At 48.3% G+C, this 72089-nt stretch overlaps 1 protein-coding gene across 1 annotated transcript; it reads left to right on the forward strand.

Moving 5' to 3' along the window:
* Window positions 1-2363: 2363 nt before the first annotated feature.
* On the forward strand, window positions 2364-60384 carry LOC144688564 (V-type proton ATPase subunit B-like). The gene is made up of 14 exons (XM_078555300.1): window positions 2364-2460; window positions 27329-27384; window positions 29018-29116; window positions 30926-31019; window positions 33775-33852; window positions 34582-34721; window positions 38462-38563; window positions 42868-42965; window positions 45962-46085; window positions 48856-49006; window positions 52038-52120; window positions 57202-57306; window positions 60005-60134; window positions 60221-60384. Exons 1-14 carry the CDS (start codon window positions 2364-2366, stop codon window positions 60382-60384), a joined length of 1521 nt encoding a protein of 506 aa, XP_078411426.1.
* Window positions 60385-72089: the final 11705 nt, after the last annotated feature.

Below are 72089 nucleotides of genomic sequence, written 5' to 3' on the forward strand. Positions count from 1 at the left end.
TGTTTCTCTCTCCCACAGACGCTGCCAGACCTGCTGAGTTTTTCCATCGCTTTCTGTTTTTATTTCAGCTCTTCCAGCGTCCGCAGTATTTTGCTTTTGTTTCCATTTCCCCAACATCCTGGTGGGATTTGAGCTCCCGTTCTATGGATTATTAGCCAGACCTCATGGATTACCAGTTTAGTACTATACCAACTACACCACTGTATCCCGTTGGGGGATCTGCCAGACATGTATCTTTGGGCTAAACAGGGCTTTTTGGGTGCTTTCTAGTGGACCCACAGCACCCCCACCCCCCAATCTCACTCCCCCGCCCCCATTTCTGAGCCACCTGTCATGGATATTACCAGAGCTCGAAGGGTTAGATTGTAAAGAGAGATTATATGTTGATTGGAATGTAGAAGATTAGGGGGTGTTTTTGATTGGGATTTTAGAAGGGATTGATAAGGTTGATGGAGAGACCATTGGTGGGGGAGTCCAGGACATGGGGACATAACCCTACAAACAAGAGCCCAGTCATTCAGGGGGCAAGTTAGGAAACACCTCTCCACACAAATGGTGGTTGGAGTGCGGACCCCCTCTCCCACAAAAAAAATGCAATAGGCGCCAGCTCAATTAATAATTTTAATTGTGAGATTGTTGGCCAGACAAGGATATAAAAGGTGATTGGGAGTTAAGATACAGATCAGCCATGATCTCATTGGATGGTGGAACAGCTTGAGGGGCTGAATGGCCTCGTCCTCCTCCTGTTCCTATGTAATGAACCCAGAAAGACGGAGAACAGGGTCCTTCGTTTAACACAGGATCAAATACACTCTGCGGCACAGGAACATGCCACTCAGCCCCACTCATCCAGATCAGTGTTTATGCCTCACACAATCCTCCTCCCACCACCTCTTCATCTCACCCCATCAATTTATCATTCTATCCCTTTCTCCCTCCTGTGTTTATCTAGCTTCCCCTTAAATGTAAATCCATACTATTCACTTCAGCCATTCCCTGTGATATTAAGTCCCACATTCTAACCACTCTTCAGTTATTTGCTTCTAACTATAATTATTTTCAAGCATGCACCCCTGCCTCTCCCACCTCCCCCCCCCATTCTCATCAGTTAGGCACCAATCCAACCATCCCGGGGAGGCCGTGTTTAAGGCCTCGTTAATATTAAACCTGTTCTGAAGGGCATGTCAGTGAAGGGCCGAAGTGTGCGGAGGAGAGAGGTACACCAGTTAGTTTAACATTGGAAGGACTGCTGAGTGCCTAGTACAGGAGTCTGCATACCTGCACATGCTCTGGGTCCCGCCTCACCGATTTCCAGGAATTCAGCTGAGGAAAGAGACCTTGGGGCTGTTACTTAACAGCATTTGATCTGTTCGCCCTCATTTTGACTTCTCAGCTTTGGCCATGCCCTTCCATCCCTCCAACCCTTGCAACCCTGTTTTACTACTGAAGGCACTGGGGTTTGCACCTTGCGCTACCTGATTGCCCATTCTTCATGCTGGAACCCTGGACGTTGAATGTAGCTAGGCTATTCGACAACAGTGCACTTCACATCAAAGGCCTCACCCAACATCCAGACAGCTAGTACCTCCAGGAAGGACACCCCAGTTGGTCTACCAGGCTGTTGCTGCATGTTACACAGGAATAGGAGGCCATTCAGCCCCTCGAGCATGTTACACAGGAACAGGAGGCCATTCAACCCCTCGAACTGTTACACAAGAAGAGGAGAAGGTCTGATCTCTACCTTAAATCATTTTATTTTGGTGCACTCGCAGTTTGTAAAAGTCCAATCAATCTCCAACATTCACCGCCTTTGGAGTGAGGGACTGGGGGGGTGGGAAGAGTTCCAGATTTCCACTGCTCTGTGTGAAAGGTGCTCCCCGATTTCCCTCCTGAATGGGCGGGCCTTGATTTTAAGACTGTGCCCTCTACCCACCCCCACCCCACACCCTGTCCTGCAGCACCACTCTACAACGACACCAGCCTCTGAACTGCCCTTATCCCCGCTTCCTTCATCCAGCCGTGTAGCCCGTGACCCCCATAGGGAGGGCAGGAAACGAGGGGGCAACATCTACAGGAGAGGTGGCCTGATGGTCTGGCAGAGGGAGAGTTTCAGGTTTTGCTTGACCTTCTGTGACCTAGCTGCCGGGGGAATGCAGTCTTCCCCGGTTAGGGGGAAGTATCAAAGTTTACATTCGGGAGCAGGGTTACTGCCTCACTGCTTACAGTAAACAGAGCTTCATTTCAGAGCCAGAACACAGCAGCTCAGCAGCACAGTCACAAGCCACAGGAGATCACTGAGTCAGACAAGGAGTACAGGTCCCCTTGTGAAAGGCAGGCGCCACTCAGATTCAGGCAGTGTACCCATGGCAGCGAGAGTGCAGCTTCGCGTCAATGAACAGCTGGCAGCCCGAGAGCACGTCTGTGCGGTGACCAGGGATTACATCTCCCAGCCCAGGCTCAGTAAGTGACTCAAACAGATAGGACATCCTTTAGTATGGATACGGGGTATGAGAGGGAGCTGGGAGTGTGTTACAGGCTCTGAGGGAGCTGGGAGTGTGTTACAGGCTCTGAGGGAGCTGGGAGTGTGTTACAGGCTCTGAGGGAGCTGGGAGTGTGTTACAGGCTGAGAGGGAGCTGGGAGTGTGTTACAGGCTCTGAGGGAGCTGGGAATGTGTTACAGGCTCTGAGGGAGCTGGGAGTGTGTTACAGGCTGTGAGGGAGCTGGGAGTGTGTTACAGGCTCTGAGGGAGCTGGGAGTGTGTTACAGGCTGTGAGGGAGCTGGGATTGTATTACAGGTTCAGAGGGAGCTTGGAGTGTGTTACAGGCTGTGAGGGAGCTGGGAGTGTGTTACAGGGTAAGAGGGAGTTGGGAATGTGTTACAGGTTGTGAGGGAGTTGGGAATGTGTTACAGGGTAAGAGGGAGCTGGGAGCGTGTTACAGGGTAAAAGGGAGCTGGGAGCGTGTTACAGGTCGTGAGGGAGCTGGGAGTGTGTTACAGGTTGTGAGGGAGCTGGGAGTGTGTTACAGGGTAAGAGGGCGCTGAGAGTGTGTTACAGGTTGTGAGGGAGTTGGGAATGTGTTACAGGGTAAGAGGGAGCTGGGAGTGCGTTAAAGGGTAAGAGGGAGCTGGGAGTGTGTTACAGGGTAAGAGGGAGCTGGGAGTGTGTTAAACGGTAAGAGGGAGCTGGGCGTGCTTTAAAGGGTAAGAGGGAGCTGGGAGTGTGTTACAGGTTGTGAGGGAGTTGGGAATGTGTTACAGGGTAAGAGGGAGCTGGGAGTGCATTAAAGGGTAAGAGGGAGCAGGGAGTGTGTTACAGGGTAAGAGGGAGCTGGGAGTGTGTTACAGGGTAAGAGGGAGCTGGGAGTGCGTTACAGGGTAAGAGGGAGCTGGGAGTGTGTTACAGGTTGTGAGGGAGTTGGGAATGTGTTACAGGTTGTGAGGGAGTTGGGAGTGTGTTACAGGTTGTGAGGGAGTTGGGAGTGTGTTACAGGTTGTGAGGGAGTTGGGAATGTGTTACAGGTTGTGAGGGAGTTGGGAGTGTGTTACAGGTTGTGAGGGAGTTGGGAATGTGTTACAGGTTGTGAGGGATTTGGGAATGTGTTACAGGGTAAGAGGGAGTTGGGAGTGTGTTACAGGTTGTGAGGGATTTGGGAATGTGTTACAGGGTAAGAGGGAGTTGGGAGTGTGTTACAGGGTAAGAGGGAGCTGGGAGTGTGTTACAGGTTGTGAGGGATTTGGGAATGTGTTACAGGGTAAGAGGGAGTTGGGAATGTGTTACAGGTTGTGAGGGAGTTGGGAATGTGTTACAGGGTAAGAGGGAGCTGGGAGTGTGTTACAGGGTAAGAGGGAGCTGGGAATGTGTTACAGGTTGTGAGGGAGCTGGGAATGTGTTACAGGGTAAGAGGGAGCTGGGAATGTGTTACAGGTTGTGAGGGAGTTGGGAATGTGTTACAGGTTGTGAGGGAGTTGGGAATGTGTTACAGGGTAAGAGGGAGTTGGGAATGTGTTACAGGTTGTGAGGGAGTTGGGAATGTGTTACAGGGTAAGAGGGAGCTGGGAGTGTGTTACAGGGTAAGAGGGAGCTGGGAGTGTGTTACAGGTTGTGAGGGATTTGGGAATGTGTTACAGGGTAAGAGGGAGTTGGGAATGTGTTACAGGTTGTGAGGGAGTTGGGAATGTGTTACAGGGTAAAAGGGAGCTGGGAGTGTGTTACAGGGTAAGAGGGAGCTGGGAGTGTGTTACAGGGTAAGAGGGAGCTGGGAGTGTGTTACAGGTTGTGAGGGAGTTGGGAATGTGTTACAGGTTGTGAGGGAGTTGGGAATGTGTTACAGGTTGTGAGAGAGCTGGGAATGTGTTACAGGTTGTGAGGGAGTTGGGAATGTGTTTCAGGGTAAGAGGGAGTTGGGAATGTGTTACAGGTTGTGAGGGAGCTGGGAATGTGTTACAGGTTGTGAGGGAGCTGGGAGTGTGTTACTGGTTGTGAGGGAGTTGGGAATGTGTTACAGGTTGTGAGGGATCTGGGAGTGTGTTACTGGTTGTGAGGGAGTTGGGAATGTGTTACAGGTTGTGAGGGAGTTGGGAATGTGTTACAGGTTGTGAGGGAGTTGGGAATGTGTTACAGGTTGTGAGGGAGCTGGGAATGTGTTACAGGTTGTGAGGGAGTTGGGAATGTGTTACTGGTTAAGAGGTGCTCCCCCTCACTATGCAGTGCACGGTACCATGTACCCCTTGCTGTACCCAATACTCTTATCTTATCACTCTACTCAGTTGGGTTATCAATCCACTGTGCCTCAGCGGATGTCTTTTCAAACATTATTAGTCTACACTATTGCATTCACACTCATTAAGGAGAGTTAGGAAGTGCTGACAGTGATGGTGTGAATCAGTGCTTTGCGAACTGAACCATTTCACTGCGCTTTACAATGCATTTAGACTGGGAGAGTGAGATTCAGACTTCAATAAAGGATATTCATCTAAAGAATGGTGTGTGTGTGTGTGCGTGTGTGCAGTTAGCCAGTGGTGTTAATGTGTAGTTACCTCAACAACTCAGGGTCAGCCAGGGGCTGAGGGAATGACAGCAGGAGGGACTGAGAAAGGGATACTCGAGCACTCCATTCGCAGTTTCTCCCGAAGGTCCATGTACTGATCTATTCCATCGCAGACTCCAATTTATTTAATCTCCCAGGGAGAAACAGCGTCGGCCCAGAGAACCGGTGAGGACAGAAATCATTTTAAACACAGAACTAACGACACACAGTCCCCTGTGGTCACACTTATGGCTGTGAATTTGACACTGCCCTAGTTTCTGCGCTGCCCATGTGATTTCTGCTCTCTGTCCCAACTCATGGTGTCTCGCTGTCGTACATTTAACCTCTTTGCTCTGTTTTTGTATTTATAGCTATATCCATGTCACCCCTTGCTTAATATAAAAGTTTGAATTGTATTCAAGTTAAGCCAGGGGGCAGGTCAGAAGAATCTTTTATACACAGTTTTTTTAACAAAGTGAGTTGTTGTGATCTGAAAGGGCGGTGGAAGCAGATTCAATGGGAACTTTCAAAAAGGGATTGGGTAAATACTTGAGAAATTTACAGGGTCTATGGGCAAAGGGCACAGGAGTGGCATTCATTGAAGCTCCACATAAGATACAGCATTGGCATGATGGGCTGAATGGGCAACCTTCCGTGCAGTAGGTTTCTATGATGAATGAGAATGCCGAATTCTTCAGTGGCAATCTCTTTAAGGCTCTGAGCCACTATATCCTGTTCCTTTCATTCACTGCTCCTGGATAGGCAGCTTTGCATTTTGGTTGAGGAAGTGATTTGGAAATGAAATTATTCTGTTGCACGGTTAAAAATATATTTCTCATTAGAGCTCAGCGTAGATAACTGATAGGTAATTCCAATTACACTGTATAATCACTAAGAAATTCCTCACTTCACATTCACTCCCACTGTACAAAATCCCAATGGACCCAAACCCCCTTCCCATTCACTCCCACTGTACAAAATCCGAATGGACCCAAACCCCTTCCCATTCACTCCCACTGTACAAAATCCCAATGGACCCAAACCCCTTCCCATTCACTCCCACTGTACACAATCCCAATGGGCCCAACCACAGTTTCTAAGTGGCCATTTGATTGGCCAAATATACTGACCAATGGTGTAGCTGCTACAGGTCAAAGTTTAACGGTAACCTGTGCTGAGCCAATTGACCTCAGTGGGAACAGCAATCTGTGAGTGGTCTTACTGAAGTAGGTTCTGCCAGGGTTCCTGCTCCTGGCCACTATCCAGTGATCCAGTTGGAAGCTGACATCTATGGTCATTGTCTCAGGACATGATTCATGGAAGAAGGAGGAGGACGGATTGAGCTATGATTTTCCAATCAGGTTAAGTAGGCTCTGACATGGCAAGTTGCCACATGACAAGGCTCCTGAGGGCACAAGGTGCCATGTAACCCTGCCTAAACAGCCACGCCCCCAAACCTCCCCCCCCCCCCCCCCCCCCCCCCCCACCCCCACTCCTCCCTCCAGCCAAAGTTGGCATCTTCAAGTGAGGAGTGAAGAGAAGATGGTGCTGGGAGGGTCACTGTCAATAAACAGGAGACCTATACAAAGTAGTTGTGGGGATGGGTGTGCTGGGATGGGGAGGCTGGTAATGGGCTTAGCTGGTTTAAGTGGTCTAATGGCTGCTTATTGGGCTGGATCAATCAGCCTCATCGCCATGTTCTCTCTGATATTCCCTGACATCAGTGGCCAACACTGAGTGACGGGGAGAAGGAAGCCAGAATATTGCCAGACGATAAGTGGCTCCTTTGACATTACCATTTTCACAGCTTTCCCCAGAATCCCAACAAAATCATTCTCCCTACAGGGGTCGGGCGGGAGTTCCGAGGTTATAGGAGCGAGGAGTTTGGAATTAGGAGCGTGGAGTGGGCAGGATACTGTTCAGAGAGTGACTATAACACATGTCCCTGCTTCATTTCAATGCATCAAGGAAAAAAACAGAAGCGGTAATGAGGGCCTCTGACACTGACCCTCGCATGTTCCTACTTCCCCTTTCCTTTCAGATAACTGATAAAAAAAACATTGCCTTGAAGGTTTCTCAGTGACCGTTACAGGTCTACGTTTCAGTGGAGTTGCTGACTGTTCCTTTTACCAGCTGGGTTCTTGACAGCCATTATAATCCACTGTGTGAGACTTTCTAGGAACTACTAACAACAACACTGGCGCTGGGGTGCGGTGCGGTACTGAGGCAATGCTGCACTGTCAGAGGTGCTGTCTTTCAGGTGAGACTTCAAGGGAAGACCTATTCTGCCCTCTCAAGTGGATGTAAATGATCCCACAGCCACTATTTCATAGAAGGTTAGGGGAGTCCACAACAATATTTAGCCCTCTTCCAAACTATGACAGAAGACCAGATGTTCTGGTCATTGTCACATTGCTGTTGATCATCACCCACCCCGACAAAAGGACCACCTGTTACTTGTTCCATGTTGTTCTTTCACAGAGTACTATTTATAGTATTTATAATATCTGCTATTCACACATTCTGCTTTCTCACCTTTATGCCACTATCAGCACCTCCTTTAGCCCTCACCGCTACCATTAACACTCCCTTTGCCTTTTTGTCCATGACATCTTTGTTACTCCCTCCTTAGCCCCCGCCCATCGCTGGCCTTCTATCCAGCTTTACTTGCTCCATCCCCCCCTCAAACAGTATAAATTACATCACATTTCCACTTCTCTTTAGCTCTGAAGAAGAGTCATACGGACTCGAAACGTTAACTCTGTTTCTCTCTCCACAGATGCTGCTGGACCGACTGAGTTTTCTGTTTTCATTTCAGATTTCCAGCATCCGCGGTATTTTGCTTTTATCCCAATGCTGATTGTGGGATCTTGCTGTGTGCAAATTAGCTGACATGTTTCTTACATTATAACAGAGACTGCACTTCATTGGCTGTAAAGTGCTTTCTGATGTTTTGAGGTTATGAAAGGCGCCATATAATACAAATTCTTTCTTTTTACAGTTTACATATTATGATTCTGAAATAGGCATGAGTTTAACGAATTACACATAGTTCTCAGCACAGAAAAAGGCCATTTGGCCCAGCAGATCTATTCTGGTCTCTGCACTCCCCATGCTTCTCACCGGTCTCTGTCTAAAGACATTGTTCCTGCAATCTTTATTTGATCCATCTATTTATTGGCACCTGTTATTGGCTCAGCCCATGTACAGGAACATTTTCTCCATATCCACACTATTGAACCAAGCCTGACACTGAATCTTGCTATGCTGAGTTCAAATCCCACCATGTACATTCGACAAAGCTGCTAGTTTCTGGTTTGGAACCAGCAGAGAAACAAGAACTGGTTCATCGTTCAGGAAGGCAAACTCGCTATCCTTCCCAGTCAGGCCTGTGACCATTGTATCACTGGCAAGGCTACTGGGAGTGAGGGATACGGTGAGGAGGGATTGAGGGACAGGGTGAGGAGGGATTGAGGGACAGGGTGAGGAGGGATTGATGGATCAGATGAGAAGGGATTGAGGGAAATGATGAGGACAGATTGAGGGATACGATGAGGAGGGATTGAAGGATAGGTGAGGAAGGATTGAGGGATAGAGTGAGGAGGGATTGAAGGATGTGTTGAGGAGGGATTGAAGGATAGGGTGAGGGAGGATTGAGGGATACAGTGAGGGAGGATTGAGGGATACAGTGAAGAGGAATTGAGGGATATAAGGGGTTGAGGGATACAGTGAGGAGGGATTGAGGGATACGGTGAGGAAGGTTTTTGGGATATAAGAGGGATTGAGGGACACAGTGAGGAGGGATTGAGGGATACAGTGAGGAGGAATTCAGGGATATACAGAGAAGAGATTGAGGGATATAGTGAGGAGCTGTGTAGTTGAGGCTGATCCAGGCAACGTGGATGGAAAGTTGGACTGATAACTTATTCCTGTTCATGATGTTTCTTGTACAGAAAACTCTCTGCCCGGATACCGGGGAGGGGTGAGGTAGTGGTGTAGTGGTAATGCCACTGGACTAATAATCCAGGGGCCCAGGAAAATGCTCTGGCAACACGAGTTCAAATCCCCAGAACTGATGGAATTTAAATTCAATTAATAAATCTGGAATTCAAAAGCTGTTCTCAGTAATAGTGACCATGAAACTATTGTCGATTGTTGTAAAAACCCATCTGATTCACTCATGTCCTTTAGGGAAGGAAATCTGCTGTCCTGACCTGGCTTGGCCTACATGTGACTCCAGACCCACAGCAATGTGGTTGACTCTTAATTGCCCCCTGAAATGACTGAGCAAGTCATTCAGTTGCATCAAACCGCTACAAAGTCTACAAAAAGAAATTAAACTGGACATCGACCTGGGCACCGGAAATGTCAAGGTCAATCTCAGTCCTATCGACCCTGCAAAGTCCTCCTTACTAACATCTGGAGGCTGGTGCCAAAATTGGGAGAGCTGTCTCACAGACTAGTCAAGCAACAGCCAGACATAGTCATCCTCACGGAATCATACCTTACAGATAATGTCCCAGACACCACCATCACCATCCCTGGGTATGTCCTGTCCCACAGGCAGGACAGACCCAGCAGAGGTGGCGACACAGTGGTATACAGTCGGGAGGGAGTTGCCCTGGGAGTCCTCAACATCGACTCTGGACCCCATGAAGTCTCATAGCATCAGGTCAAACATGGGCAAGGAAACCTCCTACTCATTACCACGTGCTGCCCTCCCTCAGCTGATGAATCAGTGCTCCTCCATGTTGAACACCACTTGGAGGAAGCACTGAGGGTGGCAAGGGCACAGAATGTACTCTGGGTGGGGGACCTCAATGTCCATCACCAAGAGTGGCTCGGTAGCACCACTACTGACCGAGCTGGCCGAGACCTAAAGGACAATAGCTGCTAGACTGGGTCTGCGGCAGGTGGTGAGGGAACCAACAAGAGGGAAAAACATACTTGACCTCAACCTCGCCAACCTGCCTGTCGCAGATGCATCTGTCCATGACAGTATCGGTAGGAGTGACCACCACACAGTCTTTGTGGAGATGAAGTCCCATCTTCACATTGAGGATACCCTCCATCGTGTTGTGTGGCACTACCACCGTGCTAAATGGGATAGATTTCAAACAGATCTAGCAACTCAAGACTGGGCATCCATGAGGCGCTTTGGGCCATCAGCAGCAGCAGAATTGTACTCAAACACAATCTGTAACCTCATGGCCCGGCATATCCCCCACTCTACCATTACCATCAAGCCAGGGGATCAACACTGGTTCAATGAAGAGTGAAGGAGGGCATGCCAGGAAAAATGGTGTACAATTAAACAACTCACTGGAGGTGGAGGTTCCACAAATATCCCCATCCTCAATGATGGGGGAGCCCAGCACATCAGTGTAAAAGATAAGGCTGATGAATTTGCTACAATCTTCAGCCAGAAATACCGAGTGGATGATCCATCTCGGCCTCCCCCCCCAGCATCACAGATGCCAGTCTTCAGCCAATTCGATTCACTCCACATGATATCAAGAAATGGCTGAAGGCACTGGATACTGCAAAGGCTATTGGCCCTGACAATATTCCGGCAATAGTACTGAAGACTTGTGCTCCAGAACTTGCTGCCCTCCTAGCCAAGTTGTTCCAGTACAGCTACAACACTGGCATCGACCCGGCTATGTGGCAAATTGCCCAGATATGTCCTGTACACAAAAAGCAGGACAAATCCAACCTAGCCAATTACCGCCCCATCAGTCTACTCTTGATCATCAGTAAAGCGATGGAAGGGGTCATAGACAGTACTGTCAAGCAGCATTTACTGAGCAGTATCCTGCTCAGTTTGGGTCCTGCTAGGGTCACTCAGCTCCTGACCTCATTACAGCCTTGGTTCAAGCATGGACAAAAGAGCTGAACTCCCGAGGTGAGGTGAGAGTGACTGCCCTTGACATCAAGGCAGCATTTGACCGAGTGTGGCATCAAGGAGCCCTAGCAAAACTGGAGTCAATGGGAATCGGGGAGAAAACTCTTCACTGGCTGGAGTTATACTTAGCACAAAGGAAGATGGCTGTGGTTGTTGGAGGTCAGTCACCTCAGTTCCAGGACATCACTGCAGGAGTTCCTCAGGGTAGTGTCCTCGGCCCAACCATCTTCAGCTGCTTCATCAATGACCTTTCCTCCATCATAAGGTCAGAAGTGGGGATGTTCGCTGATGATTGCACAATGTTCAGCACCATTCGCAACTCCTCAGATACTGAAGCAGTCCATGTCCAAATGCAGCAAGACCTGGACAATATCCAGGCTTGGGCTGACAAGTGGCAAGTAACATTCGCACCACACAGGTGCCAGGCAATGACCACCTCTAACAAGGGAGAATCTAATCATCGCCCCTTGATGCTCAATGGCTTTACCATCACTGAATCCCCCACTATTAACATCCTGGGGCTTACCATTGACCAGAAACTGACTGGACCAGCCATATAAATACTGTGGCTACAAGACCAGGTCAGAGGCTGGGAATTCTGCAGAGAGTAACCTACCTCCTGACTCCCCAAAGCCTGTCCACTATCTACAAGGCACAAGTCAGGAGTGTGATGAAATACTCCCCACTTGCCTGGATGAGTGCAGCTCCCACAACACTCAAGAGGCTTGACATCATCCAGGACAAAGCAGCCCACTTGATTGGCACCACATCCACAAACATTCACTCTCTCCACCACCGATGCACAATAGCAGCAGTGTGTACAATCTACAAGATGCACTGCAGGAATTCACCAAGGCTCCTTAGGCAGCACCTTCCAAACCCACAACCACTACCATCTAGAAGGACAAGGACAGCAGATACATGGGAACACCACAACCTGGAAGTTCCCCTCCAAGCCACTCGCCATCCTGACTTGGAAATATATCGCCGTTCCTTCACTGTCACTGGGTCAAAATCCTGGAACTCCCTCCCTAACAGCACTGTGGGTGTACCTACACCACATGGACTGCAGCGGTTCAAGAAGGCAGCTCACCACCACCTTCTCAAGGGCAATTAGGGATGGGCAATAAATGCTGGCCCAGCCAGTTATGCCCACATCACATGAATGAATCCAAAAATCTGCCTGGTCCGTTTCCGAATTTTGGCTACGGGGATCATTTACAACCACTTGCGGGGGCAGATGAGGCCTGATTTTCATGTCTTCCTCAAAAGACAACACCTCTGACAGTGTAACGCCCCCTCAATACATCTGGGGGTATCAGCCTTAGAGTGGGGGCTTTGAACCCCCAGCCCTCTGCCTCAGAGGTAAGAATGCTACTCACCTGAGTCACAGCTGACAGCCAATGGTCTCTTTGTCAAGCCACCCTCTATCCTGGTTTATATGCAGCATACTCCTGTCTCTATAACCCACAGTGCACCCACTTGCCCTCAGCTCAGCATACTCCTTCCTATCACATGCATGCCTTCACTCGCTGGAGCCCTCTTCTAACTCTAGTGACATCTCCTCCCACTTTCAAGATCCTAAACCCTCATCCTCTCTTAACTCAGCTGCATGGAACCGACCCCGTGCCAAGTCCCATTCACACGTTACCTCAGCATCTGCTGTCCGACCTGTGGCCCCAATGCCTCGAATTCAAACTTCTGATCCTCATCTTAAATCCCCCCAGACCTCATCCCTCCCTAACTCTAGTCTCCTCCAGCCCCACAATTGAGATCTCTGCGCTCCTCTAATTCTGGCCTCTTGAACATTCCCGGCTTTAATTGCTCCACTATAGGCAGCCGTGCCTTCAGTTGCCTGAGTCCTAAACTCTGGGATTCCCTCCCTAACCCCCTCTGACTCTGTGCCTCACTTTCCTCCTTTAAAATGCTCTTTCAAACCTCCCTTTTGGACCAAGCTTTCTAAACTTGCCCTCATGGACGATGGCTCAGTGTCAAACTTTGTTTAGCTAACGCTCTGTGAAGAGCCTTAAGGGTTTTTTTGTGTTAAAGGAGATTTACAAACACAAGTTAATGTTCATTCTTTCCCCCAATTCCAGCTCCACTTTTGACGCTCGCTCCCCCTCTTGCTTTACCTTGTGAAGCATTTTTGTAGCCTGTCAAGATATAATCCGAGTGGCGGAGGACAGGCAACGGCTACGATGCCCTCCAAAGTCGAGCAGCCAGCTGAACCCCACCCCCCACCCCCCACACTGTCTGGGGTCACAAACAGGTAACTCCTGTTTCCTGCTGCGCTCAACCTGAGCAGGAGTCAGATTCAAGCACAACAAAAGACTGGGGGTGGGGGGAGATCCAATCATGTGCGCAACAAGTTGCTTAAGGAAGTTTCAAACAATTTAGAGACCACCCCTTAGCCACAATGAGGCACGAGGTGGCGGGGGGTGGGGGGTGGGGGTAGTGTTGGTGTGCATCGGGGGTGGGGGGGAATGTGGGGACTAAGCTTAATTAAATCAATTATCTCTGATTGATCCAGTCTGATGAATTAGGAGATAACACTGAGAGACAAAATGAAACGCCCTGCTTCCTCGATTCAGTTCAACAATAGCCAGCTGCTTTATAAAGGGCCCATTGAGTCTTCCAGCACCTTTCTCAAAAAGAGGCAGAGTGAAATAAGTCACAGCTGAAAGACGTGCAAAGTCAGAGCTGAGCAGGAGGACATTTCAGGGGCTTTAGAAAACACAAGTCAAAGACAAAAAGTGAACACATGTTGACCAACGGGTTGAAAGATACCAGCAATTCCACCCAAAATAAACTGTTAGCCCCTCCCCAAGTACATTACCTCACACTTCTCCGGACTCCATCAACTCCATTTGTCATTTTTCTGCCAACCTGACCAGTCCATTGATATCTCCCCTCTGTCTACAGCTTCCCTCCTCACTATCAACCACATGGACAATCTGCAAACTTCTTAACCATGTCCCTGCATTCAAGTTTAAATCGTTAACATCTATCACAAACAGCAGGGGACCCAATACTGAGCCCCGTGAAACCCCACTGGAAACAAACTACCAGTCACAAAAACTCCTGTCCACCAGAACACATTGCTTCCTGCCCTTGAACAAATTTTGGATCGTCTGTTCCTCAGCTCCTCTGTTCCTCTGTTCCTCTGTTCCACTGTTCCTCTGCTCCTCTGCTCCTCTATTCCTCTGCTCCTCTGTTCCTCTGTTCCTCTGCTCCTCTGCTCCTCTGTTCCTCTGCTCCTCTGTTCCTCTGCTCCTCTGCTCCTCTGTTCCTCAGCTCCTCTGTTCCTCTGTTCCTCTGCTCCTCTGCTCCTCTGTCCCTCTGCTCCTCTGCTTCTCTGTTCCTCAGCTCCTCTGCTCCTCTGTTCCTCTGTTCCTCTGCTCCTCTGTTCCTCTGTTCCTCTGCTCCTCTGTTCCTCTGTTTCTCTGTTCCTCTGTTCCTCTGTTCCTCTGCTCCTCAGCTCCTTTGTTCCTCTGTTCGTCTGCTCCTCTGCTCCTCTGTTCCTCAGCTCCTCTGCTCCTCTGCTCCTCTGTTCCTCAGCTCCTCTGCTCCTCTGTTCCTCTGTTCCTCAGCTCCTCTGTTCCTCTGTTCCTCTGTTCCTCTGCTCCTCTGCTCCTCTGTTTCTCTGTTCCTCTGCTCCTCTGCTCCTCTGCTCCTCTGCTCCTCTGTTTCTCTGTTTCTCTGTTCCTTTCTTCCTCTGCTCCTCTGCTCCTCTGTTCCTCTTCTCCACTGTTCCTCTGTTCCTCTGTTCCTCTGCTCCTCTGTTCCTCTGTTCCTCTGCTCCTATGTTTCTCTGTTCCTCTGTTCCTATATTCCTCTGTTCCTCTGCTCCTCTGATCCTCTGTTCCTCTGTTCCTCTGTTTCTCTGCTCCTCTGTTCCTCTGTTCCTCTGCTCCTCTGTTCCTCTGTTCCTCTGTTCCTCTGCTCCTCTGCTCCTCTGTTTCTCTGTTCCTCTGCTCCTCTGCTCCTCTGCTCCTCTGTTTCTCTGTTTCTCTGTTCCTTTCTTCCTCTGCTCCTCTGCTCCTCTGCTCCTCTGTTCCTCTTCTCCACTGTTCCTCTGTTCCTCTGTTCCTCTGCTCCTCTGTTCCTCTGTTCCTCTGTTCCTCTGCTCCTATGTTTCTCTGTTCCTCTGTTCCTATATTCCTCAGTTCCTCTGCTCCTCTGGTCCTCTGTTCCTCTGTTCCTCTGTTTCTCTGCTCCTCTGTTCCTCTGTTCCTCTGCTCCTCTGCTCCTCTGTTCCTCTGTTCCTCTGTTCCTCTGCTCCTCTGCTCCTTTGTTCCTCTGTTCCTCTGCTCCTCTGCTCCTCTGTTCCTCTGTTCCTCTGTTCCTCAGCTCCTCTGTTCCTCTGTTCCTCAGCTCCTCTGCTCCTCTGCTCCTCTGTTTCTCTGTTCCTCTGTTTCTCTGCCCCTCTGCTCCTGTGCTCCTCTGTTCCTCTGTTCCTCTGTTCCTCTGCTTCTCTGTTCCTCTGTTCCTCTGCTCCTGTGCTCCTCTTCTCCTCTGTTTCTCTGTTTCTCTGTTCCTCTGTTCTTCTGTTCCTCTGCTCCTCTGTTCCTCTGCTCCTCTGCTCCTCTGTTCCTCTGCTCCTCTGTTCCTTTGTTCCTCTGCTCCTCTGCTCCTCTGCTCCTCTGTTCCTCTGCTCCTCTGTTCCTCTGTTCCTCTGTTCCTCTGTTCCTCTGCTCCTCTGCTCCTATGTTTCTCTGTTCCTCTGTTCCTCTGTTCCTATATTCCTCTGTTCCTCTGCTCCTCTGGTCCTATGTTCCTCCGTTCCTCTGTTTCTCTGCTCCTCTGTTCCTCTGTTCCTCTGCTCCTCTGTTCCTCTGTTCCTCTGTTCCTCTGTCCCTCTGTTCCTCTGCTCCTCTGCTCCTCTACTCCTCTGTTTCTCTGTTTCTCTGTTCCTCTGTTTCTCTGTTTCTCTGCTCCTCTGTTCCTCTGTTTCTCTGTTCCTCTGTTTCTCTGTTCCTCTGTTCCTCTGTTCCTCTGTTCCTCTGCTCCTCTGCTCCTCTGCTCCTCTGTTCCTCTGTTTCTCTGTTTCTCTGCTCCTCTGGTCCTCTGTTCCTCTGTTCCTCTGCTCCTCAGCTCCTCTGTTTCTCTGTTTCTCTGTTTCTCTGCTCCTCTGTTCCCCTGTTCCTCTGTTTATCTGTTCCTCTGTTCCTCTGTTTCTCTGTTCCTCTGCTCCTCTGCTCCTCTGTTCCTCTGTTCCTCTGCTCCTCTGTTCCTCTGCTCCTCTGTTCCTCTGTTCCTACATTCCGATGCCTCTCTAGAGTTGCCGATTGTGCCAATAAATATATTCACAGAATCACAGAATCACACAGAGCAGAAGAGGCCCTTCGGCCCATCGAGTCTGCACCGATACGTGAGAAACACCTGACCTACCTACCTAACCCCATTTACCAGCACTTGGCCCATAGCCTTGAATGTTGTGACGTGCCAAGTGCTCATCCAGGTACTTTTTAAAGGATGTGAGGCAACCCGCCTCCACCACCCTCCCAGGCAGTGCATTCCAGACCGTCACCACGCTCTGGGTAAAAAAGGTTTTCCTCACATCCCCCTTAAACCTCCTGCCCCCTCACCTTGGACTTATGTCCCCTTGTGACAGACCCTTCAACTAAGGGGAACAGCTGAGTTCCCCTGATGTTTTGAGTCCATCTGACTCTTCTTCAGAGCAGAACAGTGATCTGGACTAAAACAACGGTAACTCTGTTTCTCTCTTCTACAGATGCTGCCAGGGCTCCTGAGTTTTTCCAGCATTCCCCGTTTTTATTTCAGATTCCCAACCTCCGCTGTGTTTTGCTTTAATCTCCTGTTCCTATGCCTCTATTAAGGTTGCCAATTGTGCCAATAAATATTTCCCTGGAGGTTTCATCGCGTGACTTGTCCCCGCATTCCAGTTCCATCAGTCAGCCAACACATCGATCCTTGTGATGTTCCACCTTCCTACACCAATTGGAAAGCAATAAGACTCAGTACTCAATTGGGTGATGCTTGACAAACAGCCAAACAGCCTTTTTCTTCCTCATTTTCAATATTTTTGTATCCGGTAAAGAGAAATGTGCAAAGCAAGTTACAAATAAACAATCCTTTTTAACATCCGGATGATTTTTCTCCAGCGATTGGAGATTAATCTTCAATCCCTGGAGACTCCAGGCCAATCCTGGAGGGTTGGCAACCTGAGAATGAAAGCCTAGGATCCCAAATAGTTCATTAACTGTTTTGTTAATCTGGTCCCGCCACCTTCAAATTTTGGACACAAGCATCTCCGGGGGCTCGGTGTTCCTGCAATCGGTTTAAAATTGCACCTTGTAGCTTGTATTATTTCTGTTCATTCTTCCTACCAAAGTGTATCACCTTACAAATTTCTGCATCTGCTTTGTGTCCAAATTTTCACCAGCCCTGCCTACATGTGCTCTTGAAGTCTATCGCTCATTCTTCACACCTCCGAATTTCATGTTGTCTTCAAGTTTCACTGTTGCACCCTGGAGTCCTGGTCCCAGTTAGTAATGTAAATTAAAAAGAGCAGAGTACTCTCCTTTCAGCCCAAGAAACCCTTTTCTTATTTGAAATCAGTTCGTTCCTGCAAAGCAACACCAGCAAGTGGATAGCTGCTGATCATTTAGACATTGCCAGTTTAAGGCAAGTAAGAGGTTTGAATAGTGCACAGGTTGTTGGGAGTCATCATGGTGGGGGGGTGGGGGGAGCGTGGGAGGTTTTGGGAGGGGTGGGGGTTCATGAAGAGGTGGCATATTTAAGTTTTTTTTTATTCATTCATGGGATGTGGGCTTCGCTGGCTGGGCCCAGCATTTATTGCCCATCCCTAATTACCCTTGAGCTGCCTTCTTGAACCGCTGCAGTCCATGTGGTGTAGGTACACCCACAGTGCTGTTAGGGAGGGAGTTCCAGGATTTTGACCCAGTGACAGTGAAGGAACGGCGATATATTTCCAAATCAGGATGGTGAGTGACTTGGAGGGGAACTTCCAGGTGGTGGTGTTCCCATCTATCTGCTGCCCTTGTCCTTCTAGATGGTAGTGGTTGTGGGTTTGGAAGGTGCTGCCTAAGGAGCCTTGGTGAGTTCCTGCAGTGCATCTTGTAGATGGTGCACACTGCTGCTACTGTGTGTCGGTGGTGGAGGGAGTGAATGTTTGTGGATGTGGTGCCAATCAAAAGTGGGCTGTTTTGTCCTGGATGGTGTCAAGCTTCTTGAGTGTTGTAGGAACTGCACTCATCCAGGCAAGTGAGGAGTATTCCATCACACTCCTGACTTGTGTCTTGTAGATGGTGGACAGGCTTTGGGGAGTCAGGAGGTGAGTTACTTGCCACAGGATTCCTAGCTTCTGACCTGCTCTTGTAGCCACAGTATTTATATGGCTAGTCCAATTCAGTTTCTGGTCAATGGTAACCCCCAAGATGTTGATAGTGGGGGATTCAATGATGGTAATGCCATTGAATGTCAAGGGGCGATTGTTAGATTCTCTCTTGTTGGAGATGGTCATTGCCTGACACTTGTGCGCTTATGTGAATGTTACTTGCCACTTGTCAGCCCAAGCCTGGATATTGTCCAGGTCTTGCTGCATTTGGACATGGACTGCTTCAGTATCTGAGGAGTCGCGAATGGTGCTGAACATTGTGCAATCATCAGCGAACATCCCCACTTCTGACCTTATGATGGAAGGAAGGTCATTGATGAAGCAGCTGAAGATGGTTGGGCCGAGGACACTACCCTGAGGAACTCCTGCAGTGATGTCCTGGAGCTGAGATGACTGACCTCCAACAACCCCAACCATCTTCCTTTGTGCTGGGTATGACTCCAACCAGCGGAGAGTTTTCCCCTGATTCCCATGATCACATTTCTCTTTGCACAAATTGGCTGCTGCATTTCCTATATTACAATAATGACTACACATCAAAAAAAAAGAAGCACCTCGTGGGCTGTAAAGTGCTTTGGGGTGTCCCGCGAACAAGAAGGATGCTACAGAAATGCAAGCCTTTATCTGTTTCGTGAGAGGATGGCAGAGAGCAGTACAAAGTAAAGGTGTTAGAATTGGTTTAGTCATCGCTCAGTGAAGGAATCTCTGATGGTTTTCAAAAAAAAAAGCAGAGCCTGTCCAGGGGTTTGTGAGTGGGTGGCCTTCATAACCTGGGCCCCACTGTGACCCTATCAATCTGCCTAACTCGCTGCCCCAAACTCACAGCTCCTGTCACAGGCAATCACCGGCAGGGCTTGACAGGCCTCTGTTATTAACTAGCTGTGGAACAATGGGCCAAGGACACACTGACTGGACTGGCTCTTAACATGTGGCCTAATTGCTTCTGACCTTGGCTCACATCTGTCAGGTGGGTGGGTGGGTGTTGTCAGGGCTTAGACGGCAGGCCCAGGCTATGTAGCTTTGCGTCCTCCTCAGTCTTTAACAACAGCTCCCCACCAAACCCGCCTGGGTGCCTCACTTCTCCTCCTCCCCCACCCCCGTAAAAAAAAACACAGCCATTGTCCGGCGTGTCAATGGCCAAATGGCATCAAGTATTGGAGCTCAATGCGAGGTGACCGGCGGGGCTGAATGTCCTGGCAGGGGGGCTCACACAATGCTACTAATTAGGAGACGGCCCACTGGGGTTCCCACACACACCTGCACGGTCACATGAGCCACGGGTCGACGAGCTGTGAACGAGCCACACCAAGACTACAGGAGAAAGTTAAAGCTATAAATGTGAATCTGACAGTGACTGAGCCAACCAGCAGAGCAGCCAGCACCGCTTAACCCCTTTGTGGGAAGCCAGCGTGCAGCAGCGCCCACTCCCTCTCGAGTTCCACTAGTGTGTCACTTGGTCCTCCACTTCCCCTTCGTCCACACTGGAATGTCCTCAATATTGATTCTTCAACAAGAGTTCGCTTAAACTAGAGGTGCTCGTGATTCGGGAGGAATAAAACAGGTGGAGATTGTGTGGAGCAGAAACATCGACACAGAACCAGTTGCTGCAAATAGCCAATTTACATGCTGCAATTCCGTGTTATAGCAGTTAACACATAATGTGTTATATAATATACAGTGCAATGCCCAGGAACACATGGTGTGTTGTTATATAATAGTGTTATACCCAGTAATACATGATGTATTACTTTATAATATATAGTGTTATACCCAGTTACACATGGTGTGTTATTGTATAATATATACAATATATACAATATTATATCCAGTTACACATGGAGTATTATAATATAATATATACAGTGTTATACCCAGTAATGCATGGTGTTATATAATATATGGTGTTATGCCCAGTAACACATGGTGTTATATGATATATACAGTGTTATACCCAGTAATACACGGTGTGTTATTATATAATATATACAGTGTTATACCCAGTAATGCATGATGTATAATATATAGTGTTATACCCAGTAACGCACTGTTATTATATAATGTATACAGTGTTATGCCCAGTAACACATACTGTGTTATTCTATAATATGCAAAGTGTTATACCCTGTAATGCAAGCTGCATTATTGTAGAAGATATACAGTTTTATATTGAGTAATACAAGTTGTGTTAATACATAATAGATACAGTTATATCCAATAACACACAGTGTGTTATTATATGACATATACTGTGTTATATCCAGTAATAAAAGATTGTTTTTATTTACTCATGGGATGTGGGTGTCGCTGGCTAGTCCAGCATTTATTTTATTGCCCATATCTAGTTGCCCTTGAGAAGGTGGTGGTGAGCTGCCTTCTTGAACCGCTGATTTGTGGTGTAGGTACATCCACAGTGTTGTTTGGGAGTTCCAGGATTTTGACCCAGTGACAGTGAAGGAACAGTGACATATTTCCAAGTCAGGATGATGTATGGCTTCCAGGTGGTGGTGTTCCCATCTATCTGCTGCCCTTGTCCTTCCAGATGGCAGCGATTGTGGGTTTGGAACTTGCTGTCTTGGAGCCTTGGTGAATTCCTGCAGTGCATCTTGTAGATGGTACATACTGCTGCTACTGTGCGTCGGTGGTGGAGGGAGTGAATGTTTATGGGTGTGGTGACGATCTAGTGGGCTGCTTTGTCCTGGATGGTGTCAAGCTTCTTGAGCGTTATGGGGGCTACACTCATCCAGAGAGGATTCCATCACACTCCTGACTTGTAGATGGTGGACAGGCTTTGGGGAGTCAGAGGTAGGTTATTCTCTGCAGAATTCCCAGCCTCTAAACTGCTCTTGTAGCCACAGTGTTTATATGGCTATTCCAGTTCAGCTTCTGGTCAATGGTAAGCCCCAGGATGTTAATAGTGGGGGATTCAGCGATGGTAATGCCATTGAATGTCAAGGGGTGATGGTTAGATTCTCTCTTGTTGGAGATGGTCACTGTCTGGCACTTGTGTAGTGAGAATGTTACTTGCCACTTGTCAGCCCAAGCCTGGATATTGTCCAGGTCTTGCTGCATTTGGACATGGACTGCTTCGGTATCTGAGGAGTCACGAATGGGGCTGAACATGGTGCAATCATCAGTGAACATCCCCACTTCTGACCTTATGATGGAAGGAAGGTCATTGATGAAGCAGCTGAAGGTGGTTGGGCCGAGGATACTCCTTGAGGAACTCCTGCAGTAATGTCCTGGAACTGAGGTGACTGACCTCCAACAACCACAACCATCTTCCTTTGTGCTAGGTATGACTCCAACCAGCGGAGAGTTTTCCCCCTGATTCCTATTGACTCCAGTTTTGTTAGGGCTCCTTGATGTCACACTCGGTTAAATGCTGCCTTGATGTCAAGGGCAGTCACTCTCACCTCACCTTAGGAGTTCAGCTCTTTTGTCCATGTTTGAACCAAAGCTGTAATGAGGTCAAAAGCCGAGTGGGCCTAACAGAACCCAAACTGGGTGTCAGTGTGCAGGTTATATCTAAAGCAACTGCTGCTTAATAGCACTCTTGGCGGCCCCTTCCATCACTTTACTGATGATCAAGAGTCGACTGATGGGGCAGTAATTGGCCGGGTTGGATTTGTCCTACTTTTTGTGTCCAGGACATACCTGGGTAATTTTCCACATAGCTGGGTAGATGCCAGTGTTGTAGCTGTACTGGAACAGCTTGGCTAGGAGCACGGCAAGTTCTGGAGAACAAGTCTTCAGTACTATCGCTGGAATATTGTGAGGGCCCATAGCCTTTGCAGTATCCAGTGTCTTCAGCCATTTCTTGATATCATGTGGAGAGAATTGAATTTGCTGAAGACTGGCACCTGTGATGTTGGGGACCTCCGGAGGAGGCCGAGTTGGATCATCCACTTGGCACTTCAGGCTGGAGATTGTTGCAAATGCTTCAGCCTTATCTTTTGCACTGATGTGCTGGGCTCCTCCATCATTGAGGATGGGGATATTTGTGGAGCCTCCTCCTCCAGTGAGTTGTTTAATTGCCCACCACCATTCACGACTGGATGTGGCAGGACTGCAGAGTTTAGATCTGATCCGTTAGTTGTGGGGTCGCTTAGCTCTGTCCATCACTTGCTGCTTATGCTGTTTGACATGCAAGTAGTCCTGTGTTATAGCTTCACCAGGTTGACACCTCATTTTTAGGTACGCCTGGTGCTGCTCCTGGCATGCCCTCCTGCACTCTTCATTGAACCAGGGTCAATCCCCTGGTTTGATGGTAATGGTAGAGTGGGGGATATGCCGGGCCATGAGGTTACAGATTGTGTTTGAGTACAATTCTGTTGCTGCTGATGGCCCACAGCACCTCATGGATGCCCAATCTTGAGTTGCTAGATCTGTTCAAAATCCATTTAGTACGGTGGTAGTGCCACACAACACGATGCAGGGTATCCTCAATGTGAAGGCAGGACTTCAACTCCAGAAGGACTGTGTGGTGGTCACTCCTACCGATACTGTCATGGACAGATGCATCTGTGGAAGGCAGGTTGGTGAGGATGAGGTCAAGTGCATTTTTCCCTCTTGTTGGTTCTCTCACCACCTGCCGCAGCTATTGTCCTTTAGGACTCGGCCAGCTCGGTCAGTAGTGGTGCTACTGAGCCACTCTTGGTGATGGACATTGAAGTCCCCACCCAGAGTACATTCTGCACCCTTGCCACCCTCAGTGCTTCCTCCAAGTGATGTTCAACATAGAGGAGCACGACAGGACATATCCAGGGATGGCGATGGTGGTGTCTGGGACATTATCTGTAAGATAGGATTCTGTGAGGATGACTGTGTCAGGCTGTTGCTTGACTAGTCTGCGAGACAGCTCTCCCAATTTTGGCACTAGCCCCCAGAGCTGAGTTTGCCATTGTCGTTTCCGGTGCCTAGATCAATGCCAGGTGGTCCGTCCAGTTTCATTCTTTATACAATTTGTAGTGGTTTGATACAACTGAGTAGCTTTTCAGAGGGCAGTTAGGAGTCAACCACATTGCTGTGGGCTTGGAGTTCAGAGGTAAGGACGGCAGATTTCCTTCCCTCGCGGACATGAGTGAATCAGGTGGGTTTTTAACAACAAAGGTTTTGTGGTTATCATAAGATTTTTAATTCCAGATTTTAATTGAATTCAAATTTCACCATCTGCTGTGGTGGGATTTGATCCTGGGTCCTCAGCACATTACCCTGAATCTCTAGATTAGTACTTCAGTGACAATACCGCTATGTCACCACTCCTCCTAAATACGAGGTGTGTTAATATATACAGTGTTATTACGAACATACGAACTAAGAGCAGGAGTAGCTCACTCTGCCCTCCGAACCTGATCCACCATTCAATAAGAGCATTGTTGATTTAACCATAACCTCCTGCCTACTCCCGGTCACCCTTCACCCCCTTGTTTATTAAAAATCTATCTAGCTCTGCCTTGAAAATAGTCAAAGGCTCTATTTCCACCGCCTGTTGTGGAAGGGAATTCCAAAGACTCACTACCCTCTTGGAGAAAAAATTTCACCTCATCTCTTTTAAATGGGCGATCCCTTATTTTTAAACTGTGACCCCTAGTTCTAGATTCTCCCACAAGAGGAAACATCCTCTCCACATCCACCCTGTCAAGACCCCTCAGGATCTTCTATGTTTCAATCAAGTCACCTCTTACTCTTCTAAACTCCAGCGGATACAAGCCTAGCCTGTCCAACCTTTCCTCATAAGATAATCTGCCCATTTCAGGTATTAATTTAGTAAACCTTCTCTGAGCTGCTAAGGAGACCAATAATGTGCACAGTATTCCAGATATGGTATGACCAGTGTCCTGTACAACTGAGTATAACCTCCCTACAAGGGGGTGATAAGTTATTGGCGGTAGGTGGGATACAGGTTTCAGGTTACAATCAGATCAGCCATGATCTTATTAAATGGCAGAGCAGGTTCGAGGGGCTGAATGGCCTCTTCCTGCTTTTTGTCCTTATGTTCGTATGTACTTCAATTTCCCTCACAATAAATGATAACATTCTATTAACTTTCCTAATTACCGGCTGTACCTGCATACTAACCTTTTGTGATTCATGCACTAGGACACCCAGATCCCTCTGAATCTCAGAGCTCTGCAATCTCTCACTATTTAGATAATAAGCTTCTCTTTTATTCTTCCTGTCAAAATGGACAATTTCATATTTCCCACAATATACTCCATTTGCCAGATCTTTGCCCACTTAACCTATCAATATCACTGTGTAGCCCCCTTATGTCCTCTTCACAACTTCCTTTCCTACCTATCTTTGTGTCATCAGCAAATTTAGCATCGGTCCCTTCATTCAAATTATTTATATAAATTGTAAAACATTGAGGCCTCAGCACTGATCCCTGTGGTACACCACTAGTTATATCCCACCAACCAGAAAAGACACATTTATGGCTACCCTCTGTTTCCTGTTAGCTAGCCAATCTTCTATCCATGCCAATATCTTACCTTCTACACCATGAGCTTTTATTTTCCACAATAACCTTTGATGTGGCACCTTATCAGATGCCTTCTGGAAATCTAAGTACAGTACATCCACCGGTTCCCCTTTATCCACAGCACATGTGACTCCTTCAAAGGATTCCAATAAATTGGTTAAACATGATTTCCTTTTCACAAAACCATGTTGACTCTGCCTGATTGCCTTGAATTTTTCTAAGTGCCCTGCTACAATATCTTTAATAATAACTTCTAACATTTTCCCTATGTCAGATATTGAGCTAACCGGCCTGTAGTTTCCTGCTTTCTGTCTCCCTCCCTTTTTGAATTAAGGAGTTACATTCGCTATTTTCCAATCTAATGGAACCTTCCCCGAATCCAGGGAATTTTGGAAAATTAAAACCAATGCATCAACGATCTCACTGGCCACTTCCTTTAAGAGTTTAGGATGAAGTCCATCAGGCCCTGAGGATTTGCCAGCCCGCAGCTCCAACAATTTGCTCAGCACCACTTCCCTGGTGACTGTAATTTCCCTGAGTTCCTCCCTTTTTGACAGTTCCTGATTTACAGCTATTTCTGGGGTGTTACTTGTATCCTCTGTAGTTATATATTATGTACAATGTTATACCCAGTAACACATGGTGTGTTATTTTATAATATATACAATGTTATACCCAGTAACACACGGTGTGTTATTTTATAATATATACAATGTTATGCCCAGTGACACACAGTTTGTTCCTGTGAACAATTCACTTAATTTGTTTATTTATTCATGGGGATGTGAGCGTCACTGGCTAGGCCAGCATTTATTGCCCATCCCTAATTGCCCTTGTTCAGAGAGCATTTTAAGAGCCAACCACTTTGCTGTGGGTCTGGAGTCACATGTAGGCCAGACCAGACCAGGTAAGGACAGCAGATTTCCTTCCCTAAAGGACATTAGTGAACCAGATGGGTTTTTACAACAATCAGCAATGGTTTCATGGTCATCATTAGACTTTTAATTCCAGGTTTTTATTGAATTCAAATTCCACCATCTACCGTGGTGGGATTCGAACCTGGGTCCCCAGAGCATTACCCTGGATCTCTGGAATACCAGTCCAGTGACAAAACCACCGTGTGACCACCTACCCCTAATTTATTCCTGTGTAACAGGCTCAAAGGGCTAAATGGCCTCCCCCTGTTCCTGTGTAACAGGCTCGAGGGGCTGAATGGCCTCCCCCTGTTCCTGTGTAACAGGCTCGAGGGGCTGAATAGCCTCATTCTGTTCCTATGAAACAGGTTCGAGAGGCTGAATGGCCTCATTCTGTTCCTGTGTAACAGGATCGAGGGGCTGAATGGCCTTACTCCCCCTTTTTTTGAAGAGAATGGTTTAGGATAATAGGACAGCTTTGATCCAGTGTCCCTTCTGCATGCAAATACCCAGCTGATCATTGGCCAGAACCTCGGAAGCAGGAGGAGTTGATGGGATGTCTCTGAAGGGTTATTCCAGCAGGGGAAGATACAGGGAAGCCAGGAAAAGCCGGAAGAACATTGGGCTGGTTCCCACTTTTGGGATTTGGTGGGCGGCTGGAGGTGGGATTGGAGTTGGGGAAAAAAAAGCAAGCAATAAGGAGCAAAGGAGTGGAGAAAGGTTCAATGGAAGAAACAAGATGCACCTTTCATCATCTCAGGACATCCCCAATCTCTTTACAACAGATGAAGTACTTATTGAAGTGTAACCGCTGTTATAATGTGGAAAACATGGCAGCTACAATTTGCACATAGCAAGATCCCACAAACAGGAATGTGATAATGGGCAGTTTTAGTGATGTTGACTGAGGGGTAATACTGACCAGGACATCAGGGGAAACTCCCCTGATCTTATTCGCTCTAGTGGCGTGGGATCAGTTTAATGTCTCCTCTGAACGATGGCTCCTCTGCCAGTACAGCACTCCATCAGTCCCGCACGAGAGTGTCAGCCTGGATTAGGTGATAAAGCCTCTGGAGTGGGGCTTAAATGCACAATCTTCTGGCTCAGAGGGTGTGCGTTCTTCCCTACTGAGCCGTGCGACTGACAACTTAACACCTTGAAAGCTGGGCTGCCGCTGGACCATGTGCAGGTTTTGTGGCGTTTGCAACACATGGGCGTGATCGTGGATAAGTAAAATATTGGTCCGGGATTTTGTTTAGCCTGCAAAGTGTTAATGGCCCTTTTCATGCTGCAAAGAGTTGTCAATTTGGCAAACTGCGCCGATCCCACCTCTCAGCAGCGCTGGCAGCTCTTTGGAATTTCTTTTGGGAAAAGATCGGAATCGTTAGCGAGGCTGGATCGCGACGGGGCGCCACACAGATGTGTGTGCACAAGAGGCCCTGCACTGAGACCTCCTGCTGGGCAGTTCGTGACCTTTACAGATATGGTGGCTGTGCATGTCAGATCGAATGGATGTTAAACTGGCAGCCTGATAGTGGGTGTAACATTTCCCTGCCGCTCCTTCCCATCTTCAAAAGATTTTAAACTCTTACTCTCCCCCCTCCACTCTCTGCAGCCTACAGAACCATCTCGGCGGTGAATGGACCATTGGTGGTGCTGGACAATGTTAAGGTATTGTACTGTGATTTTTGTAACACCTATTCATTCGATGGGCGCATCTCAATCCAGACCAGAGTGAAACGGTGCTGGGTGGGTGTGGGTGGAGGGTGGGGGGTACTGGGCAAACATTGTTTCTCCTCCCTGCGATTCTTCGAGCCCAGACCGTCGACACGTTAGTTGGAGCTGTGGTTCCATTGTTCCTTTTCACTATGCAGCTCATTCATTAAGGGGCAGTCAGCAACGTCACTTCCTGACCAAGAGGCGTCTGAGGTAATGATGCGTGACGCGGGGGCAGCGAGGTAATTACTGGGCCAGTGTGAGAGATGTCACTCTTATTTAGTCAGCACGACCAACAGTTGATCGACAAAGTGCAAATCTTCAGTGAGGCCCTCGCCGACCCCAGTCCTGAGAGGTATAGAGGCTGACAGCTAATCACTGCATTGAGAACCTGCTTTATATTCCCATTCCTTCTGAGAGATATTCCAAAGAGTATAAACATTCTGCACACTGGAGAACAGGTACAGCACAAAGTTAGATACAGAGTAAAGCTCCCTCTACACTGTCCCCATCAAACACTCCCAGGACAGGTACAGCACAGGGTTAGATACAGAGTAAAGCTCCCTCTATACTGTCCCCATCAACCACTCCAAGAACAGGTACAGCACGGGGTTAGATAGAGAGTAAAGCTCCCTCTACACTGTCCCCATCAAACACTCCCAGGGCAGGTACAGCACGGGGTTAGATATAGAGTAAAGCTCCCTCTACACCGTCCCCATCAAACACTCCCAGGACAGGTACAGCACGGGGTTAGATACAGAGTAAAGCTCCCTCTACACTGTCCACAACAAACACTCCCAGGGCAGGTACAGCACGGGGTTAGATACAAAGTAAAGCTCCCTCTACATGTCCCCATCAAACACTCCTAGGACAGGTACAGCACGGGGTTAGATACAGAGTAAAGCTCCCTCTACACTGTCCCCATCAAACACTCCCAGGACAGGTACAGCACGGGGTTAGATACAGAGTAAAGCTCCCTCTACACTGTCCCCATCAAACACTCCCAGGACAGGTACAGCACGGGGTTAGATATAGAGTAAAGCTCCCTCTACACTGTCCCCATCAAACACTCCCAGGACAGGTACAGCACGGGGTTAGATACAGAGTAAAGCTCCCTCTACACTGTCCCCATCAAACACTCCAAGGACAGGTACAGCACGGGGTCAGATACAGAGTAAAGCTCCCTCTACACTGTCCCCATCAAACACTCCCAGGACAGGTACAGCACGGGGTTAGATACAGAGTAAAGCTCCCTCTACACTGTCCCCATAAAACACTCCCAGGACAGGTACAAGATGGACTAGGTTATGAAGTCGAGTGTGTTGCTATCCCATATGGCTGTCCTCTCTAGAAGATGTACCAGTTGCTGAGAATGACTTTTGATCATTCAGTACCTCTATATAGTGGATAATTGCTTCACAGGGTTGCAGTTAAACGTTCAGTGTTGCTGGCCTATTCATTGTTGGAGTGCAGCTTAAATTTGTCTGACTCCCATTTCCAAGCTTGGCGTTCAGGAGCAAATAAGAAATGCTGTGTTCCATGTGCAACTCAGGTCACTTGCATCCCTTCACCTGTTCCTTTCTTGCAGTTCCCCAAATATGCCGAGATTGTTAACTTCACCCTCCCTGACCGGAGCGAGCGGAGTGGCCAGGTGTTGGAGGTGGTTGGATCCAAGGCTGTTGTACAGGTAACTGAACCATTGGTCTGCTGACCTTCACTGCTCAACAGGGGATTCTCCCAGGATGAGCTAACAGTCCTAGTGCAGTGCTCGCTTCCCCCTGCTGGCCAGGATTGTCATGCAGGCCGATTTAACCAGACAAGGAGAGATTCACACCCAGGCTGACCAACTTGAACGTCATATTCCTGTCAATGTACTGAACCAAACTGTTCGCAAACTCGGTCTCCTAATTGGCTCTTCCGACCACTAAACCATCTCCTTTACCGAGACAGCGTATATCGAACAAAAACAGGTAATGCTGGAAAAACTCTGGTAGCAACTGCGGCGAGACAAACAGAGTTAATGTTTCGAGTCTGACTCTCCTTCAGAGCCTGTTTCCCTTTCCCCCTCTTTAACATTGGCCTCCTCTGGCTCTGCCTTAGTTCAGTTCATAATGAAAACCTCATCCTTGTCTCGGGGTTTAATTTTAACTGAGACGATGCTCGGGGTTTAATTTTAACTGAGACGAGGCTCGGGGTTTAATTTTAACTGAGACGAGGCTCGGGGTTTAATTTTAACTGAGATGTCGTTCGGGGTTTAATTTTAACTGAGATGTGGTTTGGGGTTTAATTTTGACTGACACGATGCTCGGGGTTTAATTTTATCTGAGACGAGGCTCGGGGTTTAATTTTAACTGAGATGTGGTTCGGGGTTTAATTTTAACTGAGATGTGGTTCGGGTTTTAATTTTGACTGAGATGTGGTTTGGGGTTTAATTTTAACTGAGATGTGGTTCGGGGTTTAATTTTAACTGAGATGTGGTTCGGGATTTAATTTTGACTGAGACAATGCTCGGGGTTTAATTTTATCTGAGACGAGGCTCGGGGTTTAATTTTAACTGAGATGTGGTTCGGGGTTTAATTTTGACTGAGATGTGGTTCGGGGTTTAATTTTAACTGAGATGTGGTTCGGGATTTAATTTTGACTGAGACGATACTCGGGGTTTAATTTTGACTGAGATGTGGTTCGGGATTTAATTTTGAATGAGACGATACTCGGGGTTTAATTTTGACTGAGATGTGGTTCGGGGTTTAATTTTGACTGAGATGTGGTTCGGGGTTTAATTTTGACTGAGATGTGGTTCGGGTTTTAATTTTGACTGAGATGTGGTTCAGGGTTTAATTTTAACTGAGATGTGGTTCGGGGTTTAATTTTGACTGAGACGATACTCGGGGTTTAATTTTAACTGAGTTGTGGTTCGGGGTTTAATTTTGACTGAGATGTGGTTCGGAGTTTAATTTTAACTGAGTTGTGGTTCGGGGTTTAATTTTAACTGAGATGGGGTTTAATTTTGACTGAGATGTGGTTCGGGGTTTAATTTTGACTGAGATGTGGTTCGGGGTTTAATTTTGACTGAGATGTGGTTCGGGGATTAATTTTGACTGAGATGTGGTTCAGGGTTTAATTTTGACTGAGATGTGGTTTGGGGTTTAATTTTAACTGAGTTGTGGTTCGGGGTTTAATTTTAACTGAGATGGGGTTTAATTTTGACTGATAAAGCTCCTCATGAGAACCTTGGGACCTTTTACCAAATTAAGATGTCTCTCTAATTGCAGGTCGCTGTTACTGGTTGTGACGTTGGGTCAGCCACTGTTCTTATTGTCCTATTTCTCTCTCTCTCTCTCTCTCTCAGTCATGCTCTTGCAGCAGATTGATTTACCCTATTGTTCACTTTTACCTGATAGACACCAGTTGCTACTTGAATTGATATTTCCGCTTCCCCAGGACCCTGGCACCCAGACTACAGGATTCCTTCAATGATTTATATTTTGTTCTGCAGGTGTTTGAAGGAACATCCGGCATTGATGCCAAATTGACAGCCTGCGAGTTCACTGGGGACATCCTACGAGCACCAGTTTCGGAGGACATGCTGGGTGAGTTGGTCTTCGTTATCGGGCAAAAAACAGAGAAACCTGCCCTCTAAATGGGGCCTAGTAAAAATTTATACCCAGTTCCGGGATTCCTGGCCCCATCCCCATTTCTGCCAATTCGCACCAGCACGGGATAAGTATGCGGGTAGCTCACTGGAACAGCGGGACTCCTGCCCTTGCAGGCTACATGGCAATCCCCCTGTGATTGGAGTGGAATTGGCCCCCTTCAGCAAGACGATGTGGCTCGGAGCCATTCAGAGGTGTTGGGAACCAAGCGGAAACCCCAGTCCCAGATGGGGAACTGAAAGAAAACAGTCACCTCCTCCTGGAATCCTTTCATTGACCGGCTTTGAAATACTAAAGTGAAATTATTTTTTTTCAGTTTCAATAGTTAGAAGCTACATTGCAAGTTAGATGTGTTTTTACCGCAGCGATTGGGATCTCTCGTAGTGATTTAAATGCCCAGAGTCCTTTTAAAATGAAAAAAAAACATCTTCAGAAAGCCCCCACTTGCTCCCGGACATCTTTGATTCACAGGATATTTTCTAAGCTCAGAAATAAAAAGAAAAAAATGTTGTCCAGTTTCAGCAGGCTCCGTTGTCTACGGGTTTTTAACAGCTGAGCCCATTATGAATACTTGACTTGAGTTTCAAAAGGTCCAGAACCACTTGTCTCAGCAGGGGGCTGGATAGGCATGTTGATTGACAGTTTTAAGAGGTTATTAATGGATTAGGTATCTTTGATGTAGTTAGTGAAATAGATGTTTGTTTGTTTCTACAACGGATTGACCATTTGAGGAGATTTAAATATTTGAATGTGTTTTATGGATTGTTTTCGGTATCAAGTATGTTTGAGTGAGAGGTCTATTAGATTATTAGGAGTTTATATTTTTCATCTCCACATGTCTTCCCATTGTAAATACTGAGTGAGTGGCTGTGGAGGATACATGGGGGGGTGGCGGGTAAGGGGGGTATGAGGACATGGAAGAGACATGGGCGTATGGGGGATTTGGAGCAGGCATGTGGGATGTGTGGGGGATGAGGGAGTTGGGGGAGATGAGTGAGTGTGGGGTTGTGGGGGGGGCGGCGGGTGATGGTGTGAGGGCTTGAGGGCCTGACATGCGATAGCATAGTGGTTTTGTTGCTGGACGAGTAATCCAGAGACCCAGGGTAATGCTCCGGAGACCCGAGTTCAAATCCCATCGTGGCTGATGGTGGAATTTGAATTCAATAAAAACTTGGAATTAAAAGTCTAATGGTGACCATGAAACCATTGTCGATTGTAAAAACCCATCTGGTTCACTAATGTCCTTTAGGGAAGGAAATCTGCCGTCCTTACCTGGCCTGGTCTACATGTGACTCCAGACCCACAGCAATGTGGTTGACTCTTAAATGCCCCCTGAACAAGGGGCAATTAGGGGTGGGTAATAAATGCTGGCCTAGGCAGTGACACCCACATCCACATCCCATGAACGAATAAAAAAAAACTAAATTAAAATGGGGCTGATTTCCAAGTAAACAGAGGCGGGCATTCCAATCTGCCCACCTCCGCTGTCACCTTGGGCCCCACCCCTCTGGGGATGGTGGGGTGGACTCCATCCCACCCCTTCCTCCCCAGAACAAAATATGGCTGGCAGGGGCCTTCTCAAAACGAGGCAGATCTGCAGGGATCAGGGAGTTTCCCAACTGGAGGAGCTGGCCTCCTCTCCAAAGCCCCAGCCCGCTGTATCCAGGAATATTCAGTGCCCTTCAATGAGCCAGGTCTCTCTCATTGGCACAGCATCATATTCCCGTGTGGCTATTTCAGCCCGGACCTCACCAACCTTATTTACTCTGACCATTAACAATCATGCACTGTATACCTAATTTAGACCTGATTGTGTTATTCCATTGTCTGACTCCACCAAACACCTTATTGTTTCTTACTTTAGTACTATCTGTCTCCCTCAATCCTATCCTTCCTAATTCAACTCCTGATTACTAACTTTGAGGTCTTACCTGCTACTCTCTTTCCTAGCTCTCTAAACTCTGCCTTTCTACCTATGTCTATGGTACCAATATGGGCCACAGCCTCTGGCTGTTCACCCTGCCCTCTCAGAGTGCTCGGCAACAGATAGTCTAAAACATCCAGCACCTAGAAGGTATATAGTTTCCAACTCCTGACTTGTTTATAATATCCAGGTCCTGGAGTTATATAGTTTCCTAGTCCTGGAAGATATATATCAAGGTCCTGGGAGATATATTTCTGGATGGTATTTGCTTCCATCATTCTAGATGGCCCACAATATCCAAGCCCTGGAAGATATATGTAGTTTCTAGAACTGAAGCTCTGAAGAAAGGTCCTTGACCTGAAACATCAACTCAGATGCTGCCAGACCTACTGAGTATGAGCATTTTCTGTTTCTATATAGTATTCAGGTCTTGGATGGTCTAGAGTGTCCATGTTCCCTTACAGCTGTAGGATCCAGGTCCTGGATGGTCACTAGGAACCAGGCCCTGGAATGTATATGGGATCCAGGCCCTGGGTGGTCTATTGGATCCAGGTCCTGGATGGCCTATAGGATCCAGGTCCTGGAATGTATATGGCATCCAAGTCATGGGTGTGTTACAGTTTCATCGTCTGTTGGTCTATTGCTCAGATCCTGGACAGTCAATACTTGCCAATTGGTTAACTGTTCAAAGGTCCTAGCAGGGATATAATGCTTGTTACATCTCTTGCCAACCTTTAAGAGATTGATTTCTTGTGGTTGATGTTCTAGGTCGGGTGTTTAATGGATCTGGGAAGCCAATTGATAAGGGGCCTGCTGTTGTTGCAGAGGATTTCCTGGATATAAATGGTGAGTGTCAGCATTCTACTCTCAATATCTGGCTGTTTATCGTTCCAACAACAGGCATCCAGCAAGGCGGTGAGGCTGATTGGGGTGCCAATCTTTCGATTGAATTGGAGTGAATGTACAGTCAAGCGGTAAAGCGACCAGAGGCTGAATGATAGGGAGCGATCACACTGCATTTTCATTGGCAGAAAGCACAATGAGAGGGAACAACAGTTCCAATCTGTAAAGAAGATTAAAATATAAGTAATAGGAACTGAAGCAACAAGGTCTCCACTGTCCTCCACCCTATTGCACGGCCCTGTCCTTTGTAAACAGAAAGAACATGTCCAAGCATTGTGTCCTTCTAGATGGTAGTGGTTGTGAGTTTGGAAGGTGCTGTCGAAGGAGCCTTGGTGAATTCCTGCAGTACATCTTGTAGATGGTACACACTGCTGCTACTGTGCGTCAGTGGTGGAGGGAGTGAATGTTTAAGGGGTATATGGCAAGGAAGGAAATATTTGCCATAATTTACTTGTCAAATACTGAGGGAAAACATTAAGATTATTCATTGTGTAATGGGGTGTAATAATGGAGATCTGGGGTTACTAGAGCTAGGGTATTAGAGGGATTGCTTACTGTGGTAGAGCTGAGAGTTGGAGAGATGGGTTTTGATGGGAGACAGTTTTAATTCCTTTATTCTGCCTTCCTCATAGCTCATTCCTCCATGTGCTTATTTTGATTTGCCATTCCCAGGGCAGCCTATTAACCCACAATCTCGGATTTACCCTGAGGAAATGATTCAGACTGGGATTTCACCCATTGATGTGATGAACAGCATCGCCAGAGGACAGAAAATACCCATTTTCTCAGCGGCAGGACTCCCGCACAATGAGGTAACCTTCACTGTGTAATCTCTCTCTGCTCCCACACAATGAGGTAACATTCACTGTGTAATCTCTCTCTGCTCCCACACAATGAGATACACTTCACTGTGTAATCTCTCTCTGCTCCCACACAATGAGGTAACATTCACTGTGTAATCTCTCTCTGCTCCCACACAATGAGATACACTTCACTGTGTAATCTCTCTCTGCTCCCACACAATGAGGTAACCTTCACTGTGTAATCTCTCTCTGCTCCCAAACAATGGTATACCCTTCACTGTGTAATCTCTCTCTGCTCCCACACAATGAGGTAACCTTCACTGTGTAATCTCTCTCTGCTCCCAAACAATGATATACCCTTCACTGTGTAATCTCTCTCTGCTCGCACACAATGAGATACCCTTCACTGTGTAATCTCTCTCTCTGCTCGCACACAATGATATACCCTTCACTGTGTAATCTCTCTCTCTGCTCCCACACAATGAGGTAACCTTCACTGTGTAATCTCTCTCTCTGCTCCCACACAATGAGATACCCTTCACTGTGTAATCTCTCTCTGCTCCCACACAATGAGATACACTTCACTGTGTAATCTCTCTCTGCTCCCACACAATGAGATACCCTTCACTGTGTAATCTCTCTCTGCTCCCACACAATGAGATACCCTTCACTGTGTAATCTCTCTCTGCTCCCACACAATGAGGTAACCTTCACTGTGTAATCTCTCTCTGCTCCCACACAATGATATAACCTTCACTGTGTAATCTCTCTCTGCTCCCACACAATGAGATAACCTTCACTGTGTAATCTCTCTCTGCTCCCACACAATGATATACCCTTCACTGTGTAATCTCTCTCTGCTCCGACACAATGAGATACCCTTCATTGTGTAATCTCTCTCTGCTCCCACACAATGAGATACCCTTCACTGTGTAATCTCTCTCTGCTCCCACACAATGAGATACCCTTCACTGTGTAATCTCTCTCTGCTCCCACACAATGAGATAACCTTCACTGTGTAATCTCTCTCTGCTCCTACACAATGATATAACCTTCACTGTGTAATCTCTCTCTCTGCTCCCACACAATGATATACCCTTCACTGTGAAATCTCTCTCTGCTCCCACACAATGAGATACCCTTCACTGTGTAATCTCTCTCTGCTCCCACACAATGAGATACCCTTCACTGTGTAATCTCTCTCTGCTCCCACACAATGAGATACCCTTCACCGTGCAACCTCTCTCTGCTCCCTCACAATGAGATACCCTTCACTGTGTAATCTCTCTCTGCTCCCACACAATGAGATAACCTTCACTGTGTAATCTCTCTCTGCTCCCACACAATGAGCTACCCTTCACTGTGTAACCTCTCTCTGCTCCCACACAATGAGATAACCTTCACTGTGTAATCTCTCTCTGCTCCCACACAATGAGATACCCTTCACTGTGTAATCTCTCTCTTCTCCCACACAATGAGATACCCTTCACTGTGTAATCTCTCTCTGCTCCCACACAATGAGATACCCTTCACTGTGTAATCTCTCTCTGCCCCCACACAATGAGGTCATGTTCACCACGGAAGCTCTGCTCCCATGGGGACAGTATCATTGGGATAATGTTTGCTGGACTCGTAACCCAGAAGCCTGGACTCATGCTCCTGAATCATGTGTCGACATCTCACCCTGGCATCTGGGGGCATTTAAATGAAATTAGTTTAAAAATCTGGAATTAGTTTGCTAGTCTAATTAATAACAATTATGAAACTATCAGACTGTCCTATAAACCCATTTTATTCTCTATTGCCCTTAGCCAGTTTGGTCCACATGTGACACAGCAAACAGTTCGAACTCTCACACACACAATCAAACACTGAACAATTGAATTTAACAATTAGCAGGACCAATCCAAAGACAGAGGCTGCATTCAGTTTCTTTCCAGGTGTTGTGTTCGGGTATTTTGTGCAGTTCTGGGTGAGGTCTCAGAGGAAGAGTGTGGAGAAAGGCAAATGGAGATTTACAGAATCACTTGGAGGGAACAGATTGAGTTTCTGTTGGTGTTCATCCTTCACATGAGCGCTATCCAATCCCATATACCGGCACTGTTCCCATATCCCTAATATCTCACACACTTATTCTTAAATATTTGCTCCAGTCACTAACCCTGCAATAGTTTCCACTGCCTCACAACTCGCTTTGTGGAGGAGTATCTCCTGCCTTCTAAATCTCTCACATTGAATCTTGTATCTGTAGCCCTGTTATGATTGATGCAGTTGGTAAAGCGGAATTATTTAAAATTCCCAGAGGGAAACTTTAAACAACTGTCATAACCTATAATTTTAAGTGTTATGTTTGAGATGCGACTCTAAATTCAGGATTCAGACCACCAGTTCTTGAGGTTTTACATTGAACTAAGTGAAACATTTTATTAATTTACACAGGTTAAAATATATACACATGGTGAACAAATTACTACCATCATAACTTTTAACAAATTCCCAAACTAATCTTCATTAAGGCAACAGCAACCCATAGACTTAACCAGACACCAGGCAAAGCATTTTCATCTCACGAATTCCAAATGAGGTTCTTTTCACTTTGGTTCCTGTGGAGCCAGTTGGAGCCTTACAGCTGCTTTTTGATCTCACATTGCCTCTGCTCTGCACACCCGAAAACTACTGAAGTTATACCTACCGCCGCCGATTGAATTCAAGTTCTCATTGTCTCACCAGCCTCTTTGAACTCCACCTTTTAACAATGAAACCCCTTTCATTGTACCAATTTCATCAGTAAGATAAACATATTTGCTTGGTAGCTGCCCGAAAGGTGTCAATTTTCACCCCACTTCTTGAATGCTCTATTCAAAAACACAAGTGCTGAGGCTTCAACTATTTATAATCTATATTAGTGACTTGGGTGAGGGGACTGAGTGGCCAAATTTGCTGATGATACAAAGATAGTTCGGAAAGCAAGTTGTGAAGGCACAAAAAGACACAAGAGGGTGTACGCAGATTAAGTGATTGAGCCAAAATTTGGCAGATGGGGTATAATGTTGGGAAACGTGAGGTTGTCCACTTTGGAAAGAAGAATAGAAAAGCAGAGTATGATTTAATCGCAGAAAGGATGTCCTGCAGGGCCAGCAAGGAACTCGGAAGGTAAATGGAATGTTGGCCTTTATTGGAAGGGAGATGGAATATAAAAGTAGGGAAGTCTTGCTACACCTGCATAGGGCATTGGTGAGACCACACCTAGAGCACTGTGTCCGGTTCTGGTTCCCTTATTTAAGAAGGAATAAACTTGCATTGGAGACAGTTCAGAGAAGGTTCACCAGGCTGATTCCTGGGTTGTCCTATGAGGAAAGGTTGAGCAGGTTGGGCCTATACCCACTGGAATTTAGAAGAATGAGAGGTGAACCACTGAAACATATGAGGACTCGGAAGGGTCTCTAGAACAAGGAGGCACAATTTGAAAATAAGGGGTTTAAAAATTAAGAGCCACAATCAGATCTTGCTGAATGGTAGATCAGGCTCGAGGGGGCCATGTTGCCTTCTTATATGGCTCCGGAGAATTCGCCCAGGCCTGTGGATTATTCATGCAGTAGCATAAATACTATGTCCCTTTTTCTCCCAATGCTATTTTTATTTCTAGGTGTAAACAACTGCCTGGGATCTGATTGTCCTTGTGGTTGGGCAGTGAGAGATTTCTCTCTGTTTCTGGTTTGTATCTGTGTTTGTTTGTAATTTTATTCCAGATTGCCGCCCAGATCTGCAGGCAAGCCGGCCTGGTCAAGAAGTCCAAAGACGTTGTGGATTACAGTGAGGACAACTTTGCCATTGTGTTTGCTGCGATGGGGGTAAGACCTGCAGTCGATGGGATCTTTCCCTTCAGCAGCCCTCCCGTTAATGCTCACTTCACCACCACAGAGCCAGAACGATAGCACGCATCTCACGAAAAAGTCCCAAGCGATTGGTAGCGTGCCACTCCAGTTAAACACCGGGGAGGTCAAAGGTCAATCTAATTGCTAAGCAACGAGAGGAGCTATCTATAAAGATTAGACAAAACAAAGTGAAGATGGGTCATGATACACGAGGCATGAAACTTAGAGAGTCCAGTGCTGGGCAGGAAGGTCAAGGAGAAAAATAAGCAGAAGGATGTGATTGGAGTTGTCTGGGTGCATTTACATATCTGGTGAAGATTGGAGAGAAACTCTGCCAGTGTCATGTAGATCATTTGCTTGAAAGACGAAAGTCAAAGGGAGAACATGATAAAACCCCCTCTAGTCCAAATTCCTCCTCCAGCCCAAAGTGAAAGTCAGAAAGGAAGCCAAATGTTTGCTGGTATCACAGAAGCCACTGGTGGAGCAAAGTGAGTCAGGGGTCTTTGATGAAGACTAGTCAATCGATGTCACAGTCCTGACCATTCTGTGGAATTGGTGGTTGAAGTCAAAGTTCAGATTCGAGACAGAAATGTTGAGAGAGCCAATGGAAGGAGATACCAAAACAGAAAGAGAAAGAAGCTTGGATAGCTTAATTGAAAATATGTAGGAAGGGAAAAGAAATATGTTGTTCTTTTCATTATTTCTGGTCAGATGATATATTTGTTAAACACATATTGGAGTTAAGGAAAAGCAAATTTTTAACATATAAAAATCCCCTGGAAGGATCGGTCATGTATGTTTTGGTTGTGTTAATACCAGAAACAAGTATGCAACCCTTGTTAAATTTCAGATAATGTTGATGTTGGTTTAGTCATATTGTATTCTGGGAACTTATATACGTGTACCAGTTTACATTTTAATGTACAAGTAATGTTCAAGTGGAGAGCGAGTGCAGTTCATTGCGAGATCTGTGCATTTTGTTATATTGCCCTGTCTGTTGCCCTCTCTGTTGAGGAGGTGCAAATAAAATTAGTTCAATAATGGCTGCCTGCAGTTGAGCGTGTGTTGGTCTAACTCAGCGGTCAGCTGCCTTCCTGATTGCTGAGGGGCTTGCTCGGCCACTTCAGAGGACAGTAAAAGGTCAACCGCATTGCTGTGGGTCTGGAGTCACATGTAGGCCAGACCAGGTAAGGACAGCAGATTTCCCTCCCCAGAGGATATAAGTGAACCAGATGGGTTTTTACAATAATCCTGATATACTACGCTGACCCTCTGTCTCGGCACTGACCCTTCCCCTTGGCACTGACCCTTCCCCTTGGCACTGACCCCCTCTCTCAGCACTGACCCTCGGCACTGACCCTCTCTCTCGGCACTGACCATCTCACTTGGCACTGACCCCCTCTCTCGGCACTGACCCTTGGCACTGACCCTCTCTCTCGGCACTGACCCTCTCTCACTTGGCACTGACCATCTCCCTCGGCACTGACCCTCTCTCACTTGGCACTGAACCCTTCTCTCAGCACTGACCCTCTCTCTCTCGGCACTGACCCTCTCTCACTTGGCACTGACCCTCTCGCACTTGGCACTGACCCTCTCTCTCGGCACTGACCCTCTCTCTCAGCACTGACCCCGTCTCACTTGGCACTGACCCTCTCTCTCAGCACTGACCTTCTCTCTCTCGGCACTGACCCTCTCTCACTTGGCACTGACCCTCTCTCTCGGCACTGACTCCCTCTCTCTCGGCACTGACCCTCTCTCTCGGCACTGACCCTCTCTCTCAGCACTGACCCCGTCTCACTTGGCACTGACCCTCTCTCTCAGCACTGACCTTCTCTCTCTCGGCACTGACCCTCTCTCACTTGGCACTGACCCTCTCTCTCAGCACTGACCCTCTCTCACTTGGCACTGACCCTCTCTCTCAGCACTGACCCTCTCTCACTTGGCACTGACCCTCTCTCTCGGCACTGACCCCCTCTCTCTCGGCACTGACCCCCTCTCTCTCGGCACTGACCCTCTCTCACTTGGCACTGACTCTCTCTCTCAGCCCTGACCCCCTCTCTCTGAGCACTGACCCTCTCTCACTTGGCACTGTCCCCCTCTCTCTTGGCACTGACCCTCTTTCTCGGCACTGACCCACTCTCTTGGCGCAGACCCTCTCACTTGGCATTGATCCCCTCTCTCGGCACTGACCATCTCACTTGGCACTGACCCTCTCTCTCGGCACTGACCATCTCACTTGGCACTGACCCTCTCTCTCGGCACTGACCCTCTCTCACTTGGCACTGACCCTCTCTCTCAGCACTGACCCTCTCTCACTTGGCACTGACCCTCTCTCTCAGCACTGACCCTCTCTCACTTGGCACTGACCCTCTCTCTCGGCACTGACCCTCTCTCACTTGGCACTGACCCTCTCTCTCAGCACTGACCCTCTCTCACTTGGCACTGACCCTCTCTCTCGGCACTGACCCTCTCTCTCGGCACTGACCCTCTCTCTGAGCACTGACCCTCTCTCACTTGGCACTGTCCCCCTCTCTCTTGGCACTGACCCACTCTCTTGGCGCAGACCCTCTCATTTGGCATTGATCCCCTCTCTCGGCACTGACCATCTCACTTGGCACTGACCCTCTCTCTCGGCACTGACCCTCTCTCTCAGCACTGACCCACTTTCTCGGCACTGACCATGTCACTTGGCATTGACCCCCTCTCTCAGCACTGACCCTCTCTCTCAGCACTGACCCTCTCTCTCGGCACTGACCCTCTCTCTCAGCACTGACCCACTCTCTCGGCACTGACCATGTCACTTGGCATTGACCCCCTCTCTCAGCATTGACCCTCTCTCTCAGCACTGACCCTCTCTCTCGGCACTGACCCTCTCTCTCGGCACTGACCCTCTCTCTGAGCACTGACCCTCTCTCACTTGGCACTGTCCCCCTCTCTCTTGGCACTGACCCTCTCTCTCAGCACTGACCCACTCTCTCTCGGCACTGACCCTCTCTCTCAGCACTGACCCTCTCTCTCAGCACTGACCCACTCTCTCTCGGCACTGACCCTCTCTCTCAGCACTGACCCACTCTCTCTCGGCACTGACCCTCTCTCTCAGCACTGACCCTCTCTCACTTGGCACTGACCCTCTCTCTCGGCACTGACCCTCTCTCACTTGGCACTGAGCCTCTCTCTCGGCACTGACCCTCTCTCTCAGCACTGACCCTCTCTCTCAGCACTGACCCACTCTCTCTTGGCACTGACCCTCTCTCTCAGCACTGACCCACTCTCTCTTGGCACTGACCCTCTCTCTCAGCACTGACCCTCTCTCTCAGCACTGACCCACTCTCTCGGCACTGACCCTCTCTCACTTGGCACTGACCCTCTCTCACTTGGCACTGACCCACTCTCTCGGCACTGACCCTCTCTCACTTGGCACTGACCCACTCTCTCGGCACTGACCCTCTCTCACTTGGCACTGACCCACTCTCGGCACTGACCCTCTCTCACTTGGCACTGACCCTCTCTCTTGGCACTGACCCAATCTCTCGGCACTGACCCTCTCTCACTTGGCACTGACCCTCTCTCACTTGGCACTGACCCACTCTCTAGGCACTGACCCTCTCTCACTTGGCACTGACCCTCTCTCTCAGCACTGACCCTCTCTCTTGGCACTGACCCTGTCTCTTGGCACTGACCATCTCACTTGGCACTGACTCCCTCTCTTGGCACTGACCACCTCTCTCGGCACTGACCATCTCACTTGGCACTGACCCCCTCTCTTGGCACTGACCCCCTCTCGGCACTGACCATCTCACTTGGCACTGACCCTCTCTCTCGGCACTGACCCCCTCTCTCGGCACTGACCATCTCACTTGGCACTAACCCCCTCTCTTGGCACTGATCCCCTCTCTTGGCACTGACCATCTCAGTTGGCACTGACCCGCTCTCTCAGCACTGACCCTATCTCACTTGACACTGACCCTCTCTCACTTGGCACTGACCATCTCACTTGACACTGACCCTCTCTCACTTGGCACTGACCATCTCACTTGACACTGACCCTCTCTCACTTGGCACTGACCCTCTCCCTCGGCATTGACTCTCACTTGGTACTGACCATCTCTCAATACTGACCCTCCCTCTCGTCATTGAGACGATGTGATATTAATAACCGTGTCAATCATGGCTCCTGTCAGTACCCAGTTGTACTAACCCATTCGGAGTAACTATCCGCCGAGGCATCTTGTCTGTCAATGAGGGAGTGACTGTGTCTCCATTTCTCCTCTAACTCACAGGTTAACATGGAGACGGCTCGATTCTTCAAGTCCGACTTTGAAGAGAATGGCACCATGGATAACGTGTGTCTGTTTCTCAACCTCGCCAATGACCCAACGTAAGACATTGACTTTCTTCAAATGCTTTCTGTCGAATATTGACGTTTCTCCACTAGGCTATAAAATGGAAGATTTTCTTCTAATAGACCCCACTGTCTACATCAAACACTCCCAGGACAGGTACAGCACGGGGTTAGATACAGAGTAAAGCTCCCTCTACACTGTCCCCATCAAACACTCCCAGGGCAGGTACAGCATGGGGTTAGATACAGAGTAAAGCTCCCTCTACACTGTCCCCATCAAACACTCCCAGGACAGGTACAGCACGGGGTTAGATACAGAGTAAAGCTCCTCTACACTGTCCACATCAAACACTCCCAGGACAGGGACAGCACGGGGTTAGATACAGAGTAAAGCTCCCTCTACACTGTCCCCATCAAACACTCCCAGGACAGGTACAGCACGGGGTTAGATACAGAGTAAAGCTCCCTCTACACTGTCCCCATCAAACACTCCCAGGACAGGTACAGCACGGGGTTAGATACAGAGTAAAGCTCCCTCTACACTGTCCCCATCAAACACTCCCAGGGCAGGTACAGCACGGGATTAGATACAGAGTAAAGCTCCCTCTACACTGTCCCCATCAAACACTCCCAGGGCAGGTACAGCACGGGGTTAGATACAGAGTAAAGCTCCCTCTACACTGTCCCCATCAAACACTCCCAGGACAGTTACAGCACGGGGTTAGATACAGAGTGACGCTCTCTCTACACTGTCCCCATCAAACACTCCCAGGACAGGTACAGCACGGGATTAGATACAGAGTGACGCTCTCTGCTGTGATTGATATAAGTACAGGCACCTTTATTTTTTCAAATTGACCATTAAAAATAAATAAGGGGAATTATTTTGTCTAATTTATACTTGTAAGTATTGCAAAGTGTTCACAGCCGCAGTGAGAACCTGTGAAGTTTCCTGTTGGATTAGAGGTGGAGCAGGTTTGATGGATTCTTTGGGCGCCACTTTTGACAAACCTTCCAGCAAGATTTCACTCAGTGTAATTCCACACTCGGTCAACCAGCCGACAGAGAAGGTTATGGGGGAAGGTTTGTGAGTTGGAGGGTGAGGTGCAGCTCTCATCTCCTGTCTCTAGGGGGGGCCACCGTTGGTCTCTGTATCTAGATAGTGCACTAGTGTCACCAAGTGGTGGAGAGCAGGAACTGCGGTAAGATCCCCAGAGGGGCAGAGGAACAGGAGGCGGCCATTAGGCCCTTCAAGCTGTTGTGACACTCGATGAGATCTGGTCGATCTGAGACTGACTCCAAAAAGCCACTGTTGCCGCGTATCCCTTGACGATTGCACAGTGCGCACTCAGGGGAGGTGGTCGTGTAGTGGTATTGTCACCAGGGCTAGTAATCCAGAGACCCAGGGTAATGCTCTGGAGACCAGGGTTCGAATCCCACCACAGCAGATAGTGGAATTTGAATTCAATAAAAACCTGGAATTAAAGTCTGATGATGACCATGAAAATATTGTCAACTGTCGTTGTTGTTGTTGTTGTTAATGTCCTTTAGGGAAGGAAACTTGCTGCCCTTACCTGGCCTGGCAATGTGACTTCAGGCCCATAACAATGCGGTTATCTCTTAAATGCCCTCTGAACAAGGGCAGTTAGGGATGGGCAATGCCCACATCCTGTGAAAGAGTAAAAACAAGTGCTCAGTTCCATTTACAACTCCTCAGATACCTGTGTTCTTTTGTAGTAAGTTCTGAACAACATTCAGGCTTGGCCTGATAAGTGACCAGTAACACTGGCACCACACAATTGCCAGGCAATGACTAAGAGTCTCACCACCTCCTTTTGACATTCTACGGCATTGCCATCGCTGAATCTCCCACCGACAACATCCTGGTTCAGTCTTCCAAACCCACGACCACCCCCATCTAGAAGGACAGGGGCAGCAGATAGATGGGGACACCACCACCTGGAAGTTCCCCTCCAAGTCACTCACCATCCTGACTTGGAAATATATCGGCTGTCCCTTCACTGTCGCTGGGTCAAAATCCTGGAACTCCCTCCCTAACAGCACTGTGGGTGTACCTACACCACATGGACTGCAGCGGTTTAAGAAGGCAGCTCACCACCACCTTCTCAAGGGCAACTAGGGATGGGCAATAAATGCTGGCCCAGCCAGCGAAGCCCACATCCTGTGAATGAATTTTAAAAAATACCTTTGGTTAACAAAAACCTCTCAGTCTCAGGTTTAAAATTAACAGTAGATCTAAGCATGGATTGTCACTTGCAGAAGAGAGTTCCAGATGTCTGCTACCCTTTCTGTGTGGAGGCGTTTCCTAATTTTTACCCATGATAGGTTTAGCTCTAATGTTTATATTATACCCCCGAGCCCTACACTCCCAAACCAGTGGAAGGAATATTTCCTGTATTATTGTGTTAGGAATAGGAGGATGTCGTTCAGCCCCTCAATCCTGCCCCATCATTTGATTAAACCATGATCGATCTCTACTTCAACCCATTTAACCCTCCTCTTCTTATATACCTCTTCCCTGACAAAAACCCCTTGGTCTGGTGAGATCTCTAATTAACCCTAGCCCCACCAGCCGTTTAGGGGAGATCCAGATTTCTATCCCCTTGGTGTGAAGAAATGCTTCCTGACATCACCCCTGAACCCTGGGCTCTAATTTTAAGATCCTATCCCCTTTTCCAGGGCTTCTCCCCCTCCGACCTGGGGAAATAATTTCTTTCTTTCAACACTATCTAATCCTTTATTCGTCTTAAACACCTCGATTAAATTACCCCTTATTCTTCCATAGTCAAGGGAATACAATCCTAGTGAATGCAAGTTCATAATTTAACCCTTTTAGCCCAGTTATCATTCTGAATGCACACCAAGGCCTATTTAGCCTTCCTAAAGACCAGAGAACTGGGCGCAGCTCTGTAGATGAGGTCTAACCGTGGCCCTGAACAGCTGGACCATGACTTCCTCCTCTTTGGGTTCCAGACCCACATTAATTTGGGTTTGCTGTGACTCTCCTGCAGTATTGAACGGATCATCACCCCTCGCCTGGCACTGACTGCCGCTGAGTTCCTGGCTTACCAATGTGAGAAGCATGTGCTGGTCATCCTGACAGACATGAGCTCCTACGCCGAGGCTCTGCGCGAGGTGAGAAAATGCTGGAGAACTTTGAAATCGAGACGCAGAGTGAGAGACTCAGAGTGAGATGTTCAAAATGCAGGACAGGTTCAAAGGTGACAGCTGGAGAGAAGCAAAAGTAACCTAAGGAATAGTGGGTTACTAACCAACAATAACCTGGGGAATAGTGGGTTACTAACCAACAATAACCTGGGGAATAGTGGGTTACTAACCAACAATAACCTGGGGAATAGTGGGTTACTAACCAACAATAACCTGGGGAATAGTGGGTTAGTAACCAAAAGGAAACTGGGGAATAGTGGGTTAGTAACCAAAAGGAAACTGGGGAATAGTGGGTTAGTAACCAAAAGGAAACTGGGGAATAGTGGGTTAGTAACCAAAAGGAAACTGGGGAATAGTGGGTTAGTAACCAAAAGGAAACTGGGGAATAGTGGGTTAGTAACCAAAAGGAAACTGGGGAATAGTGGGTTAGTAACCAAAAGGAAACTGGGGAATAATGGGTTAGTAACCAAAAGGAAACTGGGGAATAATGGGGTTAGTAACCAAAAGGAAACTGGGGAATAGTGGGGTTAGTAACCAAAAGGAAACTGGGGAATAGTGGGTTAGTAACCAAAAGGAAACTGGGGAATAATGGGTTAGTAACCAAAAGGAAACTGGGGAATAATGGGTTAGTTACCAAAAGGAGACTGGGGAATAATGGGTTAGTAACCAAAAGGAAACTGGGGGATAGTGGGTTAGTTACCAAAAGGAAACTGGGGAATAATGGGTTAGTTACCAAAAGGAAACTGGGGAATAGTGGGGTTAGTAACCAAAAGGAAACTGGGGGATAGTGGGTTAGTAACCAAAAGGAAACTGGGGAATAGTGGGTTAGTAACCAAAAGGAAACTGGGGGATAGTGGGTTAGTAACCAAAAGTAACCTGGGGAATAGTGGGTTAGTAACCAAAAGGAAACTGGGGGATAGTGGGTTAGTAACCAAAACTAACCTAAGGAATAGTGGGTTAGTAACCAACAGTAACTTTGGGAATAATGGGTTACTAACCAAAAGGAAACTGGGGGATAGTGGGTTAGTAACCAAAAATAACCTGGGGAATAGTGGGTTAGTAACGAACGGTAACCTGGGGAATAATGGGTTAGTAACCAAAAGGAAACTGGGGAATAATGGGTTAGTAACCAAAAGGAAACTGGGGAGTAATGGGTTAGTAGCCAAAAGTAACCTGGGGAGTAATGGGTTAGTAACCAAAAGTAACCTGGGGAATAGTGGGTTAATGACTGAAAGGGGTTTAAGGTAGACTGAGGATTCAGACTCAAAATCTTTTGTGGTTTGAGAGTTCAAATTCCCCCACAGCAAGTTGGGAAAATGAATACAATAAATGTGGTATCCTGGGGGAGGGGGAGAGAGGGGGGGTGCATGAATCAGATGGAAGAAAGGCTTGCATTTCCCTAGCACCCTCTCATAAGCTCAGGCTGGCTCAGAGAACTCTCCAGCCAATACGGTATCTTGAAGTGCAGTCATCGCGGAAGCGCAGGAAATGCAGAGGGGAATTTGTGTCCAGCAAGATCCCACAAGCGGCAGCGATCAGACAATAATGTTCATATTCTCTCCGTGGGGCAGAAAAAGCTGGAAACGCTCAGCAGGTCAGACAGTATGTACGGAGAGGGGAACAGAGAAATTGATGATTGTCATTGGAACTGGAAAACATTGGAGGAGAGCAGGATTTAAGCAAGTACAGAGACAGAAACGGCGGCTGGGGGGGTGCGGGGGCCAAGGGAGAAGAGAATAGGAGGAAAGGTTGATAATAGGGTAGAGGGCAGGGGTGACGGTGCAAGGTAAGTACAGATGGTCTTAGGAAGAGTAAAGGGACAAAGGACAGGGTCAGAGGAGGTGTAAGTGGGAATAACAGAATCATCGCCTAAAGTTGCCACCCAAAACGATGGGTGCTGTGGGTTATGATCTGCAGTTGTTGAACCCAGTATCGTGTCCGGAAGGCTGTCAGGTGCCCAAGCGAAAGCCAAGGTGCTGTCCCTTGATCTTACGTTGAGGTTGGTTAGCCTGGTGTCGCAGGCTGAGGACAGCGAGGTCAGAGTGGGGGTAAAGTGACAGGTGACTGGGGTCTCACGGTTACACTTTCAGACTGAATGGGGCTGTTCCACCAGCCAATCTGGAGCCAAGTATTGACACCAAGACAGAACTATGAGGACAGGTGATGAGAGGCAGGTCAAAGGAATGGATTTTAGGCACAGTCTTAAAGGAGGAAGGAGAAGCGAATGGGTTTCGGGAGAGAATTCCATCGTTTGGGGCACAGAAAGCTGAAGGCATGGCCACCAGTGATGGAGCTGGTGCAAGAGGGCCAGAATTAAAGGGCAATGAAGGGAGAACGTTCATCTGACCTATATCTACATTGACAAAATTGTCACAGTAAGAGGTGTAACTCCTTAGAGATCCTTTGCAAACCGCAGTTGTAGATGATAACACAGCGGGAGAGCTGTGGCAGGATTAGCTTTCCGATTCAAGAGAAGGAACTTCAGTGACTGGGGTCCAGAGAAGGAGAATCAGATATTTGGTGGGCAGGAGGGGCCAATGGAGATAGTAGAGCTAGATGGAGATGGGTCTGTCCCTCTTACTGTCCAATTTGTATTTGATGATTGACATGAAACTAAACCAATGAAATCTGGAGTGTTGTCAGCTCTAATACTCTGTTTTCTGGCTTCCCCTTCTTCCCTTTGCTTCCCTCCCCATCCCCTCTCTCCCCCTGCCCCTCCCGCTCCCCCCTCCCCCAGGTATCTGCAGCCCGTGAGGAGGTTCCTGGGAGACGGGGGTTTCCCGGTTACATGTACACGGACTTGGCCACCATATACGAGCGAGCGGGGCGAGTGGAGGGAAGAAACGGTTCCATCACACAAATCCCCATCCTCACCATGCCAAACGACGGTCAGTGAGTAACTAGGGACCGTAACCTCTGACCTTTAAACAACCCTCACACAAAACTTACAAAGAACTTTCGAGGTTCCTCATAAAGACTGCATGAAGATACAGAAAAGGAACATTTGGGTTTCTTTGGCCTCTGTTGTAACTCTGCCGGACGTAGGTCAGAAAGATGAAAGACACTTAGAGCCAGGCACTCTCAGCTAGTTAGTCCTTCAATAGGTTGAGTGTATCTGTAAAGGTAGAGACTGGTCTCCCTGAGGGAACTGAAGGCAATTGTGACAACGACACTGGACAGAGCCACACTGTCCATAACAGTCACTCACAGACACTGGACAGAGCCACACTGTCCCAAACGGTCACTCACAGACACTGGACAGAGCCACACTGTCCATAACAGTCACTCACAGACACTGGACAGAGCCACACTGTCCATAACGGTCACTCACAGACACTGGACAGAGCCACACAGTCCCAAACGGTCACTCACAAACACTGGACAGAGACACACAGTCCCAAACGGTCACTCACAAACACTGGACAGAGACACACAGTCCCAAACGGTCACTCACAGACACTGGACAGAGACACACAGTCCCAAACGGTCACTCACAGACACTGGATAGAGCCACACAGACCCAAACGGTCACTCACAGACACTGGACAGAGCCACACAGACCCAAACGGTCACTCACAGACACTGGATAGAGCCACACAGACCCAAATGGTCACTCACAGACACTGGACAGAGCCACACAGACCCAAACGGTCACTCACAGACACTGGACAGAGCCACACAGTCCCAAACAGTCACTCACAGACACTGGACAGAGCCACACTGTCCATAACGGTCACTCACAGACACTGGACAGAGCCACACAGTCCCAAACGGTCACTCACAGACACTGGACAGAGCCACAGTCCCAAACAGTCACTCACAGACACTGGACAGAGCCACACAGTCCCAAACGGTCACTCACAGACACTGGACGGAGCCACACAGACCCAAACGGTCACTCACAAACACTGGACAGAGCCACACAGACCCAAACGGTCACTCACAGACACTGGACAGAGACACACAGTCCCAAACGGTCACTCACAGACACTGGACAGAGCCACACAGTCCCAAACGGTCACTCACAGACACTGGACAGAGACACACAGTCCCAAACGGTCACTCACAGACACTGGACAGAGACACACAGTCCCAAACGGTCACTCACAGACACTGGACAGAGACACACAGTCCCAAACGCTCACTCACAGACACTGGACAGAGACACACAGTCCCAAACGGTCACTCACAGACACTGGACAGAGCCACAGTCCCAAACAGTCACTCACAGACACTGGACAGAGCCACACAGTCCCAAACGGTCACTCACAGACACTGGACGGAGCCACACAGACCCAAACGGTCACTCACAAACACTGGACAGAGCCACACAGACCCAAACGGTCACTCACAGACACTGGACAGAGACACACAGTCCCAAACGGTCACTCACAGACACTGGACAGAGCCACACAGTCCCAAACGGTCACTCACAGACACTGGACAGAGACACACAGTCCCAAACGGTCACTCACAGACACTGGACAGAGACACACAGTCCCAAACGGTCACTCACAGACACTGGACAGAGCCACAGTTAGTGCAGTGAGGTGTCTGGTCACAGGACGGCAACAAGAGGTGACAACTTGTTTAGGTTTAGGAGTCCCACAGGGTCTGTGCTGGGGCCTCAACTTCTTATGATTTACATCAATGACTTAGATGAGGGGAGTGAAGACAGGGTACCTAAATTTGCAGATGACACAAAGACAGGTAGGAAAGTATGTTTTGAAGAGGACATGAGGAGGTTGCAGACAGACATAAATAGGTTGAGTGAGTGGGCAAATATCTGGCAAATGGAGTTTAATGTGGGAAAATGTGAAGTTGTTCACTTTGGCAGGAAGAACAAAAAAGCAGAATATGACTTAAATGGAGAGCGACTGCATAATTCTGAGCTGCAGAGGGATCTAGGTGTTCCAGTACGAGTCACAAAAAGTTAGTTTGCAGGTACAGCAAGTAATTAAGGCTAATGGAATGTTATCCTTTATAACAAGAGGGATTGAACATATAAGTAAGGATGTTGTGCTTCAGTTATACAGGGAATTGGTGAGACCACATCTGGAATACTGTGTGCAGTTTTGGTCTCCTTATTTAAGGGAGGATGTAAATGCATTGGAGGTGGTTCAGAGGAGGTTTACCAGATTGATACCTGGAATGAGTGGGTTGTCTTATGAGGAAAGGTTGGACAAACTGGGCTTGTTTCCACTGGAGTTTAGAAGAGTGAGGGGTGATTCGATTGAAGTTATACAAGATCCTGAACGGCCTGGACAAGGTGGATGTGGAAAGGATGTTTCCTCTTGTGGGTGAGTCCAGAACTAGGGGTCACTGTTTTAAAATTAGGGGTCGCCCTTTTAGGACAGAGATGAGGGGAATTTTTTTCTCCCAGAGGGTTGTGCAACTTTGGAACTCTCTGCCTCAGAAGATGGTGGAGGCGGGGTCATTGAATATTTTTAAGGCAGAGGTAGATAGATTCTTGTTAGGCAAGGGAATCAAAGGTTATCGTGGTTAGATGGGAACGTGGAAATCGAAACACAAGAAGATCAGCCATGATCGTATTGAATGTCGGAGCAGGCTCGAGGGGCCGAATGGTCTACTCCTGTTCCTACTTCTTATGTTCTTCTGTAGGTGAAACACTAAGTAAGGAAAGTATCCCTTCATCGTGCCCTGCGTCAGCTCCGCTATCTTCCTGCACACCATTCTCTTCCTCACTGGATGGTGAAGAGGGAGTCCTGTGGGCTTTCTACATCCTGACCCTGTAGGGAGTCACAACATCCCACTCTTAGAGGGACCACTTTCAGAATCAAGTGGCTAAACTCACATACACTTTCTTGTGCCCTCTGGTATTGTAGGTACAGAGGGTGTGGTAATCTAGTGCTTTCTGTGAGATCTCTAAATGTGTAGAGATTGTTTGATCTGTTACAGATATCACCCACCCGATTCCAGATCTGACAGGATTCATCACCGAGGGCCAGATCTATGTTGACAGACAGCTACATAACAGACAGGTGAGTGACATCACTACCCAGACCAGAGTCAGCACCTCTTCCAATAATGGGGAACAAAGAAATGGCAGAAGAATTGAGCACATATTTTGGCTCTGTCTTCACAAAGGAGGACACATGTTAAGGAACCAAGGACCTTGTGAGAGGGAGGAATTGAAGAAAATCAGTCTTAGTAAAAAAAAAATGGTGCTGGAGAAATTAATGGGGTTAAAGGCTGAAAAATCCCCGAGGCCTGATAATCTGCATCCCAGAGTACTAAAGGAAATGGTCCTGGAAATAGTGGATGCATTGGTGGTCATCTTCCAAAATTCTATAGACTCTGGAGCAGTTCCTACAGATTGGAGGGTGGTAAATGTAACCCCACTATTTAAAAAAGGAGGAAGAGAAAAAACAGAGAATTATGGACCAGTTAGTCTAACATCAGTAGTGGGGAAGATGCTAGAGTCTATTATAAAAGACGTGGTAACAGAAGACTTGGAAAGCATTAACAGGATTAGACAAAGTCAGCATGTGTCTATGAAAGGGAAATTATGGTTAACTAATCTACTGGAAGTTTTTGAGGATGTAACTAGTAGAATAGATAAGGGAGACCCAGTGGATGTGGTGTATTTGCCATTTCAAGAAGGTTTTTGATAAATTCCACATAAGAGGTTAGTGGGCAAAATTAAAGCACATGGGACTGGGGGTAATATACTGGCATGGATTGAGAATTGGTTGACAGACCGGAAACAGAGAGTGGGAATAAATGGGTCTTTTTCCAGATGGCAGATGGTGATTTTTTTAATTCATCATTTGACTTTTTTTTAAATTCCAGATTTTTATTGAATTTAAATTCCACCATCTGTTATGGCAGGATTCAAACCCAGGGCCCCAGAGCATTACCCTGGGACTCTGGATTACTAGTCCAATGACAATACCACAACACCATCGCCTTCACAGGGATCAGTGCTTGGGCCCCAGCTATTCACGGTATATATAAATGGCTTGGATGAGGAAACCAAATGTAATGTTTCCAAGTTTGCTGATGACACAAACCTGGGCGGGGTTGTGGGTTGTGAGGAGGATACAAGGAGGCTTCAGGACAACTTAGACAAGTTGTGTGTGTGGGCAAACACATGGCAGATGCAGTATAATGTGGATAAATGTGAAGTTATACGCTTTGGTGTGAAAAACAGAAAGGCAGAGTATTATTTAAATGGTGATATATTGGGGAATGTGGATGTACAAAGGGATCTGGGTGTCCTTGTACACCAGTCAATAAAAGCAAATAGACAGGTGCAGCAAGCAGTTAGGAAGGCAAATGGTGTGTTGGCCTTCATTCCAAAAGGATTTGAGTTCAGAAGTAGGGATGCCTTACTGCAGTAATACAGGGCCTTGGTGAGACCACACCTGGAGTATTGCGTGCAGTTTTGGTCTCCCTACCTAAGAAAGGATATACTTACCATAGAGGGAGTGCAGCGAAGGTTCACTAGGCTGATAACGGGGATTGGCAGGACTGTTGTATGAGGAGAGATTGGTTTGACTGGGCCTGCATTCACTAGAGTTTAGAAGAATGAGAGGGGATCTGATTGAAATGTATAAAATTCTAACAGGGCTAGACAGACTGGATGCAGGGAGGATCTTTCCCCTGGTTGTGGAGTCTACAACCAGGGGCCATAGTCTCAGGATACGGGGAAGGCCATTTAGGACTGAGATGAGGAAAAATTGATAAATGTTTGGATATTAGGGGCATCAAGGGGTGTGGAGAGAAAGCAGGAATATGGCATTGAGATAGAAGATCAACTATGATCACATTGGATGGCAGAGCAGGCTCGAAGGGCCAAATGGCCTACACCTGATCCTAGTTTCAATGTTTCTACATCTCTGTCCAATCAGGAGGGGGCAAGAGCTCGGAATAAAACTTGCCAAATTAAACAGTGGGAGAGGAATGGGGGAGATGGGGAGGAAAGAAAGGATGGGTTTGGGGAGAGGGGTGGGGATGGGGAGAAGGGTAGGGTTGGGGATATGGAGGGGAGGGGGGATGGGGAGGAGGGTGGGGTTGGGGATGTGGAGGGGAGGGGGTGGGATTGGGGAGGGTGGGATTGGGGATGTGGAGGGGTGGGGATGGGGTTGGAGAGGATGGGGATGGGGAGGAGGGTGGGGTTGGGGATGTGGAGGGGAGGGGGATGGGGAGCAGGGTGGAGTTGGGGATGTGGAGGGGATGGGGATGGGGAGGAGGGTGGGGTTGGGGATGTGGAGGGGATGGGGATGGGGAGAAGGGTGCGGTTGGGGATATGGAGGGGAGGGGTGGGGAGGAGTGTGGGGTTGGGGATGGGGAGAGGGGTGGGGATGGGGAGGAGGGTGGGGTTGGGGATTTGGAGGGGAGGGGGATGGGGAGAAGGGTGGGGTTGGGGATGTGGAGGGGAGGGGGTGGGGTTGGGGATGTGGAGGGGATGGGGATGTGGAGGAGGGTAGGGTTGGGGATGTGGAGGGGAGGGGGATGGGGAGGAGGGTAGGGTTGGGGATGTGGAGGGAATGGGGATGGGGATGAGGAGGAGGGTGGGGTTGGGGATGTGGAGGGGACGCGGATGGGGAGGAGGGTGGGGTTGGGGATGTGGAGGGGACGGGGATGGGGAGGAGGGTGGGGTTGGGGAGGAGGGTGGGGTTGGGGATGAGGGTGGGGTTGGGGATGTGGAGAGGATGGGGATGGGGAGGGGGATGGGGTTGGGGATGTGGAGGTGAGGGGGTGGGGAGGAGGGTGGGGTTGGGGAGGAGGGTGGGGTTGGGGATGAGGGTGGGGTTGGGGATGTGGAGAGGATGGGGATGGGAAGGGGGATGGGGTTGGGGATGTGGAGGTGAGGGGGTGGGGAGGAGGGTGGGGTTGGGGAGGAGGGTGGGGTTGGGGATGGGGAGGAGGGTGGGGATGGGGAGGAGGGTGGGGTTGGGGATGGGGAGGAGGGTGGGGATGGGGAAGAGGGTGGGGTTGGGGATGTGGAGAGGATGGGGATGGGGAGGGGGATGGGGTTGGGGATGTGGAGGTGAGGGGGTGGGGAGGAGGGTGGGGTTGGGGATGTGGAGGGGTGGGGGTGGGGTTGGGGATGTGGAGGGGAGGGTGATGGGGTTGGGGAGGGTGTGAGACGTGCATGAGGAGGGGGTGGGGTTGGGGAGGGTGGGGTTGGGGATGTGGAGGGGATGGAGATGGGGAGGAGGGTAGGGTTGGGGACGTGGAGGGGAGGGGGATGGGGAGGAGGGTGGGATTGGGGACGTGGAGGGGAGGGGGATGGGGAGGAGGGTGGGATTGGGGACGTGGAGGGGAGGGGGATGGGGAGGAGGGTGGGATTGGGGACGTGGAGGGGTGGGGATGGGGTTGGGGAGGGTGTGAGATGTGCATGAGGAGGGGGTAGGGTTGGGGTGGGTGGGGTTGGGGAGGGTGGGAGATGTGCATGAGGAGAGGGTGGGGTTGGGGAGGGTGGTGGGTGTGCATGAGGAGGGGGTGTTGCGATGAGGGTGTTTCTGTGCTGTGCACCTCGGGGTGATGGAAGAGGACGCTGAGCACAGTGCAATGTACAGAATAAACATGGCACCATATCAGCTCGAAACACTCACAACTTACACCAGACACACCCTCCCCAGGGATTAATGTTTTGTAAACATTGACTCGTTCACTCAGGAACTCGTCCATCTCTGGAAATTCTTGCTTTTGATTGTTCTCAAATATCCACATTGTACATTAGTCATAGAACCACACAAGAGGGAAGGAGGCCATTTGGCCCTTCATGCCTATGCTGGCTCCTTGAAAGGACCGCCTAGTTAGTCCCGCCCCCGCATTTTTTTTCCCTGTCACCTGATTTTGCCTATCCAGGGGTGGCCCAGCAGCACAGTGCTTACCCACAGCTCCGCTCCGATGATCGAGACATGATTCCAAATCTCACCATTACAGCCAGGAGTTTAAATTCAGTCAATTAAATAAAGCTAGTCTCACTAATAGTGAGGCAGCTTATTATCCTCTCAAGGGCAGTTAGGGATGGGCAGTAAACATAGCCAATTGCTAATGATGCCCACACCAGACCACAACACACTGAGTAAAAACATATCTAATCATTTCACTGCTGATGTTTTTGCAAATGATCTTAAATCTGTGTCCCTCTGGTTACTGATCTTCCTGCCAATGGAAACTGTTTCTCCCTAATTACTCCTTCAAAAGCCTGCATTAATTTTGATAATTGTATCGTAGGCAGTGATTGAATTTTTTTTATTCGTTCGCGGGATGTGGGCTTCACTGGCTAGGCCAGCATTTATTGCCCATCCCTAGTTGCCCTTGAGAAGGTGGTGATGAGCTGCCTTCTTAAACCGCTGCAGTCCCTGTGGTGTAGGTACACCCACAGTGCTGTTAGGGAGGGAGTTCCAGGATTTTGACCCAGCGACAGTGAAGGAAAGGTGATATATTTCCAAGTCAGGATGGTGAGTGACTTGGAGGGGAACTTTCAGGTGGTGGTGTTCCCATCTATCTGCTGTCCTTGTCCTTCTAGGTGGTAGTGGTCGTGGGTTTGGAAGGTGCTGTCGAAGGAGCATTGGTGAATTCCTGCAATGCATCTTGTAGATGGTACACACTGCTACTACTGTGTGTCGGTGGTGGAGGGAGTGAATGTTTGTGGATGTGGTGCCAATCAAGTGGCTGCTTTGTCCTGGACAGTGTCAAGCTTCTTGAGTGTGGGAGCTGCACTCATCCAGGCAAGTGGGGAGTATTCCATCACACTCCTGACTTGTGCCTTGTAAATGGTGGACAGGCTTTGGGGAGTCAGGAAGTGAGTTACTTGCCGCAGGATTCCTAGCCTCTGACCTGCTCTTGTAGCTACAGTATTTATATGGCTAGTCCAGTTCAGTTTCTGGTCAATGGTAACCCATCAATGATTGATAGTGGAGGTTCAGTGATGGTTATGCCATTGAATGTCATGGGGAGATGGTTGGATTGAATGTAACTATACTGTCATGCTTTGGTCAGAGTGCAGAGACAGGCTAATGGATGGATTCAGTCCATGTTAACAGTAAGATAAGGTCTCGCTGATCTGTACATCTCTCTCCGAGTTTGTTTGTTTCCCCTCCAGATATATCCACCAATCAATGTGCTCCCCTCACTTTCCCGTCTGATGAAGTCAGCAATTGGTGAAGGGATGACGCGGAAAGACCATGCGGATGTGTCCAATCAGCTGGTAAGAGCGGGAATACACAGTGGAGCATGGCAGTGAGGGCTGGGAAAATTCACCAAGAGCCAAACAAACTGGGACAACAGAAAGAGCAAACACACGGAATTGGGTGGATTGGTGAGGCGGGATTGGACAGGGAGCAAGGTGGGATTGGACAGGGAGCGAGGTGGGATTGGACAGGGAGCGAGGCGGGATTGGACAGGGAGGGAGGCGGGATTGGACAGGGAGGGAGGGGGGATTGGACAGGGAGCGAGGCGGGTTTGGACAGAGAGCGAGGTGGGATTGGGCAGGGAGTGAGGCGGGATTGGGCAGGGAGCGAGGGGGGATCGGGCAGGGAGCGAGGCGGGATTGGGCAGGGAGCGAGGCAGGATTGGACAGGGAGGGAGGCGGGATTGGACAGGGAGCGAGGCAGGATTGGACAGGGAGCGAGGCAGGATTGGACAGGGAGCGAGGCGGGATTGGACAGGGAGCGAGGTGGGATTGGACAGGGAGCGAGGCAGGATTGGACAGGGAGCGAGGCGGGATTGGACAGGGAGCGAGGCAGGATTGGACAGGGAGCGAGGCGGGATTGGGCAGGGAGCGAGGCAGGATTGGACAGGGAGGGAGGTGGGATTGGACAGGGAGGGAGGGGGGATTGGGCAGGGAGTGAGGCGGGATTGGGCAGGGAGGGAGTGGGGATTGAACAGGGAGCGAGGCGGGATTGGGCAGGGAGGGAGGGGAGATTGGACAGGGAGCGAGGCAGGATTGGGCAGGGAGGGAGGGGGGATTGGGCAGGGAGCGAGGTGGGATTGGACAGGGAGCGAGGCGGGATTGGGCAGGGAGCGAGGCGGGATTGGGCAGGGAGTGAGGCGGGATTGGGCAGGGAGGGAGGGAGGATTGGGCAGGGACCGAGGCAGGATTGGGCAGGGAGCGAGGCGGGATTGGGCAGGGAGCGAGGTGGGATTGGGCAGGGAGCGAGGTGGGATTGGGCAGGGAGCGAGGTGGGATTGGGCAGGGAGCGAGGTGGGATTGGGCAGGGAGCGAGGTGGGATTGGACAGGGAGGGAGGGGGGATTGGGCATGGAGGGAGAGGGGATTGGGCAGGGAGTGAAGCGGGATTGGATAGGGAGCGAGGCAGGATTGGGCGGGGAGGGCGAGGGGATTGGGCAGGGTGGGCGGGCGGATTGGGCAGGGAGTGAAGCGGGATTGGACAGGGAGCGAGGCGGGATTGGGCAGGGAGTGAGGCGGGATTGGGCAGGGAGTGAGGCGGGATTGAGCAGGGAGCGAGGTGGCATTGGGCAGGGAGCGAGGTGGGATTGGACAGGGGGCGAGGCGGGATTGGACCGGGAGGGAGGGGGGATTGGACAGGGAGCGAAGTGGGATTGGACAGGGAGCGAAGTGGGATTGGACAGGGAGCGAAGTGGGATTGGACAGGGAGCGAGGCGGGATTGGACAGGGAGGGAGGTGAGATTGGGCAGGGAGGGAGGTGGGATTGGACAGGGAGGGAGGTGGGATTGGAAAGGAAAGTTTACTGCACAGAAGGAGGCAATTTGGCCCACTGTGTCTGCTCCGGCTGAGAAATGAGCCCCCCCAGCTTAATCCCACTTTCCAGCAGGTTACAGGACTCCAGGTGCACATCCAGACTCCTTTTCAATGAGTTGAGGGTTTTTGCCTCTGCTACCCTTTCAGGCAGTGAGCTCCAGACCCCCACAACCCTCTGGGTGAAAAATCTTTCCCCATCTTCCCCCTAATCTTCCTAACAATCACTTTAAATCTATGCCCTCCCTCCCCAGTCACTGACCTCTCTGCTAAAGTGAATCGGCCCTCCCCATCCGCTCTATCCAGGATCCCCTCTCATCTCAATCAAATCTCCCCTCAGCCTCCTCTGTTACATGGAGAACAATCTCAGCCTATCCAATCTTCCCTCATAGCTGCAATTTTCCAGTCCAGGCAACATCCACATAAATCCTCTCTACCCTCTCGAGTGCAATTACATCCTTTCTGTAATGAGGTGACCAAAACTGCACACAGGACTCAAGTTGTGGCCTAACTAGTGTTTATTTACTTGCAGCATCTTCAATTTACAGCATCTTCCCTGCCCTAGGTCCCCTCCTCTGGAGAGTGAGATGGGATTGGGTAATGAGTGAGGTGGGTTTGGGTAGCGAGTGAGATGGGATTGGGTAGCGAGTGAGGTGGGATTGGGTAGCGAGTGAGATGGGATTGGGTAGCGAGTGAGGTGGGATTGGGTAGCGAGTGAGGTGGGATTGGGTAGCGAATGAGGTGGGATTGGGTAGCGAGTGAAATGGGATTGGGTAGCGAGTGAGGTGGGATTGGGTAGCGAGTGAAATGGGATTGGGTAGCGAGTGAGGTGGGATTGGGTAGCGAGTGAGATGGGATTGGGTAGCGAGTGAGGTGGGATTGGGTAGCGAGTGAGATGGGATTGGGTAGCGAGTGAGATGGGATTGGGTAGCGAGTGAGGTGGGATTGGGTAGCGAGTGAGATGGGTTTGGGTAGCGAGTGAGAAGGAATGTCTCTCTCTCTCTCTCTCTCTCTATATGTATGTATCTTTATCTCTGTTTTTCTCTCTTGCAATAAACCCTCCCTACATCCTTCTTTCCTTTGATGGTTCTCTATCTCTCTCTGTATATCTCTCTTACTTTCTCTCTCTCTCTCTCACTTTCTCTCTCTCTCTCTCTCATTCTCATTATTCCTCCGTTCTCTGGCAGTATGCCTGCTATGCCATCGGGAAGGATGTTCAAGCCATGAAGGCGGTGGTTGGTGAAGAGGCCTTGACGTCCGATGACCTCCTGTACCTAGAATTCCTTCAGAAGTTTGAGAAGAATTTTATTGCTCAAGGTGAGGAAACGAGACAGTCAGGCTCGAGGGGCTGAGCAGCCTCCTCCCCTTCCCACGTCCCCTCTCACATGTGGTTTACGTTTCAGGTCCGTACGAGAACCGGTCAATCTTCGATTCCCTGGACATTGGGTGGCAGCTGCTGCGCATTTTCCCCAAGGAAATGCTGAAGAGAATCCCAGGGAATATTGTCTCGGAATTTTACCCCCGGGAGTCCCGGGAGAACAAGGAGGAGACTGGGACTCACCTGTGAAGAGTCCACCTACCCTTCCCCCACCGCCCCCCCAACAAACAACCTGTCCGCTCCCTCCCCTCACCACCCAGACCCCTCCTTATCCTCTATACCCCCAAACATCTCAGTCTCCACCTCCTACCCCCACAGGGATGGACATTAAACGTGGTGGCCGAGCCAGTGACACTCATTATTCATGAAAAAACTTTTTAAAACTCCCCCACACCCACAAACCCACCCCGCCAGCCTTTCCTCTCGCCCTCTTCCCTCTGCCCCTTTCTGCCCAGCCTCACCTCCTCTCCTTGTCCCCTCCCCCTCACCCCCCTCCGCTTGGCCACTTCCCCTCATGCCATCTCCTTGGACCCTTGCGCTTACGCCCTTTCCTGGGCTACCTCCCATCAACCCCCTCCCTCTCGCACCCTCCCCTTAACCCCTGCCTTATGCCCCCAAACCTGGGCCCCTCAGCCTCACTCTCTCCCCTTGCCCAACACCCCCTCCCTTGTTTCCCTCCCCTGATCCCCTTACCCCAACTCATCTCCTCACCCCACCCCCCTCGCTCGCCTCTGCCTTTTGCTCCCTTCCTTGGGCTTCTACCCCCTGACCCTCGCCCTTGTCCCCTCCCCGAGCCCCTCCCCGCTATCCCACCCCTCTCATCCCCTCCCTTGAGCAACCCCCGCCCCCCTCCTACCCCTCTTTTCCCCTTCCCTCACTCCCACCTCCCTTATTTCCCTCCTCTTCCCCCAGCTCCTCTACTCACTCAAGCCCGTCTCCCTGCATTTTTCCCCCCCGCCAATTATCCCTCCCTCCCTCATGGCTGGGCAGGATTGTAAGGGGAATTTAACGCGAGGTTTCAGCCTTATAATAATAATAATTAAACAGGCATCCCCTCCCCCACCCCACAAGCTGGTGAGTTGGAGGCCGGGGTTGAGATGTTTAAAATTTGCCCGATCCCAACCCTTTGGTTTTTTGCTGGGGCTAAAATTCAACCCCCTCCCCCCACCCCCTCCGATCGTCACGCTCACTGAAAGCAGATTTCAATTTCCATGTTTCTCTCAACTGATTTGAAATTGTCAGATTGTCCACGGTGAGATTTGACCTCACGTTCCCTGGATCATTAATTTAATAATCCAAACCGCATTGAGCTCCATTCAAATAAGGTAATGTGTGACTCTTTGTACCTGTTTTTTAATCTGACAGATTATAATATCTGGGAGTAAAATGTCGCTTAATATTTTATTCAAAGCCAACCTCTAATTAAACAAACTGTTGCGTTATGATGATTTGTTGAATTTTTAACCTGTTGATTTTTATTTGATCGCACTCTGTCTCTTTAAGAAGCAATAAACTCCCTCACTGATTTGCTCTTGTCTCTGTGTTGCTATTGAGGGTAAGGAGCGTGTGCACCTTGTGCCATTGCATCTCGCACTGCACTGTGAACTCAGGAAACACTCAGGAAAATGATTAAAAATGAGCTTTAAATCTCAATATCAACCTGCGTATGCAAACCGCAGTCAGAATTTATCTTAAAGACATCAGGGACCCCGCTAAAGGGGTAATCCCCCTCTCTTGAGATCCCGTTTAAGTGGGGCAGGGAATTTCACCCTCAGGATCCCATTCACAGCGACAGTTCCTCGATTAAGATCCGGCTTAAAGTGGCAGCCCGGCTATCGAGATCTCGTTTAAAGCGACAGTCCCTTCATCGGGATCCCGTTTAAAGTGGCAGCCCCTCCATCAGCCCTCACCTGGATTGACGAAGTGATGCCTTGCTGCCCAGGGCCTCTGCAGTTAGTCTTCTGCCCAACGCTAGTCTGAAGAAACATGATGCCAGCCTGCTATACCACCCTGAAGCAGTGTGAAAGGGGCTGAACAGCAAAACTCTCAATGGGGAAGGAGGCATTGCTGGATCAGGTTCTGGGGAATGAGGTGGGTCAAGTGGATCAAGTGTCAATTGGGGAACATTTATGGGACAGTGACTATAGCATCTTAAGCTTTAGGTTAGCTATGGAAAAGGAGTAAAAATAATCAATTTGGCAAAGGCCCATCTCAGTGGGATATGAACAGAGCTGTTAGGGGAAAATTAAAAATGCTAAAAGAGAACACTGTAAGAATTTACTGAAGAACACTTAAAATCTCCAGGCAGCCATTGATGCTAAACCTATTGACAGCTGAGGGTAAGCAGATGGACATTGCACGCAAAGGGGCTTTGAGTTTTTGTGTGATTTACACAGTTTCAAGAGATGAGCTAATGTCCAGTCACAAGCAGAACAAGTCAAGTGGTGCAACGATGCGGTGAAGCCTTGGGAGCAGAGCTGGACTGGAGATAAACATAACATAAAGTTAGATTAGGTGTACTCCCCTCTCACATAGGGAAGGGGCAGATGGTTTTAGCTTAGATATGGGAAGACATACAATGGGCAAAGAGAGAGCTTTGATGAAACGCAAACAGTCCTGAGCTGTGAGAACCAAGGTCTTTGCGTACGTGTTTTAATTTTGATTGGATAATATAATTATGTATACATCCTTTAGAATAATTGGTGAGCAAAATCACATGTTTATGTACTCAATAGGATAGTGTTAACATGGGGCCTGTGTGTCGGTCACTGGTTGGATGTATTCAAATGTACTCAAATGTATTATGATAAGAAAAAGTACAAAAGAAATGAAATGTAATCAATCTGGGAGCTGGCTCTTCATTCTTGGGAATGATCTCGGCTCCCTTGCATAAGCTTGAATAAAACCGGTTAAAGGAAGCCTGAGTCTCTGTGGTCACTGTGTGATCGGGGATTGTAATTTCTCCTCTTCAACTGGCCTATGTGGTAGTTGCTGGATTGGAGGGAATACCCTCTTCAATTGGCGTAGTTGGCAGGATTCACTTGGACCTCTGTGAAGGTAGAACAATGATCTGGCGAGTATTTTCTTTTTAAAAGATACTCTCCAGTTGTTCGCGTCAGACTAGAATGGAGGTCTAATAGGGCGGATCCGGACATCTCGGCCAGGGAGACTCAGGTGGACAGTTGGGCGAGTGAGCCTCTTGGAGACGTGGCGTCTCGGGGGAACTGTGGGTCCCTGTTCAATGTGTGAATGTCCCTGTTTAAGCTGTGAATGTGAGTATGATTGAGAAGGATGAACTCGAGTTCATTGCAGAATGGGGGGGGTGATGGAACCATGTCCCTTCACCTCGCCAGGGAGCATCGAAAGCTGATCAGCAAAATGAAACAGCCAGGGTGGCAACGGAGTGACCCACCGTTCTGTTCCAGGGCGTGGTGGAGAGCTCAGACTAACGATAAATCTGACAAAGCTACAGTACTCATTCTGAGTCTGTACCTGCAACAAACTGAATTAATACAGGAACATCTCGGTGAAGTTGCGCTGGTCATAGTGATAGATCCGTTTCCTAAAGGAATAATCAAGGTGAATGGGATTTAGATGATGAGGCAGCTAAATATAGGGATCGTTGGGAAGGCTGGAGAAAGGAGAAAACACACCTCCAGATAACAGACCCGTGGAACCTAATGTCCAGTCACAGGCAGAACAAGTCAAGTGGTGCAATGATGCGGTGAAGCCTTGAGAGCTGGACTGGAGATAAATGTAACATAAAGTTAGATTAAATGTACTCCTCCCTCAGATAGGGAAGGGGCAGATGGTTTTAGCTTAGATATGGGAGGACATACAATAGACAAAGGGAGGGCTTTGCTGAAACACAAACAATCTTGAGTTATGAGAACCAAGGTCTTTGTGTACGTGTTTTAATTTTGATTGGATAATATAATTATGTATACATCCTTTAGAATAATTGTTTAGCAAAATCACATGTTTATGTACTCAATAGGATAGTGTTAACATGGGGCCTGTGTGTCGGTCACCGATTCGATGTATTCAAATGTACTCAAATGTATTATGATAAGAAAAAGTACAAAAGAAATGAAATGTAATCAATCTGGGAGCTGGCTCTTCATTCTTGGGAATGATCTCGGCTCCCTTGCATAAGCTTAAATAAAACCGGTTAAAGGAAGCCTGAGTCTCTGTGGTCGCTGTGTGATCGGGGATTGTAATTTCTCCTCTTCAACTGGCTTATGTGGTAGTTGCTGGATTGGAGGGAGTACCCTCTTCAGCCCATCTCAGTGGGATATGAACAGAGCTGTCCGAAATTCTGTGTTCAATGGTTAGATTGATCTGTGTTTGATTATGTTAGTCTGGTAACTAGATGCTTGTTTATTGTGTTGGATTGCTTAAGCCTGTGGGTGGAGCTAGAGAGCTAATTAAACAGAGAAGCTGTGTAGAGAGAAGACCTGAGCTGATGTGTGCGTAGGGAAATCCTGTAAGTTCTGAAATATTTTAAAGCATTGTAAACAAGCCTATTTGCATTTAGAACTAGTGTCATCTCTGCATTGTTCTGAAATAATTAGACATCTAAGATATACAACAAACCCATGAATACATAATATAAGTGATGACAAGGATAGTTGAGGAAAGTTTAACTTTACGAGTTCCAGAACCATTTCTTGCTTCACCAGGGGATCCTCCCATGTCCTGGTAGCAATGGTGCTTAGGGTTCAAGATCTATTTGGTTGCTACAGGGACAGATAATCCAGATGTAGCACTGATCCATTAAAGCAATGCTTGTACATTCCATTGTCTCAGAGCAGAAGGCCAGTGAATATGGGAGCAGCTCACAGAGCAGCTCTGTTTGCTAAGGCAGTAGGTGCTCTCAAAAAATACTCCAAGCCAAGGAACAGTGCAATGATCAAACAATATACATTCTGTCAGAGGTCTCAGAGAAATAGTGAGGCCATTAAACAATAGGTGGCAGCATTGCAGCAATTGGCTTCTACATGTAAATTTGGTACACTAACCCACGAGTTAATTTGTGACTAATTAATTGAAGAGACTTCAATTCCGTGAATTAGGGAATGCTTACTCATGGAGGGTCATGATGTAACCTTGGAAAAAGCCATGACCTTGGCAGTCCAGATCGAACCTACCATGCTAAACAAATCAATGCACCCTTAGACTCAGGGTGAGAGACACAGCTTGCCCAACCAGCTCAAGTGCAATGGTTAGGGGCAAGGGGATCTCAGCAATCTTATCAACATGTGCCCCATCACGGTTGGGTGTCTGTACAATGTGCCCAAATTGTGGAAATGCTCATCGAGACCCAATGCCATGTCCAGCTAGAGGGAAAAAGTACAATTCATGTTTAAAGTGGAACCGTTTTGCAAAGATGTGTAGACCATCCAAGAAGAGGACTCTAAGATAAAAGCAAAATACTGTGGATGCTGGAAACCTAGAACAAAAACAAAAATACCTGGAAAAACTCAGCAGGTCTGACAGCATCTGGCCTCTCAGTCTCAATTTCTGGTGATAGACTGTCCACCAATATTCATTACAAGCCTACCGACTCCCACAGCCACCTTGACATACCCTGCTTCCTGTAAGGACACCATCCCATTCTCTCAGTTCCTTCGCCTCCGTCGCATCTGTTCTGATGATGGCACTTTCAAAAACAGTTCCTCTGACATGTCTTCCTTCTTCCTTAACCGAGGTTTTCCACCCACGGTGGTTGACAGGGCCCTCAACCGTGTCCGTCCCATCTCCCGCGCATCCGCCCTCACACCTTCTTCTCCCTCCCAGAACCATGATAGGATCCCCCTTGTCCTCACTTATCACCCCACCAGCCTCCACATTCAAAGGATCATCCTCCACCATTTCCGCCTACTCCAGCAAGATGCCACCACCAAACACATCTTCCCTTGTTTCATCTCCACCTTTTAGCCCATTTCGATCCCTTCCTCCCACCCCACCCCCACTAGGGCCATCTGCCACTAGCTTGTCCTGCTTTCTACCCTTAATGTCCCCATTAGCACATTCCTTAGATAATATCACCACTGTCAACACCCCTTTGTCCTTTTGTTTATGACATCTTTGGCAGTCTCTTCTTGGCCTCCACCTATCACTGGCCCCCTATCGAGCTCTCCTGTCCCACCCCCTTCTACCAGCTTATATTTCACCTCATTCCTATATGTCTTAGTTCTGATGAAGGGTCATACGGACTCAAAATGTCAACTGTATCCCTCTCCGCAGATGCTGTCAGACCTGCTGAGTTTTTCCAGGTATTTTTGTTTTTGTTCAAGAAGAGGACTCCATTGGTTAGACATGTGGAAGAGTCTCTTCCTGAGATTGAGGTATGACACGTATATATAATCACTACAACAAATTTCATAACAACCATTTCAGTCATTGATATGCTAAGGGGAGACGATAGCTCAGAGGCCCAGGTTGATGCTCTGGGGACATGGGTTCAAATCCCATCATGGCAGATGGTGGAATTTAAATTCAGTTAATTAATCTGGAATTGAAAACTAGCCTCAGTAATGGTGACAATGAAACTATCATCGATAGTCGTAAAAACCCATCTGGTTCACTAATTTCCTTTAGGGAAGGAAATCTGCTGTCCTTGCCTGGTCTGGCCTACATGTGACTCCCGACCCACAGCAATGTTGGCTGACTCTTATCTGCCCTCTGAAATGGCCTAGCAAGCCACTCAATTTAAGGGCAATTAGGGATGGGTAACACAAACGCTGACCTTGTGTGTGACAGCCCCATGAAAGAATCAAAATAAAATTCTAGACAAGTTGTTTAAAAAGGGGGATTTGCCAAAGACTATCATTGAACTGCCCAGCTGTGTTGTGGATTAGCTGACACCTATAATGCATGATAATTCTACTAGGTCATACAGTCAATGTTCACACACATTCTAATGTAAAGTTGTATTTGCCTCATTAAAATATATTGATATTAAAAGCACCAGAAAATCAACTATGTATAAATCTAATTATTTGCAATCCTATCCTAGCATTTTATGCAGTTTTTGTTGTAAATTTTCAATAGCAGATATTAAATATTTAACAAGATTTGTTTCCAGTCAATTCATGGATTTCCTAGCAAGTTACAGGGTTCATCACCGTGTGACATCACTATACAACCCGCTAGCGAATGGTGGTGTCCAATGATTCAATGGGGGTGTTAACGGACAACCTGAGAGCTAGTATGTCGGAGGGGAAAACATTCAAACATTCTGTTCACACCCTACTTCACACAAATCGGTAGAGTCCGTGCTCTCTGACTGGAAAGACACCAGCCGAACTTATGGTCGTCTGTAACCTTCACGTGCCGCTGATAACTCTTAAGCCGTCACCACCTGTCGACGAGAAAGCCAGAGAGGAAGCAGATGAAATCGCAAAGCAACAAGATAAAGCAGAAGCTTACTTTGACAAACATAACAAGGAAACCATGGATTTGAGGTTGGAGGTTTGGTTTGAATCGTAAGGCCAAATCGCAACCACAAACTTGTATCATCTCTATCAGGACCAAAACAGAACAAGTGGTTGCCTGGTACCAATGCCAATCTGTTGGACGACAACACAGAGTGGAGCATGAGGCACTTGCCAGCAGGCCAGGATATTTTGAGGACAGTGTTGATAAGGATACATTTCCTATGAGCGATGCTCGTCATCTGCCTCATTATGTTGATTACACAGAACCACAACATCAGATTCACAGATCCAATGACAGGCCAAAGGGACCTTCATATCTCAATGGTTATTTCTGTACTGAGAGAAAACAGGCCAGATGAACTCTAAGAGATGACTTGATGCATATCTATTATTTGTTTAGGATGATTTAATTTAAACAAGGTCTTTCATTCAAAGGGGGAAAAGATGTAGTGCGCAATGGTTTGATTTATCTGTGTTTGATTGTTAATCTGATAACTGATCCTTATTCACTGAGCTGGATTGCTTAAGCCTTTGGCTGGCACCTGTGATCGAATGAAACAGAGAAGCTTCCAAACAGAAGAGCTGAGTTGAGACTATATATATGTGTATATGAAAAACCTGTAAGTTCTGAGATATTTTAAAGTATTGTAAGTAAACCTGTTTGGATTTAGAATTAGTGTCATCGCTGCATTGTTCTGAGATAATTAGGTAATGGGCTTCCTTTAAAGAAGAGATAGTTTGGGGACAGTTGAGGTACGTTCCCACAAGGGGTAAAGGTCGGATAAACAAGGATCTAGATGATGAAAGAGATAGGGCCAGATTTTCCTCTTTGAGGCTGGGATTGGAAACGGAATCTTCCAGACTCCACAATCCCACCTCCTGGCAGGGCCCACCCACCGTACTTTCATCCTGAGAAGGCGGTGCTGGCTAGAGTCACGGCTACTGCCTGCCAAGGCAGCCTAAGGTGACACCGGAGGCAGGCATACGGCAAGGCCGACAGGGTAGAAGGCCGGCATCCCTTTCCTGGGACAGTGGCTGAGTTGTATTCATACTAATTAGGCCCTCTAGCTCTCACCTTTCACTCACTCTCTATGCACCCTCCATGCTCCCTCATATCTCCTATACTATCTCCATGTCCACTCACCAAGTATACACTAGGCACACAAACAATAAGCCGTATAATAACACTGGCGAGTCTTGGAAATGCACATAAGATTTTAAAAAATCAACCCTCAAAACAGCCCTCTTAAATTCTCATAAAACTGTCAATCATCTTCCAAACCTACAATCCTGACCACCTAGAAGGGCAAGGGCAGCAGATGCATTGGAACACCACCACCTGCAAGTTCCCCTTCAAGTCACTCACCATCCTGACTTCCAAAATCCTGGAACTCCCTCCCTAACAGCACTGTGGGTGTACCTTTACTTTTTATTCATTTATGGGGTGTGGGTTTCGCTGGCTGGTACAGCATTTATTGCCCACCCCTCGTTGCCCTTGAGAAGGTGGTGGTGAGCTGGTTTCTTGAACCGCTGCAGTCCATGTGGTGTAGGTACACCCACAGTGCTGTTAGGGAGAGAGTCCCAGGATTTTGACCCAGTGACAGTGAAGGGACAGTGATATATATTTCCAAGTCAGGATGGTGAGTGGCTTGAAGGGAAACTTCCAGGTGATGGTAATCCCATCTATCTGCTGCCCTTGCCCTTCTAGATAGTAGTGGTCGTGGGTTTGGAAGGTGCTGTCAAAGGAGCCTTGGTGAATTCCTGCAGTGCATCTTGTAGATGGTACACACTGCTGCTACTGTGCTTTGGTGGTGGAGGGAGTGAATGTTTCTGGATGCGGTGCCAATCCAGTGGGCTGCTTTGTCCTGGACGGTGTCCAGCTTCTTGAGTGTTGTGGGAGCTGCACTCATCCAGGCAAGTGGGGAGTATTCCATTACACTCCTGACTTCTGCCTTGTAGATGGTGGACAGGCTTTGGGGAGTCAGGAGCTGAGTTACTCATCGCAGGATCCCTAGCCTCTGACCTGCTCTTGTAGCCACAGTATTTATATGGTTAGTCCAGTTCAGTTTCTGGTCAATGGCAACCCCCAGGATGTTGATAGTGGGGGATTCAGTGATGGTAATGCCATTGAATGTCAAGGGTAATGGTCGGATTATCCCTTGTTGGAGATGGTCATTGCCTGGCACTTGTGTGGCATGAATGTTACTTGCCACTTATCAGCCCAAGCCTGGATATTGTCCAGATCTTGCTGTATTTGGGCATGGACTGCTTCAGTATCTGAGGAGTTGTGAATGGTGCTGAACATTGTGCAATCATCAGTGAACATCCCCACTTCTGACCTTATGATGGAAGGAAGGTCATTGATGAAGCAGCTGAAGATGGTTGGGCCGAGGACACTACCCTGAGGAACTCCTGCAGTGATGTCCTGGAGCCGAGATGATTGGCCTCCAACAACCACAACCATCTTCCTTTGTGCTAGGTATGACTCCAACCAGCGGAGAGTTTTCCCCCTGATTCCCATTGACTCCAGTTTTGCTAGGGCTCCTTGATGCCACACTCGGTCAAATGATGCCTTGATGTCAAGGGCAGTCAGTGTCACCTTACCTCCGAAGTTCAGCTCTTTAGTCCAGGTTTGGACCAAGGCTGTAATGAGGTCAGGAGCTGAGTGGCCCTGGCAGAACCCAAACTGAACATCATTGAGCAGGTTATTGCTAATCAAGTGCCGCTTGATAGCATTGTTGATGACCCCTTCCATTACTTTACTGATGATCGAGAGTAGACTGATGGGGCGGTAATTGGTCGGGTTGGATTTGTCCTGCTTTTTGTGTACAGGACATACCTGGGAAATTTTCCACATAGCTGGGTAGATGCCAGTGTTGTAGCTGTACTGGAACAGCTTGGCTAGGGGCGCGGCAAGTTCTGGAGCACAAGTCTTAAGTACTATTGCCGGAATATTGTCAGGGCCCATAGCCTTTGCAGTATCCAGTGCCTTCAGCCGTTTCTTGATATCATGTGGAGTGAATTGAATTGGCTGAAGACTGGCATCTGTGATGCTGGGGACCTCCGGAGGAGGCTGAGATGGATCATCCAATCGGCACTCCTGGCTGAATATTGTAGCAAATGCTTCAGCCTTATCTTTCACACTGGTGTGCTGGGCTCCTCCATCATTGAGGATGGGGATATTTGTGGAGCCTCCTCCTCCAGTGAGTTGTTTAATTGTCCACCACCATTCACAACTGGATGTGGCAGGACTGCAGAGCTTAGATCTGATCCGTTGGTTATGGAATTGCTTAGCCCTGTCTATCACTTGCTGCTTATGCTGTTTGGCACACAAGTAGTTCTGTGTTGTAGCTTCACCAGGTTGACACCTCATTTTTAGGTATGCCTGGTGCTGCTCCTGGCATGTCCTCCTGCACTCTTCATTGAGCCAGGGTTGATCCGGCAGGACTTTGTCTCCACAATGACTGTGTGGTGGTCACTCCTACTGATACTGTCATGGACAGATGCATCTGCGGCAGGCAGGTTGGTGAGGATGAGGTCAAGTATGTTTTTCCCTCTTGTTGGTTCACTCACCACCTGCCGCAGACCCAGTCTAGCAGCTATTGTCATTTAGGACTTGGCCAGCTCAGTCAGTAGTGGTGTTACCGAGCCACTCTTGGTGATGGACATTGAAGTCCCCCACCCAGAGTACATTCTGTGCCCTTGTCACCCTCAGTGCTCCCTCCAAGTGATACTCAACATGGAGGAGCACTGATTCATCAGCTGAGGGAGGGCGGTACGTGGTAATCAGCAGGAGGTTTCCATGCCCATGTTTGACCTGATGCTATGAGACTTCATGGGGCCCAGAGTCGATGTTGAGGACTCCCAGGGCAACTCCCTCCTGACTGTATACCACTGTGCCACCACCTCTGCTGGGTCTGTCCTGCTGGTGGGACAGGACATTCCCAGGGATGGTGATGGTGGTGTCTGGGACATTATCTGTAAGGTATGATTCCGTGAGGATGACTATGTCAGGCTGTTGCTTGACTAGTCTGTGAGACAGCTCTCCCAAATTTGACACCAGCCCTCAGATATTAGCAAGTCAGACTCTGCAGTGTCAACAGGTTTGACTTTGTCGTTTCCGGTGCCTAGGTCGATGCCGGGTGGTCTGTCTGGTTTCATTCATTTTTTGAGACTTTGTAGTGGTTTGAGTGACTTGCTCGGCCATTTCAGAGGACAGTTAAGAGTCAACCACATTGCTGTGGGTCTGGAGTCACATGTAAGCCAGACCAGGTAAGGACGACAATTTCCTTCTCTAAAGAACATTAGTGAACCAGATGGGTTTTTAACAACAATCGACAATGGTTTCATGGCCATCGTTAGACTATACCACATAGACTGCAGTGATTCAAGAAGGCAGCTCACCACCATCTTCTCAAGGGCAATTAGGGATGGGCAATAAATGCTCACCTT

This window comes from Cetorhinus maximus, chromosome 1 (genome assembly GCF_964194155.1).
Source record: "Cetorhinus maximus chromosome 1, sCetMax3.hap1.1, whole genome shotgun sequence".
Lineage (NCBI taxonomy): Eukaryota > Metazoa > Chordata > Chondrichthyes > Lamniformes > Cetorhinidae > Cetorhinus > Cetorhinus maximus.

Excerpts from the sequence above, each read along its gene's own strand:
- LOC144688564 (XM_078555300.1), top strand. The coding sequence starts at position 2,364 with ATGGCAGCGAGAGTGCAGCTTCGCGTCAATGAACAGCTGGCAGCCCGA. Across the intron at positions 38,564-42,867 it reads TTGTGTTTGCTGCGATGGGG|GTTAACATGGAGACGGCTCG; the intron begins GTAAGACCTGCA and ends TCTAACTCACAG. Across the intron at positions 46,086-48,855 it reads ACGCCGAGGCTCTGCGCGAG|GTATCTGCAGCCCGTGAGGA; the intron begins GTGAGAAAATGC and ends CCCCTCCCCCAG.